Source organism: Leucopleurus acutus (assembly GCF_964270905.1).
Source record: "Leucopleurus acutus genome assembly, chromosome: 1".
In the NCBI taxonomy this organism is placed as follows: domain Eukaryota; kingdom Metazoa; phylum Chordata; class Mammalia; order Artiodactyla; family Delphinidae; genus Leucopleurus; species Leucopleurus acutus.
The window spans coordinates 27,042,473-27,103,420 of record NC_139142.1 but is presented as its reverse complement, the minus strand read 5'-3'; the positions used below and the strand labels follow the sequence as shown (position 1 = coordinate 27,103,420).

At 45.2% G+C, this 60,948-nt stretch overlaps 1 pseudogene across 1 annotated transcript; it reads left to right on the top strand.

The window, feature by feature from the left end:
* Positions 1-11,124: 11,124 nt before the first annotated feature.
* On the top strand, positions 11,125-12,180 carry LOC309972260 (protein AMN1 homolog; annotated as a pseudogene). Its single transcript has 2 exons — positions 11,125-11,513; positions 11,838-12,180. The product of its transcript is annotated as a protein AMN1 homolog (transcript).
* The last annotated feature ends 48,768 nt before the right edge of the window (positions 12,181-60,948 follow it).

Sequence of the window (60,948 nt, the reverse complement as noted above, 5' to 3'; positions counted from 1 at the left end):
TCTCTGTAGCCCCTTTAGGTGGTGGAAACCTGTAGGCCTGGATGCCAGGGAAGCAAAGCCAGTCAACCTTTGGGATGCTGCTCCCGTCCTCCACTAAATCCTAGGTCTCTGGCCTCCCCCCTAGTACTCCCTTCAGCCGTTGTCAGGGAGGTGCCACTCGCCAGGCTCCACTCTGCTGCCCACCCGCCCACTTCTTGTCCCTGGCCCAGGGCCTGGGGCTACCATCAGGCACACAGGCCTTATCACTACACAAACACTTCCTCTTTCCCCCAATGCTGTTTCTCACACAATAGGTAATCAGGGTAAACTTCCTCTGACAATTTACTGAGCAAACACTCACTACGCCCCTGCTCTATGCTAAGGCTTGTGGGGAACCCCAACCTGGTCTCCACCTTGAAGAGCTGTGAATCTGGTCAAGATGAAGCACACACAGGAGCATCAGGTGCCCTGATGCTTTGTGGCCCGGCACACCTGGATTCTGATCCCTTTTCTGCTCTTTACTAGCTGTCCTTACGTACCTTGGAGTGAGCTACTTACCCTTTGTGATCCTGAGTTTTCTTAGCTGTGAAATGGGAATAATGCTGCCTAGGCTGGCTGTGGGAATTAACTAAGATAAAAAGGCCTGGCAGAGTCCCTGAGATAATGACGTTAGCTCCTGAGTTCTCGCGGGAGGTGACAAGGCTCTGCCAGGAGCTGGAGGAGGCTTCCTTCAGGTGGGAGAGGATCGTGGTTATAGGAATGGCTTCCTCCAGGGACTGAGTTCTGCGGTGAAAGCAAAACAGCATAAAGAATGGCTTCTTTCTCTAGTCCCTGCTCTTTTGAGGTCTAGGAATAGGTGTGGTGCTACCTTTCAGGTTTCATTTGAGTGGTCCTGGTATACAGATCAGCCAATCAGTTAGTCAACAAGAACTCAATAGTAACTCAGATGTTGGGGAGCACAGATGGAGTATAGAACATCCTCCCTCAGTTTAACATGAGTTGGTGGCAGTGGTTGGTCATAAACATGTCCATATGCAACGACAAGAGAACATTACAGGGGCTTCCCTGGTGGCGCAGTGGTTAAAAATCTGCCAATGCAAGGAACACTGGTTCGAGCCCTTGTCCTGGAAGATCCTACAGGCTGTGGAGCGACTAAGCCTGTGTGCCGCAACTACTGAGCCTGCGCTATAGAGCCTGCAAGCCACAACTACTGAGCCTGTGCTCTAGAGCCCGAGAGCCACAACTACTGAGACCGCATGCCACAACTACTGAGGCCCACGTGCCTAGAGCCCATGCTCCACAACAAGAGAAGCCACCGTAATGAGAAGACCGCGCGCCACAACAAAGAGTAGCCTCTGCTCGCCGCAACTAGAGAAAGCCCGTGAGCAGCAACGAAGACCCAACGCAGCCAAAAATAAATAAATTCAATAAATAAATTAGAAAAAAAAAAGAAAGAGAACATTACAGGATAAGCTGATTTCCTAGGTAAGTGCTAATACTGTGGGCAGAGCCTTTAAAGGAGAGATCATTGGAGGCCTGGAGCAGCTGGGAAATTTCCCACGGCTGAGGAGTCAGCATGCAAAATCATAGCAATGCTGGTAAAGCGATGGGCTACATGTCAAAACAGGAGTGAAAGCAGTTCCCTCCCTAAGCCCTTGCATCAAAACATGCAAGCAAAATGGACAAATTTTCAACCTCCATGTTTGGGTTTTTTCTGAATACTTTAGGGCTTCTTCGTGCTCTGGAAATATGGTCGAGGAAGAGGAAAGAGGGTCCAGAAGAGGCTGGGCACTGGTAGAGGGTACCCAGGGGGCAGAGGCCCCAGAGTGATGGGCAATAGGTAGCAGGAATTGGAGAGCTGGCTCCTGGCCTCAAATGGGGTGACTTGGGGAAAAGGTGATGCTGATTATCCGTCTACCGAAGGAAGATTCTAGAGAAGGACACCAAGAGGGAGCATGGTACAGTGGTAGATGAAGACTGAGCCCTGGGCACTGATCTGCCGTGTGACCTTGGCCAAGTTACTTTACCTCTTTGAACCTCAGTTGCCTAATTTCTCAATGAGAAGAACAGCATCTGTTCCATGGAGCCTTTGTGAGGACTGTAAATTATAGAACACAAAGCCTGCCAGAATGCAGTTGATCAAGTTCCCTTCCCCCTTCTCCAGCTTCTAGGAATGCCCCAGAAACACAAAACTAACTATATTTAGTGTCTGCTCCCTCCCCCACCCACCGGTAGTTAAGTTAGAATTAAGCTACTTATGCTAAAGCCCCTTCCAGTTCTCAAATTCTCTGGTAGCACGTGTGGACCAGGTGGTAGAGGACAGTCATCAGTTCACCTCCTGGTCACGTGTTCGCCACTGCTGCCACAAAGCTGGGCTCTGAGCAGCCTACACAGTATCCCTGGGTGCAAGAGCCTGTTAGATGGGGCCCCTGCAGGGGTGGGAAGGGAGGGTGCCCAGAAGCCTGACAACTCCTTCTTTCCTATCCAAGGTTTCCGTACTTCTTTCACTCCCCTATGCCAAAATTTGCCTTGGGTGATGGTGGGTGTGGCGTGCAACAATGGGGGTGAAGGTGGGGGTTGGGTAGAAGAAAGAGAGTTGCTGACTGGCCCCCCAAGAGTGGGGGTACAGGGAAGCTACCCAGGGGCTGATTTTTAGCCCGCTCTGAAAAAGAACATCATAGTAATGGGATGTCCAACACTGGAAAGGTGTCTCAGGGAGCAGAGAGAGCTTGGGCCCTGGAGAGTTCACCCAGCCACAATGATTCTCAACTCTGAATATATCCCGGGGAGTTTTGTTAAAAAAAAAAAAAAATTCCATTAACCTGGCCCCATCTTTGAGATTCTGATTCTCTTGGCCTGTAGTGGTGGTTGTGGATCCTTGAAATTTTGTTAGTAATGCCCCCAGCTGATTGTGCAGGTGGGGATGAGGACCTGTGTTCCCCAGGCTGGTGAACCCCCCTGTCATTCCTGCATATGCATCTCTGGGCCAGAGCTCCTCTGCCCTCCTTTCTAATTCTGGGAGTCCACGTGTCCGGGGTGATGTGCTGTAGTCACGTGGACTTGCTTCCATCCTGGTCTCTTGTAATCCACTGAGACACAGCAGCCAGAGTGATACTTTTTAAACATAAAATTGGATCCTATTCCTTTCCCACTTCAACATCTCTGCCCTCTGCCTGGGGTGCTCTTCCCTGGTCTGGTTGCAGGTTGGCTCCTCCTTGCCCTCTGGATCTCACAGGCCCCCTCTTCAGAGAAGTCTTCCCTCACCTGCCCAGTCCACGTGGCACTCCTCCGCCACACCTACGCCTCCCTGTCACATCACTCCCTTCCTAGAAAGTAGGACCCATGAGAAAAGGGAACTTGTCTAACTGGTTTAATCACAGTACCTGGCGCAAATGGATTCTCAATAACTATTTGTTGAACAAATGAATGAATATGTAGATAGAACATGTTTATATATTAAAATCACTTGTTTTTATGTACATATACCAGTATATAATGTGATTAGAGGTCCGGAGTGGAAATTAACAGATGTTACTAGGGAAGAGGGCGTTGGAGGAGAAGGGAAAGGAACACTTATGGAGCACAGACTCAGAACCAGGCACTAGGCTTGGCTTTTCATACGTTTGATCCTCATAGCAAAATTCCAATGATCCACAGGCACCACGGACCAACGGAATCAGAATCTTGGAGATGGGGGACAGTGTTATTGTCCCCATTCCACAGATAAAGAAACTGAGACTTAGGGAGGGAAAATAACTTGCTTGAAGTTAAACTACTAACAAGTGCCAGAGTAGGATATAAACCCCAGTTTACTGGACTCCAAGGTTGTCTTGTTCATTGCATCATTCTTGAAGGAGAAATTACCTTAATCATTACCTCTCTCCACTATCAGGGAATATAAAATCTCTGGTGAATGTGGCCCCAGATAGCAATGGCTAGTTGGTGACTGGAGCTAATAATGTTAGCAGAGGGACCAGGACAGATAAGGAAGGGAAAGAGAATTTGCTGGTAGTCTTGCCACCAGTTAAGTTATTTTTTGTTAAGATCAGTTAAGAATTTTTTGTTTAAAAAAAAATTATAGACATCTTGATTTAAGTTCCCAGAACTGAGCACTTATGAGTAAGATTTCGTGGGTCATCAGGATGTCTTGATGGTACAAATAACCTTTCTGAATACCCAAAGGCATAACTCAGAGGATTATAATATATAAATCCAGGAGCATTTGGCCTCATTGAGCATCAGTTGGGCCCTCTATCTTAAACTTCCAAAGCTAATTCCTAGCCAAAGGAATAGGATATGTCCTTTAGTATATACTTTTAAAAATCTCCCCAGAACTTGGTTGATACCCAGATTCTCTGTAATCTTAGTGTCTGGGAAGTATTTCTGCTCTGAGCCACAGGATGCCTTCTCTTACTTTTAAATGTCAGAGCTAGTTCTCAATTAAATCTGATCAAAATACGTCAAGCCATCTGGCATAGGACACAAATGAGTTAGACCTCGTTCTTGCCCATAAAATGCCAACAGTCACATAGCTAGCTCCCAGGGGATTGTTACACAGGGGCTTAAGCTTAGTTAGGGAAGGGCCATTATGTGAGATATAAACACAATGTGGAGAATCTGTAACACAGGATGAGAAGTTAACCTGCTTCATTCTGTAGATGATGGGGAGCTGTATCATTTAGGGCTCTTTAGCTTCAGGAGACTCTGTGCTAGCTGAAATGAAAAAGAGGACAATCTGTTGGAAGGACATGGGCGAGTTTACAGAGTTGAAGGAAGAGCTGACCAAGCGAGAGGGGATCTCCAGAGGATGAATCTATGACTCAACTTCAAACCTCTCATCCCTGAATCCCCACTCAAAGTTTAAATTCCCAGGACAGAGTCTGATTGGCTTAGCTTGGGTCATGTGCTTACCACAGAGGCTTTGGGACTGACTGTCCTACAGAATCCTGCAGAACAGGGAAAGGGAGAGATGGAAGAGATGCCAAAGGAAGAGATGCCAGCTTGACAGACCAGACAAGACATGTAGGCTCCAGTAGCCATTGAGTGCTTCTGAGCACAGAAATAATGTGATTAGCTTAGATTGCATGTCACTAGGTGTTTGAATCAATAGTTTTGTTTGATCCTTATAACAAACCAGTAATGTGGGCACATTTATTAACCCCTGTTTTTAAAGATGAGGAAAAGTGCAGTTTTGAGAGGTTACATGATGACTTTTCCCAAGAAGGAAAGCTCTTTTTGGACACTAAATCCTATTTCTCTTTACTGTATGATTTTCCTGTCCTTTGGAGTCATTGGTTTGGCTCTAAAGTGTTTTAAGATAAGAGAGGGGCAGGGGATGTGTTAGCGAGCTTTCAGTGTCAACCAACATGGAAGAAATGAACCAGGCTGGGCCCATGGGGAATGGAAGGAAGCAACGAGACACGAGTCACAAGGTCTCAAAAAGTAGTTTGAAAAGTTGACTGAACATCGGAACTGTCAGGGCAGCTTGTTAAAAACACCAATCCCGAGAGTCCATCTCTGACCTGAACCAGAATGCTCTCTGGGTGGTGACTGGGAATCTACAATCTTAAAGCACCCACCTATCCTATGGTGGTTATCATTTTGCCATATATAAGTATATAAATGAACATGTTGCACACCTTCAACGTACACAATGTTTTATGTCAATTATATCTCAATAAAGCTGGAAAAAATATTTGATCCATCCCCCATTTAGGTGATTATTCTGTAGCCAGCTGCACACTGGTCTATAGACCAGCATTTAGAAATCACTGACCTATTAGACCCTTTTTTCTAAATGTCCTCTAATCCAGTTTCTTGTCTTATCTCTCTGCTGGTGCAGTTAAGCTTTATCAAGGTATAGCTTTTGAGTAGTTGCAATTTGTACTCATTACATTTAGTGTCACACATATCTGCAGTATCTGAGGTTTGAGGGATGAAAACAAGGACAGAGAAGTAGGGTGGCTCCTGGATGTCCCCTTATTTTGTTAGTGTGTCTGGGGTTTGTGGCTTTTGACAGGGGCTCTCGGGAGATGACTTTGCCAGCTTTCCCTTTGAGAATAATCCTGGGTTCTTACCCTCCCTCTCACTGTAGTAAGTCTCCATAACAAACACACCCAAGTCTGGTATTTCTGAACTTATGGCTCTGTGCTGAATACATGCTGTTCCTGGAGCCAGGCTCATTCTGCAATCTCTCCTCCCCACCCCACCCTTTGGTTCCACTGATGGGCTGATCCAGCCTTGACGTGTGATAACCCGAAGGTTCTGGGTGTTCTCTCTGTGACGTTCCAGAGGAATATAGACTTTCCATCATATCTGGAGTGAAAGAGAGTGGTGATCTTTGGGATGGGGCCTGGTATAGGTTGGAGCACAGGATTTATGGTCTCAAGTTGCTTCCCCTCATTCATACGGTGAGGGGACTCAAGAATGAGCTACTAGGAAAGGGTTTTCCAAACCTCAGTCGCTTGAATACCGTCTCCGTGGTTTTTGCCAAATCTGTGTGCCATCTGTCTATTTTTCCTTCCTGTTTTTCATTAAATTAGTTAATATATTTTGCTGGAGCGCTCACAATCCACTCTCACCTTCCGATAAGCAAGATATTCATGAAGTCAGTGATTCATGAAATCAGGTTTGATATTGCTACCTGTCCATTTTCTTCTAGAACATTTAAAAATAAATATGCATCCATTAAAACTGTGTAAATGTTCACTCATGTACTATCTAAAATCCTCCCATAGAGGGAGGTCTACGTATCATTAGAGGTATGTGCATCACACCTTGGGAACATTATCCTAGAAAAGCCCATATGCTAAGAGACATGTCATTCCAGACCCCTCAATTCAACACAGTTTGGATGTCAACCCTAAGAATATTTTTTGAGTCTATTTAGTGAAAAACTATGCTTTTATGTCCTCTTGCTGCAGAAGTTAAGGTTCAGAGCAAGAAACAGAAGCCACTCAAGGTATTTTAAACCAGAAGAAAATGAATAATTTTCTGAAGGGTTGGAGGACTGAGCTCCCTCTTGGAATGAAAACCAGAGCACTGCAGAACTGACCTGCTGAGGGAACCATGACTCCTCCATAACCAGAAGGCTACTAATGAGACTGCTCGATTTAAGATACCACCATGGCTGTAATCCGGGGATCAGGTACCATCTCTGCCACCTCTGCCCCAAGTTCCACTTGACACTCATGGATCTGGAAATTGAACACTGGACTGATGCTGCTGTAGATGTCTACATGGCTTTGACATTGCTCTTCAGCAGACATAGCCAAAGCATCAGAAAGGTGCCCCCTTCCTCTCTTCTGCCATTTACATCTCTCATGAGTGCATTTAATGGATGGAGCCTAATGTGCATCAACCAGAACCCTAGCCATGAGGGATTCGGAGAAACAAAGTTTATAGCTCTCTCACTTTTAAGAAGACTCAGTAAAAAGTGGAACTGGATGCTGAAAGCCAATTAATCTCACCTGATACATTACCTGTCAGTGGCAGCTCTGCTGCTGATTCCCAGTGAACTAAGGAATCACTAAGCCCAAGGAAAAAAACCAAGAGCAATGCAGGTTGTTAATAAACAGTTGCTCTTTTGTGAATTGGAGGGGTGTGTGTGTGTGTGTGTGTGTGTGTGTGTGTGTGTGTGTGTGTGTGTGTGTAAAGGCGGGGTTTGTGTAATCTGAAAGTATACATTTGCAAACGTACTGGCTAAGTCAATAAAAAGTGACCTTGGTAGCACAAACTGACATGCCATGCCGAAAACCTCAATGGCTACTCACCGCCTGTGGAAGGGAAGTCCCGTAATTGCCTCCTGTTCTATGCCTTTTATCAGTTGGCCTTGACACCCAGCATGTTCTGTGACAGGACACTATTCTAGTCGAAAAGGTCTGGTAATTGACAACAAGCCCCAAACCGTCCTCCTCCCTGCCTTTCCTGTCAACAGGGCTCTGCTTGGAAAGCAGTTTCTTCTTCTTCTCTACTTACCTGAATCTTAATCTTCCTTCAAGGTCCAGTTCTGTGCTTCTTCGCTTTCTAAAACAGGCTTTGCTCTCTCACTCTCTGCTCCTTCTTTAGTAAAAACGATGCCCCTCAGTTGGGACCTGATTTCCACCCTCCTAGGCTCCCTTTCCAGTCTTCCGCTCCCTGTAACCCACTAGGGGAAGTGCTGCAACCCTGTGCTCTCCCTATACTTGGCAAATCCACCCACAGCATGTGAAATCACCTCCCCCTTCACTGCCTTGGAAAGAGAAAGACTTGGGAGGAGGGTGGTCTTGACTTAAGGACTGAATCTGGTAGATCCTTACAAGTGGTGACACCAAAGCTTTAGCCAAATCATCAGCTGTGCAAAAGAAAACCTGGAGCTGTTGAAAATGGAATTGCTCTGCATATGATAAAGGGAGACATGGGGTTGGCTTCTGAGAGGCAGGAAGAGGTAGAGTAGTGCAGGATGGGAAGCTGGAGAGAGGAGAGAGAGCCAGTCATCATGAAGGGCCTCTAAGGAAAGAAATGCTTAGTGCTCTTGGGGGGATGATAGGGTGCATGTCTCAAACCTTGGTAAGGTCTGCTGCTCCCACCAAGGCCACAGTGAGTGTCTTTTTGGGCCAAGACTGAAGTGGGACTGAGCTCCAGATCTGGGCTGTCATGGAACAGAACAGAGACCCTTCACAGGGATGGCAAGAAGATTCACAGACTGACTTAGTTCAGGGGAAGGGGGAGCTTGGCCCCAGAAGTAACCATGACAACCAGAATCCTCCAAGAGATCAGACAAACCATGGGGTTTATGTGTGTGCAACCGCTGACTGTGTGCAATCAGAATGGTGCAAGGGCACACCTCCCAGGAGCTCGTCAGAAGGCAGACTCCACTTCCACCCTCACCATAAGCCTCATGTGGAACCAAGACCTGCCAGTTAGGATTCCAAAACTCCATCTGATTCCTAGCTCCTGCAGTAGTCAGAATTTCTAAAATGGCCCCTGACCCCACCTCCACCCCCCACAGAGAGCCTACTCTCTGCCTATGATGAGACATGACTCCTGTGATTATGGCATGTTATATGGCACAGTTGACCTTAAGACAGGGAGATTCTCCAGGTGGGCCTGATCTAATCACATGGTCTCTTAGGAGCAGAGAGTTTTCTCGGCCGGCAGCAGAAGAGGATGTTGGAAATTCAGGGCATGAGGGAGATTTGATACACTGTTGATGGCGTTGAAGATATAAGAGGCCACTTGGGTGGTGTCTAGGAGCAGAGAGTGGTCGACCCTGGCTGGCAGCCAGCAGGGAAGCTGGAACCTCAGTTCCACAGCCACAAGGAACTGGATTTTGCCAATACCTGGATGAATTTGGAAGTGGGTTCCTCCCCAGGGCCTCCAGATAAGAGTCCAGCTTGGTTGATCCCTTAACCTCAGCCTTGCGAGAACCTAAGCAGAGAGCCCAACCAAGCCTGCTGGGCTTCTGACCTACAGAACTGTCAGCTGATACACGGGTTTCATTTGGAGCCACTAAGTTTGTGGTGATTTGTTATGCAGCGGTAAAAAATGAACACACTTCCTGTCCCTTGCCTAATGTTGACCTCGGCATCAACTTCTGGCCCTGTGGGACTCACGCATCCTTTTATTACAGGATGATTTAGTTGGGACCCCTTTTCTTACCCACTCCATATTTGTCACACTCTACTGACCCTATGTGAACGCAGGTCTAGCCTCCCTTGGACTGTTCCATCTGGGGGGATCCTTGAGCTGTACCTGCAAGGCCTCTGGTGTACTGTGCACCTTTTCCCTCCAGTTGTTTAGGTAATTGCAACATTTAACTGACCTGGACTAGAGTCCCATATCTAATGAGACCATGATATTTATTACCTATATGCCCAACACCTAGCACAGTGCCTAGCACATAGTTGGTGCTCAATAATATTGTTGATGATGCTGGTGAATACAGAGAGAAAGAAATCTCTGGATCTTCCCCATCATACGTTCCCAGTGTTGGCATTTGGTGCTCCAGCCATGTTGCGCTATGTGCAGTTCCCAGGAGACACCATGGTCTCCCTTGTCCCTGAGTTCCTCCACCCCTAACCTGATTTTCCTCTGCCCTAACCCCCTGTACCTTCCTCCCTCCTTCAACTGGCTAAATCTTCTTATTTTTCAGCTCTCAGCTTAAATATGACATTGTAATTGTCATTTGGCTTGTCTTAAATCCCTGCTAGGTGGCTGTATGTTCTATGACGGTGAGATATGTTTCCCTTTTTCTTTTGTGACTCCAGCACATTTAGAGGGTAGGTTCTCAATAAACATTTGCGGAATAGCCATGCTTCTTCATCACCTGGGAATCCTGTTACAGTGCAGATTCTGATTCTTATATCTGGGTGGGGCCTCAGATTCTGTATTTCTAACAAACTCCAAGTGACGCTGATGCTGCTGGTGCGTGAACCACACTTTGAGTAGCAAGGTAATAGATAGGGTAGAGACTCCCACCATTACCCCATTGCGGCAAAAAGTTTGCATTTGAGAGAAGCTGAACAAGGTTTAGGGTGCAAATAATGGCCACAGGACAAAATTTTCCCTGTCACTGCTAAGCCGGCTGACTCATTGACAGAGATGGAGCCAATAACCTTGGCCTTATTAACAACTGAGCTAACTGCCACAGACCAATAAATAACAACATTTGGCTGATTTGCATTTCAAAATTGTTTCCTTCCCTTATTCACACTCTGCAGCAGGTGCTAATGAACCATGAAATGTCTGAAGCATTGGCAGCAAGGAAGAAAAGAGGAAGAGTTGACCCATGCCTAACAAATAATGATCCTTAAAAAACAAGAGCTACAAAATTCAATGTGGTATTCTGGATTGGATCCTGGAACAGAAGCGAGATATTAGCAGAAAAACTGGTGAAATCAGAATAAAGTAGGGAGTTTAGTTAATAGTAATGTACCAATGTTAGTTTCTTAGTTCTGACAAATGTACTGTTAGGAGAAACTGGGCACGGGATATATAGAAACTCTCTGTATTATCTATGCAACTTTCCTGTAAATCAAAAATTAGTCAAAAATAACGTCTCGCGCGGGGCAGGTGTTGACAGACGGTCTCTGGCTGGATTTTGGCGGCCGGGACTGCGGAAGAGGCTCCTGAGGGCGGCCGTGATGCCCAGCCCACAGTGGATGCCTTTGGTGCTTCATGAAGAATGTCTCTAGATATATCACAGACATTAAGCCTTTGCCACCCAACATAAAAGATAGACTGTTCAAAATAATGAGCGTGCAGGGGCAGATAACAGATTCAAATATCAGAGAGATTTTACATCCTGAGTCCAAACCCTAGATCTACGAAGCTGTGATATTTCAGATACTGCTCTCCTGCACCTATGTAACTGCAGAAAACTGAAGAAATTAAATTTAAATTCCTCAAAAGAAAACAGAATTTCCATAACTTCAAAAGGAATAAAAGCTGTGGCTTCACCTTGTTCTTACCTGCACAAAACTTCTTTGAAAAGATGCTTCAATCTCACTGATGAAGGAGTCCTTGCTCTTGCACTCAATTGCCGGCTGCTAAAGTTAGGGACTTCCCCTCGTGGCGCAGCGGTTAAGAATCTGCCTGCCAATACAAGGGACACGGGTTCGAGCCCTGGTCCAGGGAGATCCCACATGGTGCAGAGCAACCAATCCCGTGTGCAGCAACTACTGAGCCTGCGTGCTGCAACCACTGAAGCCTGCATGCCTGAACCCATGCTCCGCAACAAGAGAAGCCACTGCAATGAGAAGCCCGCGCACCGCAATGAAGAGTAGCCCCCCGCTCTCAGCAACTAGAGAAAGCCTGCACGCAGCAACAAAGACCCAACGCAGCCAAAAATAAGTAAACGAAATTAAAAAAAAAAAAAGATCATTGACTTAGGTGGCTGCTTAGATATTACTGATGTGTACTTGCAGACATTAGGAGAAAGCTGCCCGTTTTTGCAGAGTTGATTTTTCAGCTACTCAGGTATCTCACGGTGGTGTGGTTGTGCTTGTTAGTGGACCTTGTGCCAAGAAACAAGAGGAAACTCATATGGGGTATTGTGTGAATGTGACTGATAAGGCTGTAGAAGCTGTCCTTACTTGCTGTCCTCAGATATGTATATTACTCTTCCATGGATGCCCCCTGATAACAGACCATTCGGGAGAAGTCTTGGAGCAATTAGTAGGTCCAAACAAACTAAAGCAAGTGATGTGGACTGTATATTGATGCTTATTGAAGCTTATCAAAGCTATGATCTTCATACTACTTTCCCAGGAAACAATGATGTAGAGATTGGCTTTCCAATAATATGATTTATGCTTTGAAGTTAACCAGACTCTTAAACATTTTAATAGTGCTATTACTTCTAAGTTTGTTTGAGGAGTGATTGTTCTTGAAATGGCAATCCTAGCATGCCCTCTGATGTATTTGGGGAAGATAATGTGTTTGTTTCTTAAATAACAAGGTTTTAAATTCCCTGTTTTCCCTGGAAATGTCCTTCTCCTACCTAGATATTTGAACTGCTGTAAGAGAAATTTACCAATATGGATAAACATTAGGAGAATTCTAAGTAAAGGTATTTCTAAAAGAAAAAAAAATTAGTCAAAAATAAAAAGTTTATTAAAAGAATCAAGAGCTAGACTGTATTGGTTTTCTTTACTTTGCATAATGGTATTATAAGTCTCTGAAAATGTAAAACAATTGTCATTGACTTAACAATAAAAAATTGGAAATGTGTGTTCATGGGAAAAAATCTCCAACTAAAACTCAGTGGCAGTCAAGGAAAGAGTTAGAGGATGACTGGTCCCAACGGCACACCTGCAAGGTAGCATACCAGTGATACCTACACTCCAAATTGCTTTGCCGTACGTCATGACTCCAAGATATTCTGACTGCTATTTGCTCCTGATTCCTACCTTCATTTATTCAGCATATCAGGAGTTTCTTCCATTCCTGAGAAGCTCTTGATTCTACACTCAGGATTCAGGGTATCTTTGTTTGTTTGTGTAACACTATCACCTTAAAGACTTGATCATGGTATCACATTTTGCCTCAACTGTGTTTGCTTATATACCAGAGATTCTAAGCCTGGTGAGGCCATAGACTTGAACTGATCCATCATTGCATGTCCAGCACGTGACTCTTAACTGGGCAAATAATGATTTGTTGGATGGATGAATAAAGGAGATGCTTCAGCACTTGAAGTGAATTCTTGCCTGAAAAACACAAGTTTTCCAATGATATTTCATTATGTAAATATACCCCTTTGATGGAACTTGATGAAACTTGCAAGGCCTTCAGGTCTTGTAAAGAAACATCATCAGGCCTTTTTCCAACTCTGGTGAATTCATGGAAAGTCAAGAAGATCCTATTAACTCTTATGGAAACTATGGCTTTAACTAGAACAGTGTAGAATGAGTGTGCTCTGGTCTCAAGGGGCTGCTCCCTGGGATCTGCACTGAGGCCCAGGGCCTGAGCTGGCCACAGAGGTATGGTCAGATGCTGTGCTGTCAAAGGTTTATGTATGCATTGCTTTGTCTGTCCTGCAGTACCTGCTTCCCTAACTAAGCTGCTCTGTTCCCACTCCAATGTGCTAGGAAAGGAACTCACAACTTGTCTGTCTCCCTGGTAGGCCTGTGGCCCCTGCCAGTCCAATCAGAGACTTCTCTGTGGTTTTTACAGCTTGAAGCTGGAGAAGTGGCCTTTGCCTTTTAGAGCATGGAATTGGGAGGAGGTGATACAAGGGCAGGTGTCAGCCTCCTTCCCTGTCACATGGAGAAAATCTACAGAAGGATAGAGGGGCCTCAGTCAAGATACAGAAATGCAAAGAGAAAAAGAAACCTAATATCCACGGTTAAGGGTCTGGTTCCAATTGCGCTTTAGGCCACCTCATTCCCTTAACTTCCCAGTTATGAGAGCCAACAAATGCCCTTTCTCCTTAGGCTGATTTGGGTTTTTGTCAGTTGCCATGGAGAGTTCTGCCATGGAGAGTTCTATAATCCTGGAGAAAAATGTGCAATTTCCTTCCCACACTTAATGGGGACTAGTACCAGCTCAGCCAGGGAGACAGCTCTGTGGGCCTCTGCAGAGAAGGCCAGTTGCCCTCCCCAAACTCAGGCTCTCCCTTCCCTTGCAGACACTGTCACTGGGGGATTGGCACCTCACACCCAGACTATACTTCCCATCTCCTCCTACGTTTAGGTGGGAACGCATGGTAAGCTCTCACCAAGGGAATGCGAGTGGAAGTGACATGTGTCAATTCCAGGCTGGAAGGCAGTGAAGAAGCAGGGGTTCCTCACCATTCTCTCCTTTTTGTTGCTCGTTAGCTGGATAAAGAGGGTTCTGAGACCTTCAAGGATAGCAGAGCCACAGTTGGAAGGAGGCTTGGTCCTGCCTTAAGGCCAGGAAAACCCCCCTTTGACTGTTATGTGAGTGAGAAATAAACTTTTATGGTGTAAACCACTGAAACGTTGGGGATTTGTTTGATATAGCAGCTAGCACCACTCTAATACATTTCCAAGAGCTGGCACTGGGTTTAGTTGAAGATTTTGTAAGTACGAAGAGTCACCAGCAAAGCTTAAGAGAGAGAGGCCCAGAGCTGAAACAAGAGCTGAATTCTATGGTCAAGTCCAAGGGATGATTTCAAGGATGGAAACAGAAGACAAAGTCGGATGGTCAGCCACCAGGTTGGCCCTGAAAGAAGTAGTGAGTGGGGAATCAGAGCAGGGACAGATACGAGGTGAGAGCCAACCAAGCGGGATGCCTCTGGCTTGGTTTTTGTGGCTGCCAGCAGCGTGGAACATGGGTGGGTCTTCCTGGTGTAGAGGGCCAGGGGCAGGGTGGACAGGAAGCACAGGTAGCCTGAGGGAATGGTGCCAGGTGTCAAACCAGAGGGATGAGTAGAATCCACAAACAGGAAGTCAGTCATGACATCAGAACCTTCAAGTCCTGGGAACATGTCGGGATGTAGAACAGGAAGCAGCTCAAGGTAAATGGTTTAGAACTAATGACAGAGCTATTTTGGAAGCCTCATTCTCTGTGGAGTCTTGGGATGGGCCTGGTAGGTAAAGGAAGGGGAGGTAGCAGGCCAGGTGGGGATGGGGCCAAAGGATGAGCACACACCCTGTCCAAAGGGGGCAGCTGTTGCTCAGCTCCTGCACATCACTGCAATGTGGACGTGGAACCCAGTGTCTTCAGATCCTCCAATTTTTCAAGAAAAGCAGGAAATCCGGATTTTTTTTTTTCTTTTTGGTGGGGCAGGGGGGAGTGAAATCTCCTGATTTTTAAATGCCGGCAACTAATTCAAAAATTTGAAAAACAGCCTGTAGGCCAAAGAAAACACATTCACAGTCTGAACTGGCTCACAGGCTGCCAGCTTTGGGCCTCCGGCTTAAAGGAAATGGGCAGAAACAAAAACATGTAAAAAACAAAACCAGAAAACATGAAAATCATTCATAGTTTCCCCTGATTTCCAAACACCACAAGATACTACTAGAAGAAGAGCTTTGAGACAGCCACTCACAAAACCACAATATGTTTGGTCTTCAGAAAACCTATGGGCTTCTGGAAAGCTATGGGCTTCTGCCAGAGAAGTACCTTGTAGTTCCCCAAATCTGTTGCCGTTTTCTCAAAATTCGACCTATAGATTTGACGGAGTGAGCTAATTTTCTTTCATCTTTCTCTCAGGCACACCAGGTTTTCTTTTGTTGTTTGTTTGTTTGTTTTGGTATATCAGTTTTTAAGTTTACTTTCTCTTCTGAAAGGCCATCTACTCTATCTGGACAGCTGTGTTTCCAGTAAGAGCAATTACCTGAGTGAAGGTAATTTAGAGAAATGGTACGGGAGCCAAATAAGTGTTTGGCTAACGAAATTTTATGATAGGAAAGGCTTCCAGGCCAAAAACCTCAAAAAGTGATCAAAGGTTTTCAAAGACTGGATCCAACTAGTTCAGTTTATTAACCTTGGCCTGTGTCCAAGCCAGGGTTTTTAGAGGATGCTCAGAGGATGTGGCAAATACAGAATCTGATTTTTTTAAGATGTGGTCTCTTAGGGGGTATGTGTCTCCATGACTGACTGCTGAACTCTTCATTTTTGATGCCCCAACTTAGTATCTAGCTTAAGGCTTTGCACATCCCAACTGTCATATTTGCCCAGGACTGAGATGTTTCCTGGGATGTAGAACTTTCAGTACTAAAACTGGGACAGATTTGGGCGAACTAGGACAGCTGGTCACCCTACACCCCAAGGTCCTTTTCTCAGGGTTCATGCTGTGAAGTCTTGACAACTTTTGACTGTCCCTTAAAAAAATAATAAAAAACAAAAAACCAACTACAACAGTGCTGCACTCTCCTGGTTTTCTTCCTATTTCTCTAATTGCTCTTACTCAACTTCTTTGCTGCCTTCACTTCCTCCCCTTCCCCCTCAACTATGAATTGCACCTCAAGGTCTAGCCCTTAGGCTTCTGTTCTATTTTCTGCCCATGAGTCTCAGTGGACTCATCTTTACGTGGAAGATTTCCACATATAGATCTTGAGCTCATAGTCCTACTTGAGATCCAACCCTCCAGCTCCAACAATTTCACGAACAGTTTCCATTGGGACGTCCTTGATCATCTTCCAGCCCCATCCAGCTTGCACTCACTCACCTAGTATCCTCTTCTATTAGAAGCAACAGCGTCCTTGTCCTTTGCTGGGTGATGGGTACATTGTTGTTTTCATGTGCTGTATAGTCTGAAACTATCCACAATAAATTGTTTTTAACAATTAAAAAAAAAAAAAAAGAAGAAGCAGCAGCAACAGGAGAGTGCAGCACTGATGTAGTTGGTTTTTTGTTTTTTATTGTTTTTTTAAGGGACAGTCAAAAGGTGTCAAAACTTCTTTTCAAGCCTTCATTCTCAAATCCTAAAGATGCTAATCCCAAATTAGCATGCATGCACTGTATTATGTATCCACAGCAGATACTATATGGCCAGGCACATTGGAGGGACTCAGTAAATGCTTGATGAACCAAATCAGATCTTGGGAAAGGAGTCCAAGGAGGAGGACATGTCATAGCATCCTACCAGAGGCTCAAGATATCTAAGGAAGTACCCAAGATTTCCAGGGAGAAGCCAAGCAAAGATCTGGCAGATGTGGTCCCTGCAGACATAGTAAAGTCAAATCTTCGCTGAGGCAACTTCAACGACAGACATTTGACCACCTATTAATTGAGTTAACTCAAGTGTTATTAAATTTCCAGTTCACTTTGTATTATGTTGATATATTTTTCAGGGGCATTCAAAGATATTTCCAAGGTTCCAGACAATGATAAATGTTAACATGACACATATAGATTCTATTCCTTTGCTTTACTTGCTGGGTTCCTGACAAAGAAGTCTGCCTTTAATTACCAAATGCTCAGAACCAGAGGAAGCTAGTGGCCAGAATCTAGGTCTTTCTCCTTCGTCCTCTGCTCTTTCCCACATTCTTTTTTCTTCTTAAAAAAAAAAAGTATTTATAAGGTAATAATTTATTTTTTGTTATAATTTCATGTTTTCTGATAATCTTTTTTTTTTTTTGGCGGTACGTGGGCCTCTCACTGCTGCGGCCTCTCCCGTTGCGGAACACAGGCTCTGGACGTGCAGGCCCAGCAGCCATGGCTCACGGGCCCAGCCGCTCCGTAGCATGTGGGATCTTCCCGGACCGGGGCACGAACCCATGTCCCCTGCATCGGCAGGCAGACTCTCAACCACTGCGCCACCAGGGAAGCCCTGATAATCTTTTTTATTGAAATATAGTTGGTTTACAATGATGTGTTAATTTCTGCTATACAGCAAAGTGATTCTGTTATACATACATATGCATATATATATATATATATATATATATATATATATATATATTCTTTTTTTAATATTCTTTTCCATTCTGGTTTATCACAGGGTATTGAATATAGTTCCCTGTGTTATACAGTAGGACCTTGTTGTTTATCCATTCTGTATACAATAGTTTGCATCTACTAAACCCAAGCTCCCAATTTATCCCTCCCCCACCTCTTCTCCCCTTGGCAACCGCAAGTCTGTTCTTTATGTCTGTGAGTCTTTTTTTTGTTTTGTAGATAAGTTCATTTGTGTTATATTTTTAGGTTTCACATATAAGTGATATCATATGGTATTTGTCTTTCTCCTCCTGACTTATTTCACTTAGTATGATAATCTCTAGGATCATCTATGTTGCTGCAAAAGGCATTATTTCATTCTTTTTTATGGCTGAGTAGTATGCTGTTCTATATATGTACAACATCTTCTTTACCCATTCAAGACAATCATTTATTTAAAACATACTTTTGAAATAGAGCTATACCATATTTTGAGGGGGGCCAACAGCTTGGAAACATTGCTCTTACCTTTAGGAAAATCCTCCTCCCAGTGGGTCTTTGTTTTCCCCAAGTCCAGGGATTCCCCAGAGTCCTTTTTCTTTGCATCTATAACTCAGATAACAACCCTCAGACTCGAATTTCCCAAGGTTGGCACTACTGACATTTGGGGCTGGATAATTCTCTGATGGGGGAGGGTGCTATTCTATACATTCTGAGATTCTCAGCAACATCCCAGGCCTCTACCCTCCACATGTCAGCAACACACACACACACACACACACACACACACACACACACACGCACCTTCCAGTTGTGACAACCAAAATTGTCACCAGACATTGCCAATATCTCCTGGGGACAAGCTGCCCATGGTTGAGGATCACTTTCCTTGATTCTTTTACTCAGAAATGAAAGCAGGGCCTGTTAGCTTGCACCCCTGCAACGTCTCTTTCCCTTCCGGCCAGGTCCCAGCCAGCTGTGTTCCCAGAGCTGGGAGGAGTGGATTTTCTGTAGGCAAGGTTCAAGGCTAGACTTGACAGGCCTATCAATCTAGGAGGCTCTAATTGGACTCATTATCTGAGCAAATTCTCCTTTGTAAGATCACCCCGCTCCAAGTGCCTCTAGAATAATTTGCCTTTCCTTAGGGGGATGGGATGGAGTGGGGTGCTGGAGAAGGGCTGGGCTCTGAGATGCCATCCGAATGGGTGGCCTGAGTCAGTGGAGCTGCTCTGGGCCTCGGGGATTTCCAGGGGGAACTGTGTGGACAGAATTCCCCTTGGATGATGGTCTAGACAGGGCTCACGCTTCCCTCTGCTCACCAGGAGCTTCTGCTTCCCCTTTAGGAAGAGGAAACACACTGGCTGTTTATTTTGGGACTAAGGATCTGTTGTGAATAAGTCCCAGGATGGGCAGCAGGACAAGTCTCCCCTCACGTGGGGCATCTCAGGAAATAGCCTTGTCACAGCGCTCCAGGGGGACCATTGATCAACTAGGAAAATAAAGGAAGGACAATGCCTGAGATTAAATCCAGTAAATAAGAAAAAGTAATTTAAAAACCGATTAGAATTCTTGCTAATTTTCCCCATCCTAAAACCAATCTATTTTTATTAAAAAAAAAAAAATCCCACAGCCATTGACAGCCATTATTGAAGTAACTTGCATGAGCAAATTTTTTTTAAAAATAAATTTATTTATTTATTTTTGGCTGCTTTGAGTCTTTGTTGCTGCGCGGGCTTTCTCTAGTTGCAGCGAACGGGGGCTACTCTGGGTTGTGGTGCATGGGCTTCTCATCGCAGTGGCTTCTCTTGTTGTGGAGCACGGGCTCTAGGCGCGCGGGCTTCAGTAGTTGTGGCTCGCGGGCTCTAGAGCGCAGGCTCAGTAGTTGTGGTGCACGGGCTTAGTTGCTCCGTGGCATGTGGGATCTTCCTGGACTAGGGCTCGAACCTGTGTCCCCTGCATTGGCAGGCGGATTCTTAACGTCACCAGGGAAGCCCCTTCCATGAGCAAATTAACATAAAGGGCTGGGCTCATGTTATACATACTATTACCTAATTTTTTCCCACTGAAATATATGTCTTCTAAACACTATTTCATGTTAATAATTATGTATGTCCTTTTTCATTTTTTAAAGACTAAAAAATTCATTTCTATGGTACAAATATGCCATAACTATTTTAAGTAAAATCTATACCTAAACATTTTAGTTGTTCACGTTTTTGCCATTATAAAGTATGCCTGAAACAAAAGTATTTGTCCATTCTTATGCTTTTCCCAACTGCCTTGTGTAAAACTTTTTTTTTTTTTTTTTAATTTTTTGGCCATGCCACGTGGCATGTGGGATCTTAATTCCCCGACTAGGGATCGAATAAGCACCGAGCCTTATCCGCTGGACCGCCAGGGAAGTCCCTGCCTTTTGTAAAACTTTTAATTCATTTTCTTTCTTCTTTTTTCCACCTTCCTTCTCTCTTTCCTGCACCCTCCTCCATCCAAATGAATGTTGACAGCATGGTATATATATTCTGCACCTTTCTCTATCCCCAAGCAATGATGTACAGTCTACATACACAGAGAAGGATGATTCATTTGGCCACTTGTTTATGAGTAATGGAATCTGCTCCGTATTCTTAGTGACTTGGTTTCTCTCTCTCTCTTTTTTTTTTTTTGCGGTAAGAGGGCCTCTCACTGCTGTGGCCTCTCCCGTTGCGGAGCACAGGCTCCGGACGCGCAGGCCCAGCGGCCATGGCCCACGGGCCCAGCCGCTCTGCGGCACGTGGGATCTTCCCGGACTGGAGCACGAACCCGTGTCCCCTGCATCGGCAGGCGGACTCCCAACCACTGCGCCACCAGGGAAGCCCAGTGACTTGGTTTCTCTCTTGATGAGAAACCCTCTATCTCTACCCACAGGTTGTTTCCCAGATGTGAGCACCCATGGTTTCAGGAGATCTGAAAAATGTCTCTTTCCGTGTCTTCCACTGCTACTTGGAGGCCTTGGAGAGAAGCCATTATCTCCTCAGACTTTTAGTTTCCCTGCCTATGAGATGGGAGCTGCTACTGCCCCATTTACTTCAGAGGATTACTCTGAGCAAAACTTTTGAGTGTATAAAATAAGCCTTTACTTGTTAGCCGTTGGTGGTCAAGACACACTGTGTGCTTCATTTGCTAATTTTGAAACATCCCTTATCCTTTGCTGCCTCTGTGCCTTTGCTTATGCCATTCACCTTGCCTGGAATATCCTACCACCTGCTCCCCTTATCCCAGTCTGACCCACCCCTTAAGGCCCAGTTCAAACCCCATTTCTTGCATTGCCTCTGATGGGAGGCAAGTCATCTCATCCTCCTCAGGACCCTTTATTTTCCTCATTACTCACTCATTTCCTTGGAGTATTCTGCTTTAAGTTTTTTGGGTTTTTTTTTTTTAACATCTTTATTGGAGTATAATTGCTTTACAATGGTGTGTTAGTTTCTGCTTTATAACAAAGTGAATCAGCTATACATATGCATATATCCCCATATCCCCTCTTTCTTGCGTTTCCCTCTCACCTTCCCTATCCCACCCCTCTAGGAGGTCACAAAGTGCTTTAAGTTTTTAAAATCTGAATTTAAAAGCTCCTGAGGACAGGAATTGTATCTATATGTCTGCTATTATCATAGGGTCCAGCAATCATACCCATTATGCACTCAAATATTTGTCAAACAAAAGAATGAATACATTGAATGAGTGAGTGAATGAATGTTCTCTGTCAGTCCTGCACAAACAGTCCCCTTGGCCATGGTTTCAGGAACAGACTAGAATCGTGAAAGATATTTTAGAGATTCTTTATAATATTTTGCCCTTGTTGGAAAACGCTGCATGGTGGAAAATACAAAAAAGCACAAAGATAAAAACAAAAATCACTCATAGTTTAGCCACCCAGAGAAAATTCATCTTTAATATTTTAATGTATATCTTTTTAGTCTTTCTATGCATATACATACTTATAAAATATGACATATATGCATTTATGTATATATACTCCCACACACACATACATATATAACTTTAAAAAAAAATTAGCATTTGTGTTCTGTGGGGGAGGAGGAGATGGGAGGAGCGACTCTTGGACGCCCTGGGCACTACTCAAAGGTTCTGGTTATGGGAGGTCCAGAAGTATTTCCAGGAAAGACAAGTTGAGGCAAGTTCCTGGGGTCCTTTGTGCTCACTGAGTCATTGATGGGTGGGGAGGGACCCTGAGCAAAGAACTGTGAGTGCCTGGGGTCCTGCGACGCTGGGTCCAACGTAGGACAGAGGAACAGAGCCCACAGTCGCCCCCTCTTACTCCTCTCTCTCATTCTTACCCCTCTAGGGGGAAGTCCAGGTCCCCCAGGACTTCTGGGTCTCACTCATCCGGAGAAAACCTTAGCCCTGGGGTGACAATTTCCCTGCTGTCTGCCCCAGCCCTTCCTACCGGAAGCACAAAAAGTACAGGAATTACCCAAGAAATGAGTGGGTGAATGGGTTCTCCCTGGGAATTGGGACACTCCCAGGGGAGGGAGGGATGTACACCCACTCCCCAGGAGGGAGCCTCAGACAGACTGGCTGGTGGGTTGGATGTGTCATTGGTGAGGCAGTAGATAGAACTCTCATTCACTGTGCCTTGACTCTGTGCCAGACACTGCTGGCCCTTCACACACTTTCTCATTTACCCTTCAAAACAAACCCTCAGGATTGTTATCATCATGCCCATAGGACGGAAGAGGAAACTGAGGCTGATGCTGCAGCCTCTAAAGTAAAACTGTGTGAGCAAAGCTGACTCCACCTGGTGTCACGTATGAGCGCACTGCTATTCACCCCCTGGAACTCCCTGGCCACCTCTCCCCTGCCACGGCCTCCCTCATTCAGTAAACGCGACCTTTCTTCTCCCGGGAGTGTCCCTGACGCCCTCAACTCCACCTCCAGGCTTTCAGCAAGGCCTGTGGACTCTGGCTCCAAAGCATCTCCCGTGTCTTCCACATGCTTCCGTCTTCACTGCTCCCAAAACACCCCCATTCTCTCCTAAACGATTGCAGTAACCCTGCTGCCTGAAGGTTTATTCTCCACTCCACGGCCCAAACTATCTTTTAACCAGATCATATCACCCTGCTTAAAAGCCTCTAATAGACTCCCAACAAACCTTCAACAAAGTCCAAACTCCTTGCCTTGGCTTATAAAGCCCGACAGGATGTAGCCTGCTTGCTCCTGCCACACTGCCCATCTCCCCGTTCCTCCAGCCGCCTAGCCGGCTCCCTTTTCAGGGACACTACGGTTGTTTCTGTTCACATCTGGACCTCTGGACTCTTTCTCCCCTCAGCTGCCCATGTGACTGGTTCCTTCCTGTCACGCAAGACTCAGATTAAAGGTCACTTCCTCTGGAGAGGTTCTCCCCAACCACCTGTTCTAAGTACCCATTTAATCATTTGCTGTCACATCATTCTGTGTTAATGATGTGCATAGTACTTACCGCTCTGGGGTCCTTTAAAAATTTCATTCATTCATTCATTCCCTGTGTCCTCCCAATTAGAATCTATCCCCAGTGCCAACAGTGCCTGGCATATAGTGGTTGCTCAATTTGTCTTTGTTCAATAAATTTGTGAACGAATGAATGACATTTTCCTCTAATTAATTAATGAAATGAACATTTATCATCTGTTAGGGGTCAGATGTTTAGCTAAGGGCGATGTGAAAAGTAAAGATGAACAAAGGACTTCCCCGGTGGCGTGGCACAGTGCTTAAGAATCCGCCTGCCAATGCAGGGCACATGGGTTCGAGCCCTGGTCTGGGAAGATCCCACATGCCGCGGAGCAACGAAGCCCGTGTGCCACAACTACTGATCCTGCACTCTAGAGCCTGCGAGCCACAACTACTGAGCCCATGCGCCGCAACTACTGAAGCCTGCGCACCTGGAGCCCGTGCTCTGCAACAAGGCAAGCCTCCGCAATGAGAAGTCCGCGCACTGCCACAAAGAGTAGTGCCCCGCGTATAGCAACAAAGACCCAACACAGCCAAAAAAAAAAAAAAATTACAATAAAAGTAAAGATGAACAAGACACATCAACCCTCAAGAGGTGTTTGATTTATGATGCTTGTCTGAGATGTACCTTCAAATAATCTAGGGTGGGGAAAAGAGGGAGAACAAATGAAACTAAGATGGCCTAATGTTGATGACTGCTGAGGCAGCACGATGGGAAAAGGGTGGTTATTATATTATCCTCTTGACTTTTGTTTATCTTTGAAGATGTCCAAAATAAGAAGGGTTTGGTTTGGTTTGGTTTTTTCAAGAAACTATGATCAGGATGGGAGAAGTATACACAAATAACTACTTTGCTCCAGACTGCTGAGAATTGGATACATGAGGGAGTTTGTCAGTGGATGAACACTTATTACATTGACCAAGCATCTGGTGTGTGCCAGGCCCCGTGCTAAGTGCCAGGGATATAATGATAAATGAGACACGTGGGGCCTGCTTTCATGCAGCACACAGTCTAGCCTACAGACATGGGGACAGGAGCTGCATAAAAGGACAAACACAGTGTGCGGGGAGAGTGTGTAACGGGGAACACTCACTTGGGGTTCAGGAAATTGAGGGCAGGGACAGCCTCTCAGGCAGAGGGAACAGCTTACACGATGGCTCAGCGGTGTGAGAGAGCATGGCTCATCCCAGGAACCAGGGAAGGCCAGCATTCTAGAGCAGGCAGAGCACGGAGGCAAGTGGGAAGAAAGAAGGCTGGACCAGTGAGCAGGGACAGACCCCACAGGGATATGAGGGTCCTATTGAACATTTGGGACTTTATCCTCTACCACTGAAGGAGCATGCGGGAAGGTTTCTTGAAGTAGGCGACCTATGAACTAGGCTTTGAAGCCTGCGAACAATTGCAACAGGCAAAGGTAGACCCAAAAGGCATTCCTGGTGAAGGTAACAGAGTGAACTCTGATCCAGAGGGAAAGAGTTCAAGGTCCTGAGGAAATAGTGGGTAGCCTGGCATGGGAGGGGCACAGGTGCATGCAGGGGTGTAGAGGGCAATAAACCTAGGCAGGAAGGTCAGAGACAAGTGCCAGACATGGTAGGCAAAGGAGTTTGGACTTTATTCCTTAGACAATGGGGAGCTGCGGAAGAGTTTTTTGATTATCAGACGGATATGATCAGAGCTGCCCTTGGGAAGGATGGATTTGACAGGGAAAGCAGGCGAGAGATTATGGATGTGATAGGCAGTGTGGGTCCAGCTTTAACACTCAACAATTTATTGAGCACGTACTACGTGCCAGTCATCAAACTGAAAGCTGGAGATGCAAAGAGGACAAAGGATTGCCTCTGTCCTGCCCCACCGAGTTCATAGATGGGTAAAGGGACAATGATAATACATAGTGACACAGTGACCTGACCAGTCTGTAAAGGAACCCTTAAGAAAGGGGGGCACTGAACTCTGCCTGAAGTGGGGGCAGTGGTCAGGAAAGGCTCTCAGAACCACATGAAGCCTCTCTGAGTCTTTCTAGAGGGATGAGTTACTGGAAAAGTGTGGAAAGCAGCGTTTCAGGCAGGAGGGGCAGCACAGCGTGAGCTTTAAGAGCAGAATGCCTGCAGACTTGGGCTGAGGATGGGGAAGCTGGTGCTGGGTCTAGAGACAAGACCAGGGAGATGAGAGGGAGACAGGGTGAGGGCTTTGCATATCAAACTAGTTTGTTTCTTATCATTACGATAATGGAAATTGATTATCCCATATTCTTCCCTTTGTTCCCACAGCCCTGGGGGTGGGCGGTAACTCCTCCCTAGAGTTGCTGCCTCTGTGATACCTTGACCTTCTCTCTGTCTTTTCAGTTGACAACTTTAGACTTAGTGAACAATTGATCTGAAATTAATCTTAAATCTTAAATGGGCTCTGCTAGATCAGTTCCCTGGCTGGACCCTGACTGATAGAGAGGGCTTGAGGGATTTTTAAGAAGAGATTTACATTTTAGAAAGATCCCTCTAGGGGCAATTATGGAGAATGAAGCCTGAAGGCAGGGGGCCCTATCAGGCAACTGCTGCAGTACTGCAGGGGAGGTAGGCTGCTGAATGCAGACGGACTGGATGAGATCACGCAAGGAGCATGTGGAGGTGGATGAGAGAAGAACGCTGAGGGGGGAACCCCTGGAATCCCAGCACTTAAGAGATGAACTGAGGAAGAGGAACCCACAGAAAATCCTGAAGAGAAGCCTGGGAACCACAAAGATAGTGGAGGGAGGACCAGGCGGGGCATTCATAAGGAGGATGGAGCCTCGGCACCCTAAGGAAGTAGGCTTGGCAAGGGGGGTGTGTTATAGGCACACAGATACATATGCATTTTCAAAGTAATTGCTTCCCATACATTTGGAATATTAAGCAGAAAGTTTTTCACATCAACCCTGAGGCCACCGGTAACCTGGGTAACCTGGCCCAACCCTTCACCATTGTCCATGTGCACAGAGCTTTCAACATTGTACCTGTTTCTCAATGTACCTGCCTTTGTCGTTTTAACTGTTATTTGTTTTTTGCTGCTTTTATGTTTGTCATTTTTATTTCAATTTCACTTATTGCTAACCAGCCTACAAAATATACATATAAATATGATTATTTACTCTGATTCTTATTTCCACTTATTAAATGGACTTGGAGAGAATAAATATATCTTCACCCACCCACAGAGACAAACATCTGCCAATAGTTAATCAAAACTTGCTATCGTCCATAAACATCAATTGCATTTCTATATACTAACAACAAACATATGGAAACTGAAATTAAAGACATAAGACCGTTTACAATCACTCTAAAGAAATGAAATGATTAGGTATAAGCTTAACAAAACATATACAGAATCTGTATGCTGAAAAATACAAAATGCTGATGAAAGAAATCAAAGAAGACCTAAATAAATGTAGAGACTGTTGTGTTCATGGATTGTAAGACTCAATAAAGATGTCAATTCTCCGCAAACTCATCTATGGGTTTACTGTAATTCCTATCAAAATCCCAGCAATGCTTTTTTGTAGACAGAAACAAACTTATTCTAAAATTTATGTAAAGGCAAAAGTTCTAGAATGGCTAAAACAACCTTTTTTAAGGAAATGTGTTAAGTGGAAGGAATCACCCCTACCTGATACTAAGGCTTAATATATAGATATAGTAATCAAGACAGTGTGGTATTGATGAAGGGATAGAGGCATAAATCAATAGGATAGAAGAGAGATGCCCCAAAATAGAGCCACACTTTTATTATGCAAAAGTTTCCTTTATTCTTGTGTCAAAATATAGCATTTTTGTCCTTGTCACTTTTTTAAGTCTACCTTACCCCCTTTTAGATGTTATAAATATGCTGTTCTATTTTCTTCTAGATTTTATTGATATTTTTATTTTCATATTTAATTCTAACCCACCCAGAATTTTTTTGTAGGGTCTGGTGTGAGATACAAATCCAAGTTAATTCAAATAGTTTTCCCTATTCCTATTTTCATAGTGTTTCAAATCACTTTCTAGAATTTTTCCTATTCAGTTGCGTCAGGAGAAGCCACCTGGCAGGAAGGAGCCAGGTGGAGCTGACCGTCTTACAGTCAATAACCGGTGATAAGGCCAAATGTGTGGCAATATCAAATAATCAAGAACCAGCGTCAACCCAGCTAGCAGGTAGGGGTCAGCTGTCTTCAGCCAGGAAACAAGGAAGGGGTGGAGGGGTGTCGCAGATGCCTGGGAGGGGAAGTGGGAGGGAGCGCACATTTATGGATGGGGCAGGCTCTGTGCTAGGCTCTTTGTATGTTATCTCGATTAACCCTTCCAGAGCCCTACCCCTTTCAAAGATAAGGAAGCTGAGGCTCAGAGAGGTTGAATAATGTGCCCAGGGTCACATAATAACTGGGTGATCTAAGATTTGAACCCAGAAGGCCAAAGCCTGTGCTGTTTCAAATGAGCCCTTGATCTCCAACTAAATCTATTCCTCTGGTGACCTGAAGGGCCACGTTCTTTCCTATTGGGGCCACTGATACAAACCTTCCCGTTGCAGCTTGAGCTGAATGATGGCTCAGCGCCCGATCAGTGGCCTGAGGTCGGTGTTCTACATGAGTGGTTCACTGCTGGTGCTTGCTTCCAAACCAGACTTCCTGTTTCATCATTCACACCTATTGTCTCACTCCTGGGTTTCTTGCCAAATGCCTTCCTTGCCACTCCCAGTTTGAGGGTGAGGTGACTGGGGAACAGGCTGTCGTGAGGAGCCTGTCAGACCTACTTAGCTTCCAGAGACCTGCTGAGCAACCAGTGGCTCTGGGGGCAGGCCTTCCACCCAACTTTTTAGACCCTGAAAGACGCCCTTTGAGCTTGATTACCAATCAAATCATGATAATAGCTAAAGGGCACTGGGTGGCTTTCTATGTGCCGAGATGTGAGCTGTGTGCCTTACATGCATTGTTTCATATAATCCTTAAAACAACCCCATGAGGTAAATATGATTATTACATCCTTTTGCACACAAGGGAGCAGGCTCAGAGAAAGGTGTGTACACCCAGTAAGCATCAGGAATGTCTGAATAAAAGGCACAGAGAGGTGCCTGACCCGTCACCCTCACTTCCTCTTCTGTCCCTGCCCCCAAGGCCTCTGGCTTAGATTCCCTCATCCGTGAGAAATCTCTCTTCCTTTTTTTCTAAGGCCAAGGAATGCTGACCAGCCGTGCACAATGGCGGCAAAGGAAATGTGTGCCTTGGGTGTACCCAGAGTCCCATTCAGGAGGTTTTACTCCATAAATCTTTTTACACAGAGAGAAATAAAAAGCTCTGTGCCCTGCTACAGGTATTTTATGTACCGGTGGAGCCAATAAAGAAGGGGTATGTGTGCATGCAGGTCTAGGTCTGTGCATGCACACACACATGTATATGAGGGTGGGGTAGCATTTAGGCAAACCAACCTCATAGAACTGTCCTATGTTTCTTTGGTCATATGTGGCTTCAGTGACTGCATTTTCTAAACCAAAAGTCAGAACGTATGGACCGGCTGGTATAATTGTCTCTGAGGGGAAAACACAGCAACAATGAAACTGGTACCATCCGCATGATATATATAGGCTGTTGGCTAACAGTTCAGCAGAGATGCTCTGGTGTGTCTGGGGGATGTCCTAGAGGCCTCTGGGAGAGACAAGGTTTGAATAAGTGTTGAGACCTGGATATATGTAAGTAGCGGCTCTCTAGCAGCTCACAGTGCCCTAAGGGTCAGCATTATTATATGTGATTTTAAAGACGCTGTTATGGAGCATCTGATATTCCCAGGACATTCAAGAGAAACATTATAGTCTAAAGCTGGAGGGGAGATCTAAAACAATATCTTGTTTTAGGGGTATTATGGGATGCATTCCATTAATAATTGCATCTATTTTTATACATACAAAATGTCATGGAGAATTGAGCCAGCCCTGCCCACAATGAGGTAAAAAAGATTACCTCTACTTAAAATAGCCAGTGAGTGGAGATAAAAGTGATTTTTGTTTTTGCATGACATGAATTCAACAAACGTATTACGTCCTACTATCACTACCTATTGGCTTCCAGATACTGGGTGTCAGGCAGGTATTTTATACCAAAGAAACATGGGACAGTTCTGTGAGGTTGGTTTGCCTAAATGCTACCCCACCCTCATATACATGTGTGTGTGCATGCACAGATACTGGGACTAGGATTGCAATGATAATGGGATGGCAGATGTGCAGGGGATTGTTATGATATGGTATGAGGAGGGTTATGATACTGGCAAGTACAATATGCTGTGGAGTCTGGAGGGTGATTAATTAGTTCATGGGTGGGGGCTGATATTAGTTTTCCATCGTCACATAACAAATTATCACCAACTTAGTGGCTTAAAACAACAAATATTTATTACCTCACAGTTTCTGTGCACCTGTAGTCCTGGCATGGCTTAGCTGCGTTCTCTGCTCAGGCTCTCATCAGGCTGTAATCAAGGTGTCTTTTGGGCTGCATTCCTTCCTGGAGCTTGCATCCTCTTCTAAGCACACTTGCTTGTTGGTAGAATTTAGTTCCTGTGCCTGTGTGATTGAAGTCCCTGTTTTCTTTGTAGCTGTCATTGAGGACCATTCTCAGCAACAAGAGGCTGCCCTTAAGTCCTTGTCAAATGGCTCCTTCCACAGGTTTTCTCACAATGTGGCAGCTTACTTCTTCAAGGTCACCAGGAGAATCTCTCTGATTTCAGGGAGGGTCCCAATCCCTCTTTTGAAGGACTCACCTGATTAGGTCACCTACCCAGGATATTCTCTATTTTGATTAACTCAGAATCAACTGATTAGGGACCTTAATGACATCTGCAAAATCCCTCTGGTTGTAATCAAGGAGGTGATATTACATCATCTTTATAGATCCTACCCACACTCAAGGGTATACAAAGGTATACAAGGCATGTACACCACAGGGTGGGAATCTTGGGGGTTATCTCAGAATTCTGCCTACCAAAGGTGGGGGAGGGGGAAGGAAGAGGGAAGTGCCAGGATAGGTAACCTTAGAGCTGAGTGTTGAAGAATGAATCTGAGTGCTCTAGGCTGCCAAGGTAGGGAGGGAAGCAGGAAGGGCGGAAAGGGCATTATGGAAAGACAGAAGACAGAAGACCACAGCCTTGAAGAAACCTGTTCAGTGGCAATGGAATTGTTCAGTGGGGCCATAGATTGGGGATTGAGAAAAGGTAGACAGAATATTAAGTCATGAAGACCCTGTTCTTTCAATGAGTTCTTGGCCTCAATTCCTGGTGACTGTACAGGGTAGGCAAGAGACAAAACCGTCAAACAATGAAAATTTCACTTTGAAGCTCCCTCCACTTGCATTTCTCCATCTCCACCATCCCATCTCCTTTAGAAAAGTCCTTTCCCCAGAGGTCTCTCTCCAGGGATTCCTGATCTCTCCCATCAGTGCACCACAGTTCTGTTCGTCTAAAAAGATGGATATGCACACTCTTACAGACCCTTATGTCCAGGCTTCCAAGGGGAAACAGATTCTTGCTTACTGAGTCAGCTTCTGTATGCTCCTTTTCTGTGGGTGGAGAGGCCAAACAGTGGGCAGACTGGGGAGGTCTAGAAGAAGTCAGAGATGCTAGTCAATCTACACCAAAATAAAGAGTTAAGAGAGAAGAAGCTGGGAGGGGGTGAGAAATATCCATGAGGGCTTGGTGTCTGGAAGTTTTAGGGGGCTCAGAGCAGCCATAACATTTAAGAAGGAGAAGAAAGTTTCAGAAGGGTGGCTATGTTTACTGATCAGATCCTTCTTCTTCTTTTTTTTTTTGTCTTCTCAGTATTTAAATAAAATGGGAATTAATTTTAAAAATAGTTTTTAATTAGTTTAGATTATTTCTCCTGTGTATGTAGGTGTGGTTTTGTTTTGTTTTGGAAGATGATACTGTGCAGAGCCTGGGCCACATGGGAGCTCAGGATTTATTTGGGTTACCTTAAAAGGAAAGGGATCTGGGAATTCCATGCTTCCACTGCAGGGGGCACTGGTTTAATCCCTGGCAGGGGAACTAAGATCCCACAAGCCGCACTGTGCAGCCAAAAAACAGGAAAGGAAAGGGATTTGATAAATCATTGATACCTCCTTGTGAAATAGTTTAATATGTTACCACTCTGTGAAGTATTTACTTAAAAGAGAACTCCAAGGACAGAAAACTATCCCACCACCACCCCTAGGAAATGAATGTGTACTAGTAGAATTTCAGAGGTAATGGTATAGGATGATGACTCTTTCTTCAAAAAAATACACCCAGTTTCATGTTGTCTCATCTGTACTATCCATGTAATTTCTCTGGTCTCTGGTTCTTGGGGTCAGCTGTGTTTCCTCCCTTGGAGTTTATGTCTGGTACTCAGTGATCAAGACAACAAACTTATAACTATGTGCTGGTGTTGTTGTTGTTGAAATGAATCTTTTGCCCTGCCTTCCCTCAAGCAAAAAAGAAAACGAATCACCCAGTCTTAGCTGGGCAGCATTTCTGCCCACTACAACTGTGAGCAGGGATCATGGCTTCCATACGAGGTCAAGACCCCGAGGTCTACAGAATGGTCAACTGGATCTACCCAGCCTTGTCCCTCCTTTGATTTCCTGGTACAACCTTTTAATATCCAGGTGTGTGTGTTTGATTGGGCTTAAATAAACACAGTGGGATTTGGTTTTGGTTTTTGTTTGTTTTGAAGAGTGGGGTTCTAAGCGGGGGTGGGGGGTGGGGGGAGCATTCCAGTCAACCTTGACCCCATATAGGCCAGAGAGAAGTGGTATGGAAGGAAGTGAAGAGGAACTGGGAGGTAAAATGGGGTCTAGTGTGGGAACTGACTTCCTCCGGAAAAGCCTGGAACATCCTTCTCAAAGCCCAGTACAGCCAAGCTCCTTGCACTAGCTCTCGGCCACTCCTTTGAAATGTTCTCCTTAGAGCAGGGCTCCCCATGGTGCACACCTACAACCCATGCACAGGAACACACACACACACACACACACACCTTTGTCTGGTGATAGACTGGGCCCAAAGAATCTGGCAGTCTGCGGGGCCGATGGCAGAGTGTTGAGCCTGTTCCCACTGTCTCCCTGGAGTCCCGGCGCAGACGCAGGTGCGCGTCAGTGCCTGCTCTAATTTTATCCCTGGTTGATGGAGGAGACTAACTGAGCAGCAGGGAGGTTGCTATTTTGGGTCTCTCCGTGGCTCTGGGTTATATAAAGCCCATTGCTGTGACCTGCATTGCTTTGTGGCTGTGCCTCACTCTGTGCGTTCTGTCACAATATGTCATCAGTTCAGACATTCACACACACCCCCCAGAGCTCTTGGGGAATGAGAAGGGAGGTGTGCGCTGGAGGAGTGTGTGTGTGTGTGTGTGTGTGTGTGTGTGTGCATGCTCCTGCCAGCTCACTGGGGGAGGAGGCCTGCTTATACGCCTGGGAGGGGGGATTGTACATGAAGGTTTGTTTTCGAAGGAAATGGAAAGATCTCTCTGATGGAGGAACGTGAGTGTGCTGTGCTTTGAGCTTTAGGACAGAGCGTGTTTGTGAGATGATGTTGTGGGTCTGCTGTTGGCATGGGGATAAGAATAACTTCTATTTCAGTAACTCTTTTCATTTTGAAGGAACCCGAGAGTTTCATAAATTATACACAAACGGTTTTGCCTCTGAATGGCAGGGATTTTTTCCCCTCTGGAATTAGGAGCGAGCAGCTTGAGGAACAAACGTGAGAGCCCGAGTTTAGGGATGGGTTGATGGCAGAGGGTGGCATTTCCTGCATCACTGGGTACAAATCTTACTGGGAACATTTTCCTTGTAGATCAAAAAACCCTTATAGTGCCAGTCCTGGGACTACTGTGTAAATTAGGTGCTGGCTAATTGAGTCATGTATGATATCTAATTTATCTTTGTCTCCCTTGGTATTGAATCTTAATAAATATTTTTAAATATGTAAATTTTGATGGATGAACATACTACAGCTCATTAGTCTATGGATATGAAAGAACCAGTTTTCCCAAAATAAAATTATCCACCCAGAACAAGCCTAACAGAGCCTGATGAGCTTGTCACACAGGTATTTGTCCTGTCCCTCAATAAAGCAGGGGAAAGGAGATGTGTTTTACTTGGTGAACTGCGTGTCTCCCATATATAATCTCAGGTTCTGGTTGACATGATGGAGCCCAAAAGGCATCCAATTCCCGGGGAGTGAAGATTTGACATGGATACAGCTTGGCTCTTGGAGCCCAACAGAATGTGAGGTCTCAAGCTGGCGCTCGTGTTTCTGATTTGGGTTCTTCCATCACCGACAGCTACCACAGCAGATGGGGCTCCCATTACTAGTAATTTGATTGCGACACTGTTTCTTAGCTGCTCTTTGAAAGGCATTGAAGACCCTTCTCTTCCACCGGTCAAGGCCCTTCTAAGGGATTTTAGAGAGAAGAACTCGGGAGCTCTCCGTGAAGAAAACCAGAAGAATCTAGAAGCCTGCTAACATGGGCTGAAGAGAACCGGCACCTCAGAGCCTTCCAGAGAAGGGAAGCAGGAAAGGGAACCCAACCAGAATCAAAGACAGGGCTTGTAGGGGCCGGATAGGGAAATGAAGCTAGGAATGGGGAAGGTATAAATGAATCACTGTGTGTTTAGTTTATTCATAATTGACTTAAGCAGAATCTCGACACTCATGCCCCTCCTCCCACCCCTGCCTGTGAGTACGAGCTCACTACTCTGGCTCCTTGGTGGTCTCCTCGATGACCTCCAACTCCCCCTACCCGCCCCCCACGCCCCCCGCAACTGGTGTCAAAGTGACCTTTCTAAAACACAAATCTGGTCACCCAACTGCATAAACTTCTTCAAAGACTCTTTATTTCTCTCTCCAGAGAAAACCCAAATGCATGAGCACACCAACCTGGGGCCTGGTTATCTCTCTGGCTTAGGTCACATAGCAAGGCTCTCAACCCTCCCCAAAGTGGTCCTCCTCCCACCCGCCTCATTCCACTCCCTGACCCTTAAACCTTACCGAAACACTTCTAATCCCCTGAATGTGCTAAACCCTCTTGCCTTCTATGTGTTAGCGTGGACTGTTCCATCTACCTGGAATGCCCTTCCAGTCATTTTTTCCCCCCTGAGCTTCCCTCAGGCCTCAACTCAAGCATCAACTTCTCCAGGAAGTTGTGTTAATCCCTCCATGCCTGGATCAATTTCCTCTCCTCTGGCATTTTGCTCACCTCTACCCTGGTACTTAAATGCTCTGCAGTCTGTCTTGCCTAGACTATGGGTTTCTAGAGCACAAAGACTCTGCAGCTCCTGACCTGGCCTGCTGCTTGGTCTTCAACAGTGTTTGTTGAATGAACTACTGAATTTGAGCAGAAGCCACACTTCAGAATTAAAAGTTCCTCAAACATCATGAGAGACAAAGTTGGTGGGAAATGCCGATGAAGTTGAAGAGGAAAGGCCAGGTCCTGGGAAATCTGACCATGAACAATACCAGTGAGCCCGCAATTGTCTCTGAAGCCTAAGACAGAGGACTGCCCTGCCCCACTGCTGTGTCAGGCAGGAAGGACTGTTGCTAGGGGTAGAACAGTTAGTGTGATGCCGGTACCCCCATGATGATCGGCCATCACTGATCAGCATCTCTCCCACGGTCTACACAGGGTCTGCTTTTTCTGCCATGCATCTGTGGGGTGGGGGGAGGGGACTTGCATATGGACCTCGGTGACTCTCATGGAGGAACCCAGGCCTCCAGCCACACCCACCCCGTGGACACACCAAGAACCATCGAGGCAGCTGTGATTCCACCACAACCACCGGAACCTCACGGCTCCATCCCACTGGACTGGGTGCTCCTTTTGCTATGTCACACCCTGGAGAGTCTGGTCTGGGGCATAGGAGAGGAGCCAGCATGCTGAGCACCTCGCACTTGACCAAATTAGATTATGAGAAAGTGGAGACAAGTTTGGAGGTGGCCGCATACTATAGATCAGATCTCAAATGCACTGAGACAGGCTCTTTGATTAAATCCCTGATTCAGCCTTCACGTAGGAAGTACTTTTTTAAAAGATGGTTAGGGCTTCCCTGGTGGCGCAGTGGTTGAGAGTCTGCCTGCCGATGCAGGGGACACGGGTTTGTGCCCCGGTGTGGGAAGATCTCACATGCCGCGGAGCGGCTGGGCCCGTGAGCCATGGCCGCTGAGCCTGCGTGTCCGGGGCCCGTGCTCCACAACGGTAATCACCACTTAGTTCATCTGTTTCAATATTCGCATTTTCATTTATTGGGCTTTACTAGAGTCTACATTTTCTACATTTTCAAGGCATCACTACCCCAAATATTTCCGTTTAACACTGAATTGGAAGCTGCCTACTGATCTTCCAAAGGCAATTCTGTATGTGTGTGCACACGCGTTCTCCTGAGTCCTTTGTCCCTGTTCTCAGAATTGCCTCATGATAATAGAATAATAATGATGTGGACCCAGGAAGAAACTGGCAATGGGGAAGGTAGGAACATAACCTGCATTTTCTCGGAAACTTTCAGAATTTTAAACAGTGCCTTTTTTTAGGCTGATGAATCCTGCCAGACAGTCACCCTGCTGTGACAGAGAAGGAGTGGAGAGAGCCTGGGTGAATGGGAGCTGGGGGAGTAGAGAGGAAAGGAGGGTGGCCGTGAGCATGCTCACGAGTTTAGAACAGCTGTGGAGGTTAGAGTAGCTCCCCCTGAATGAGATGACGCTGGGCCACTAAGGAGAAACGAAAAGAAAGAAGATTCTGCTGCTGATGACGGTGACAAGGAGAAGAGGTACTTGGTTTACACAGTGGGTGGGTATTAAAGGATTATGTATATTAAGCACTATTCCCATCCCCCAGAAAGGCCTGTACTTTAACTGCCAAGAAGCCAGTAATGAATGGAACACCTTCCAGGGATGAGAACAAATTAAAACAATGTATCCTGTGCTCAATATGTAAGATATTTAGAAATCGGTAGCACATTTGGCCTCATGGGTCATTTTCAGGGAGAAATTGTAGAGAATCTCATGTTTGTCATTTCTCTCTTTCTTTCTTTCTTTACCACACAGCTTGCAGGATCTTAGTTCCCTGACCAGGGATTGAACCTGAGCCCTCAGCAGTGAGAGTGCTGAGTCCTAACCACTGGACCTCCAGGGAATTCCCTCTCATTTATTTTAGTTTCTATTTAAAAGTCACATAACAAGACTCTCCTTAGTGAAGATGTTGGTTGACGTTTATTGAGTGCCAGCTGCATGCTTGTTGCTCTTCTAAATGTTCTGCGTCCATCAACTCAGGTACTCTCCACAACTTTATGAGCTGGGTACTCTTTTTTAAAAAATTTATTTATTTTTTATACAGCAGGTTATTATTAGTTAACTATTTTACACATATTAGTGTATGTATGTAAATCCCAATCTCCAGTTCATCCCACCACCACCACCACCCCGCTTTCCTCCCTTGGTGTCCATACGTTTGTTCTCTACATCTGTGTGTCTCTATTTCTGCCCTGCAAACCGGTTCATCTGTACCATTTTTCTAGATTCCACATATATGCGTTAATATACGATATTTGTTTTTCTCTTTCTGACTTACTTCACTCTGTATGACAGTCTCTAGGTCCATCCACGTCTCTACAAATGACCCAATTTTGTTCCTTTTATGGCTGAGTAATATTCCATTGTATATATGTACCACATCTTCTTTATCCATTTGTCTGTCGATGGGCATTTAGGTTGCTTCCATGACCTGGCTATTGTAAACAGTGCTGCAATGAACATGGGGTGCATGTGTCTTTTTGAATTATGGTTTTCTCTGGGTATATGCCCAGTAGTGGGATAGCTGGGTCATATGGTAATTCTATTTTTAGTTTTTTAAACTAAAATGTAAGTTTAAACTCCATACTGTTCTCCATAGTGGCTGTATCAATTTACATTCCCACCAACAGTGCAAGAGGGCTCCCTTTTCTCTGCACCCTCTCCAGCATTTGCTGTCTGTAGATTTGCTGATGATGCCCATTCTGACTGGTGTGAGGTGATACCTCATTGTAGTTTTGACTTGCATTTCTCTAATAATTAGTGATGTTGAGCAGCTTTTCACGTGCCTCTTGGCCATCTGTATGTCTTCTTTGGAGACATGTCTATTTAGGTCTTCTGCCCAATTTTTAATTGGGTTGTTTGTTTTTTTAATATTGAGCTACATGAGCTGTTTATATATTTTGGAGATTAATCCTTTGTCCATTGATTCGTTCGCAAATATTTTCTCCCATTCTGAGGGTTGTCTTTTCATCTTGTTTATAGTTTCCTTTGCTATGCAAAAGCTTTTAAGTTTCATTAGGTCCCATTTGTTTATTTTTGGTTTTTATTTTCATTACTCTAGGAGGTGGGTCAAAAAAGATCTTGCAGTGATTTATGTCAAAGAGTGTTCTTCCTATGTTTTCCTCGAAGAGTTGTATAGTGCCCGGTCTTACATTTAGGTCTCTAATCCATTTTGAGTTTATCTTTGTGTACGGTGTTAGGGAATGTTCTAATTTCATTCTTTTACATGTAGTTGTCCAGTTTTCCTGGCACCACTTATTGGAGACACTGTTCTTTCTCCATTGTATATCCTTGCATCATTTGTCATAGATTAGTCGACCATAGGTGTGTGGGTTTATCTCTGGGCTTTCTATCCTGTTCCATTGATCTATAGCTCTGTTTTTGTGCCAGTACCATATTGTCTTGAGTACTGTACCTTTGTAGTATAGTCTGAAGTCAGGGAGTCTGATTCATCCAGAGCTGGGTATTCTTAATATTCCCATTCTACAGATGGGGAAATAAAGCCACAGAGATTAAGTAACATGCCCAAGACCACAAAGCTAGTCAATAGAAGAGCTAAGATGTGGACTTAGGCAGTCTGACTCCAGATCCCAAACTTATCACTGCTTTTTTATTTTGAATTTAATTTATTTTTTTATACAGCAGGTTCTTATTAGTCATCCATTTTATACACATCAATGTATACATGTCAATACCAATCTCCCAGTTCATCCCACCACCACCCCCGCCCCCCCCACTGCTTTCCCCCCTTGGTGTCCATATGTTTGTTCTCTACACCTGTGTCTCAATTTCTGCCCTGCAATATAACTGCTCTTCTATACCATATTTGTAATAGCTCATGTGCCCTTTTAAAGCTGTTGATGGTATGCAAGGTGTGTGTTTTACCTCAGTGCAAAAGAATGTGGGAAACGGTGTGGAAATCTTGTATAGACGACAGCATGACATCATTATTAATAAATGCTTATGGAACTAGGTCAGTCACGTCACCTTCAGGGCTTAGCAGCAACTCCACAGAGGACTCAAAGTGAGTCTTATTTCTAGATGCCCTGCCCCAAAGCATTCAACAAGTGATCCCTTTATCTATTCACTTAATAAAAGTTTTTTAGCACACTGTACTAGGCTCTGGAAATAAAACTGGGACTAAGACACAGTCCTTGCCCTCAAGGAGCATGTAACACGTGGACATCTCTCAACCAATGGCCAATAGGTTAGAAGTGCAACAATATCCTAAGGGCTGATCTGTTGTCCATTTGTTACTTGCCTCAGATGTGTGGATAATCCTTGTCTGCTGGAGGCCTTAGGGTCAGCTCAACCACCAGCCAAGTGGGCTGCCATCCCTGGAAGTCACTTGTGTCCAGAAATGTTTCCCTAGCCTTCTGCCAAGAACTTGAAGTTCCCATTAGGGAACTGACATGGAATGATGTCAAAGATGGTAGTCAACTATTTGTAATGAGGTGGATAGACCTAGAGTCGGTCATACAGAGTGAAGTAAGTCAGAAAGAAAAAGACAAATACCGTATGCTAACACATATATATGGAATTTAAGAAGAAAAAAAATGTCATGAAGAACCTAGGGGTAAGACAGGAATAAAGACACAGACCTACTGGAGAACGGACTTGAGGATACGGGGAGGGGGAAGGGTGAGCTGTGACAGGGCGAGAGAGAGTCATGGACATATACACACTAACAAACGTAAGGTAGATAGCTAGTGGGAAGCAGCCGCATGGCACAGGGATATCGGCTCGGTGCTTTATGACCGCCTGGAGGGGTGGGATAGGGAGGGTGGGAGGGAGGGAGACGCAAGAGGGAAGAGATATGGGAACATATGTTTATGTATAACTGATTCACTTTGTTATAAAGCAGAAACTAACACACCATTGTCAAGCAATTATACCCCAATATAATGTTAAAAAATGTTAAAAAAAAAAGATGGTAGTCAAGACAGATGACTGCGAAGCAGAATGTGTGACATTGTGAATCCATTGTTTAAATAAAATATATAGAATAAATATATAGAAAGGTTTAGGACTAGTTTCTAGGGAGCAGCTCATGGAACTGAAAAGTCCAGAGGAGTCTGTGTCAGGCAAGGCTTCATGTAGGAGCTCTAGGACTCATCTGTGGAGTGAGAGGTAGAGACAACTCCACTTAAAGCACAGGGATTGAGAGCAGGGAGGTGTGAGTCCCTGGAGGAAAATGAGAGCTCAGCTGCCAGGAGAAGCAGGAATGAGTGTTGGGAGGCAAAACAAGAGGTCCACCACATGAACCTAGGAAGATGTATAGTTCAGAGGAAGATCTGATGGGGCCATATCACCTCAACTGATTTGTTGCCTTGAGAGTTTCCTTGTCAGTACCTCTCACATCCAGACCTACCTTGGAGTGGAGCAAAGAAATGACACACTTGCCTTCTGCTCAGGCAGATGATGAACAACTGTCTAGATCTGGGGTAGCCAGCACTAGTGACCTGGAAATTAGGAGCCTCGGGCAGGGAGGAATAGGTAGAAGTGAAGGCTTGAATATACGGAAGGCCAAACTCAAGGTGTCAGGAGCCTATGAGACCTGTCTCCTCAGAGCGCCAGCTTTTCGACTGCCTTTCAGATACACAGGATGCAAGCCTGGAATCTCAAATGCCCCCGGGGCAGGCAGGTAAAACAAACCAGTGTGGTGGGCTACTGCACGGAACCAAAGACACGTGCACCCCTGAAGGGGGCAGCTGTCACCACTATCACCATTTTTCCCCCAAGGGAAGCTGTAAACCCAGACTGGACATGCATGTGCACACACGTGAGAACTATATCTAAACACTGGCAAGGAATCACATTTAAAAATACATTATGTGGGCTGGAACAGAAAAACATGTCCATAGGTCAGAGTGTGCCTGTGGACCCCCAATTTGTGACATCTGATAGAGCCATAGTGTCATGAGCGAATGAAAATCCCTTCTCTGTTTGTGCAATATTGAATCTGTGTGTCAACCTATGTCCAAGTCAACAAATGCCCAGTGACAGCCCACTGCCCACAGTTCAGCCCTTTCATCTGCACTATCTAACTAAAATCTGAAAAACACCGTGTCAGCCACGAAAGGAGAGGGAACATCACTGTGAGAACTGTACTTTCATTTCCTGGCGGGGGTGTGGTTACATTCACAACTTCAACGTGATACTAACGGTCGGAGGGTTTTACATTCGATTTCCTGTTTCCTTTTCTTAATAAAGGAAAAGCGGCCCCCGCAGCAACGGTAGGCTGAGTTCCATAGGAAGACACCATGGGGGTTCCGACTTGGCCACAAGCAAAAACAAAACGTAACCCCCGAAAGCCGGTAAATAACAATATGCAGGAGAGCTGTGGGTCACACGGTTGCGTAGGATTGTTTTGATCACCTGCAGCAACTTTGCGTCTCACGCTCATAAGACCAGTGACCAAAGTCCTCTATGTTCGAGCTGCTGGAAACATTTCAAAAGGTTTAGAAAATAATTAATGGTGATGATGATAATGATAGTAGCTCTGGTGTGCCAACGACTGTGAGAGTTTCCTCGCATGTCTCTAATGTCATATAAACTCTCCAAGAATTATCCCCATTTTACAGACAAGAAAAGTTGGAGGAGACTTGGAGGAGTTAAGATAATTTGCCCAAGTCACTCATAAGTGATGCAGCTGGAGTTTCATTCTTTCTTTCATTCCTTGAATATTTATTGGTCACCTATTTAGTGAGCCAGGCACTGCAAAAATATTTATGGCTGAAAGCATCTAAGCTCAAAATGATTCTCACCTGCAGAAAAGGACCTCTGTGTAGAGGCCACGTTTGGAATATTGATCTTGATCTTTCTTTCATTTGTTCAGACACTTTGTGAGTATCTACTGTGTCCAGAGTTCTAGGCTGAGTGCTGGGGGAATACACTGACCTTGACTTTTGGAAGCTTGTAGTTTAGTTGGGGAGACAGAGCCTAGGCAAGAAAACCTTTGAATAATAATATAATGCATAATGAAGTGCCAAAGGAGATGATCCAGATGAAAAAACTCAGAGGGATGAAAGACTCCTTCGGGCTGGGATGGTTGGGGCAGTGGAACAGAGGAGACGGTCTTTGAGGGATGGATACAGTGGAGACGGACACAGTACACACAGGTGTGCGGTAGAAAAGGGCAAGGCGCAGCATAAGCAAAGGAGGAAAGAATATGGTGAGGCTGCATCCTTTGGCGTGTAAGTGCTCAGTTTGGGCAGTCACGTGATATGGTCTTGGGTGTGAAATCCGGAATTGACACCTTTCTACTTGTGTGATCCTGGATCAATTCCTTTACTTGTATTGAGCTTCAGTTTCCTAACCTGTGAAGTGGGCATCGTGAATGAAGGAGGCAGGTAAAGCAGTGCCTAGCACCTGGCGAGCCCTCAGGGGCAGCTACTATTATGAATATGGTCTCTTGGTGGGGGTAACTTGCGGCCGTTCCATCTGAAGAGTGGAGAGAGATGTGTGGCCAACCCGAAACCATAACGTAAGAGCCGAAAAGAAGACTGGAAAGTCTACAGCCATGAACTGAAGCAGCATGCCTCAGCCCTAGAATCGGATCACACAACTAAACCGCAAATGTGCTGCTCCGGGCTTTGAACTTCTACAGCAGGGCGAGACCCACTGTAACTTACTCTGTGATGGAGTCAAACCACATTTTTTTTTTTTCTTTTTCTCATCAGATTTCACAGGAAATACACTCCTTTATTCAGATTTGAGATAAAGTACCCCTCCACCTTAACTCTCCTTTGGGGTATTAACTCACCCATTAAGTGGCTCACTTTCTATCCTGGGCCCATAGCATCATCAGCTTATATTTAATAGGCACGTGGGTTTGTATTGCCCTTATGTTAGAAGTTAAATCTATTAAGACATGGTTTGTAGTCAGACTGAGATAATAATCTAAGAAAAGGAAGGTGAGAGTCTCCTGGGGACACAGCCAAGGGGGGAGGGTTAGATTTAAAAAAAAGTTATTCTTCCATCAGTAATCGCCCACATTGCTGTTGCTCAACAATTATTTTAGGCTTCATGACTTTCAGCCTAACCCCTGTGCCCAACAGGGAGAATCTATACCGAGGTGTTGGCAACAATTTCTCAGCAGCTGTTACAAATTAATAGCTTTGGCTGACTTCCCAAGTTGACCCATTAAAATTCTCAAGAAAATTGGCTTTAAGGAATTTCCCAAAGACCCCTGACCTAGTCTAAAGGGCCTTTTCCCTCATTCTAAGAGTACTCATTTCTGGATCTCTTCAGGAAGGGTAGGAGGGGTATAAACAATAGCTTAGTGAGTGTTAGTTTAGTCAGTTTTCAACAAATACGTATCCAGAGAAAGAAGGATGCAAAGAAATAATAAACTATCACAACAGTAATAATGCCTAACATTTAGTGAGCATTTGCCACACACTTTTATTATCTCAGTGTCCTCCCAACCACACTATAAGGAAGGTACTATTGTTAAGCCCATTTTACAGATAAGGAAACTGAGGCACAGAAAAATTAAGTATTTTGGAAGATAAATACTTTGCAAATGAGTGGCAGAACTAGGATTAGAAGCCAGGGAGTCTGGCTCCAGGGCTGGTGTTTTTAAACGTTTCCAAGGTGTGTGTGTTTTATTGGGAGGAGGTGGAGGAAGAGGAAGCGCTATAAAAATGCCGGGAATAGAAGGGTGCCTTAGGGGTTTGGGCTTTGGCTTTGGCCTGGCATGATGCTGTCCCACTCACTGAACAGATGGACAAGGGCATATTCAGACAAATACCCAGAAATATGACATAGTTTTGTACCTAGTCTCTTCCCCTATCCTTTTCTGCTCTTGTAGGGTCAGCCAGTTTCCAGCCCAGTTTTAGACTTTTAGCATGGGACCTAGTTAGCCTAAGGGAATTACTGGAGCCATCCCTGGCTCATGGAGCTCCAGAGAGGTTAGTGAGAGCCTGGGGGCTGGAATCAGATGACACTTCTTGAGGTGTGGACCTAGTAGTCCCGAGGATCCCCAGGTAAACCGGACTTTGGGGCTTTGAACCCCCCAGTCCGATATGGAAATGTCTCAGAACTTCACCCTGGTCCCATGTCTCCACTGGCTCTGAAGGAAGGACCTCCATTTTGCTTTGGGTAATTAAGAGTACAGTCTCAGAAGTCAGCCAGCCCGGGTTTGAATTTCACTCACCACCTCTGCAGACTTGGGGAAGTTAACTTCTCTGTGCCTACATTCTCTCATCTGTCAAGTGGGGATAATAATAGAACCTACTTCACAGGGTTGTTACAAGGATTAAATAAATGAATCCGTACCAGCCACATAAGGCATGCTAAGCACTCCATAAATGTGGGCAGTGGTAATAAGCTACACCTTGTCTCCATTTAAGAAGTAATTCTAACTGTCTCAAGCTCACAGTGTACATTATCACACCCTGCAGGGAGCGGCCTGGTGAACAAAGCCTGTGGCCTTGCCAGGCCCTGCAGCCATGTGCTTGGGGCTCTCTTGAAGAGGAAATGGTTTCATCACCCGCTGTCTAGGCCAGGGCCACTTTCTTCAGGGAAGGGTTCTGTGGCCTTGTCTGCTGGACAAGGTTGGTGCTTGGTTACGCCCAGCACCCTAGCCTGGCTCTGCCACGCCCCCCAGCCTGCGGAGAGGCACGCACCACCTGCCCAGTAGAATGCTCCTTCATGCCAGGCTCTCTGGGGCAGGTGAGCATCCTATGGAAGCTAGCGCACTTCTGTAGGTCCTTCTATGGACCTGGCTGGATGACCATGACTGTCACCTTCACCTAGGAAATGCCTGCATTCAACAAAAGGCTATCCAAGGGTCCAGGGCAAGGGCAGTTTCTAGACTTGGTAGAAAGGCCCTTTTCAAGTTGACTTGGGAACCTCGAAAGTAAAGTGTGGAGATGACAGGGTGGGAACCGGGAACTATGTCTGTGCCTGTTCCCCATGGCATCTCTAGCCACTGCCATGGTGTTGGTTCTCTAGGAATGGCACTACCACACAGTGGTTAAGCACATCGGTTCTGGAGCCAGACTACCTGTGGTGGAATCCTGGCACTGTCTTATTAGCTGGGTGACCTCTGGCAATTTCCTTAACCTCTCTGTGCTTCTGTTTCTCATATGTAAAAAAGGATACTAATACTCACCTCCTCACCTCTTTAGGTTGTTTTGAAGCTTACATGAGTTTTCATAAAAATGCTTAGAACAGTGCCTGGCATGTCGTAGCATAAGTGTTAGCTGTTATTTCCCACATGCTAAAGATTTTAGTTCTAGATAGAGGCTCAGATAAGTAACAGGGCAAATCCAGAGTTCTAGACTAAGTCTATTTGTCGTGAAGTCCACTCTCTTTGAATGCTACCCCCGTGTAAGAGAAGAATCCCTACTTTGGATGCTCTAAGAAAGTCCAGATTTCAACTTCAGGAACATGAGTACCCCAAAGTAGAACACAATCGTCAGACCTTGGATTTTTGTTTTATATCCAGAAGTTAAAGTGCCTATGGGTTGTAGGGACTTCGGGTAATCCAGCCCAAAGGAACATGATCAACCATCCCCTGGTCCCGGATCCTAGGGCGATGGAAGTCTGGTAAGTCTGCCCTTTGACCTGAATCTGGGTGATGTTAGTAATACAGGAATAGGTGAAATGCCAGCCACCTTGGCTGGCCCATAAGAAGGAAATGCTTCCCACACCTTGCTTTTGCACACCGAAGGCCTCCAGGTAAAGGCATCCCCACTACAAGCCTCTGGCTTTAATGTCTGGGTGTGGCTGCAGGAACCACCCAGTACAAACTAGAGTGAACCTGCTGCCTTTTCCCTTCCCAGCTGCCAAGTCAAACGGAACACAGAGAACACAAATAGCATCGTCACAATAAACCAGTTGTTGGAGGGAGACACAGAAGAACCCACTCCCTGGCACTGCCACCCCCTTCGTGGGCCCAGACACGAGGTGCTCCAAGAGCTGAAGAAGGTGTGGCCCATGGGCATTCCTGTCCAGCAAGAAACCCTCTGGCTTATGTGATCCGTCCAGGAGCTGCTTGCCAAGATGGGAGGGAGGAGGGTCTCCCCCAAGCCCTAGACCAGGAAATGACCTTCCCACCCGCTCGACCTGACAAATGCCAAGGAGGGAGCTCTATAGACACTTTGAAATCCTAAAGGCATCTGAGGTTTGGAGGAATTCGTGCTGGACATGCTTCTTTGAAGGGTGAGGAATGGGGGAGGAGAGAGGGGAAGAAGGAGGGGCCAGGCCTAAGTGACAGCTTCAGATAAATCTGGGCAGAGCTCTCCAGGTGCTGGTGAACTCAGGTGGTGCCCTCCCTAACCTGGGGCAGGTCAGAGTCTCCCAGAACTTGCCCAAATCTTTCTGCTGTGTGTGCTCTGGGGCATGTCTCTCTTTGCCTCTTGGATTTTGAGCCAATGAGGAAACATAGGTAAAAAATATTGCAAAATATATTTTAGAGAAATAAATTTTGTGGGAATTCCCTGGTGGTGCAGTGGTTAAGAATCTACCTGTCAATGCAAGGGACACGAGTTCAAGCCCTGGTCCGGGAAGTTCCCACATGCCGTGGAGCAACTAAGCCCGTGCGCCACAACTACTGAGCCTATGCTCTAGAGCCCGTGAGCCACAACTACTGAGGCCCGCGCACCTAGAGTCCATGCTCTGCAACAAGAGAAGCCACCACAATGAGAAGCCCGCGCGCCGCAACGAAGAGTAGCCCCCGCTCACTGCAACTAGAGAAGGCCCGCGTGCAGCAACGAAGACCCAACACAGCCAAAAATAAATAAAATAAAATATTTATTTAAAATAAATAAAATAAAATATTTATTTAAAATAAATAAATTTTGTGAAAAGGGGCTAGAGCCTCCCCGTGGAAAGGTGAACTTGTGAAGTGACCCAGGTGGAGGTTTTCTGTGCATTTCACCTCATCTCATTGGGATGTAGGAAGAGCAGATACTCTGAAAAAGGACACCTGAGTTGGAAACCTGGTTCTGTACCACATCCTTTGGCAAGTTGCTTAACTGCTTGAGCCTCAGTTCCTTGGGTTGTCAAAACGGGCACAAGAAGACCTAGTTCAGAGATGTTGGGAGGATAAAATGAGATCACATATATGAAAGCAGAGAACATTCTATATAGTTTGGCACATCAAAGGACTAGATCAATCTTGCCTTCAGTTATTTTCTTCCCTCACTTCACACTCTCTGTCAGTGGCTTGCTAGGCTCTTATTTATTTATTTATTTTAAAAATATTTATTTATTTGGCTGCATTGGATCTTAGTTGCAGCATACAGGATCTTCCTTGAGGCATGTGGGATTCTTCGTTGCGGCGAGCAGGCTTCTCTCTAGTTGTGGTGCGCAGGCTCCATAGCGTGCAGGCTCAGTAGTTGTGGCGCACGTCCCAGGGCATGTGGGATCTTAGTTCCCTGACTGGGGACCAAATCTGCATCCCCTGCATTGGAAGGCGGATTCTTAACCACTGGACTACCAGGGAAGTCCCACTTGCTGGGTTCTCGATTGGCCTGAAGAACTGGAAAAGAGATCTAGAGATAGAATCTTACAGTAAACAAAACTGTCTTATTCTAACTTAACTCTGAGTTTAAAGTAAGGAAGATAAGAAGGACTGCTACTCCACTTTCTTTCTAGAGGGTAAGGTAGGTTATTTATACGTCTGGGGGTAAATCATATCAATGCTTTACTTTCCCATCTGAAACAAAACACAAACCACTTCACTCCCACTCCCAAACTGATTCAATCTAATCTACTCTCAAGTCGGGCCTTCCCATTAACCTAACTTGAGGTTTCTCCCTTTACCATATGCTTTATGCTCTAGGTGGAGTATTGCAGGGAGGTAGAGGGGAGTATAACTGATACTCGCAAAGGGGTCTAGTTTGGCCATCGGTTGACAGAAAAAAGTAGAAACTATCATTACTTCCCTGAAAATGTCAGAATTAGTAAATTGCCGCCTTGCCCACAGTCCTGTGACAAGCGGAATCTCCATAATGCTTGAATATGTGTCATGGATCTCAACTATCATCTGGGGATTTTTTTTTAAAGTGCAGGTGATGGCTTTGTTCAGTTCACTATGCCCTTTCTCCTGTGTTTAGCCTACATCTGCAAAAGGCTGCAGTCTTTTTTTTTTTTAAATTTTCTCTCATTTTATTTATTTATTTATTTTTAACATCTTTATTGGGGTATAATTGCTTTACAATGGTGTGTTAGTTTCTGCTTTATAACATGCAGTCTTTTATTAAGTAAGGACCAGACAGGAAAAACATTATGGTGGAGATGGGTGGGTGGGACAAGGGTTTGGGGAGTGCTGGTCAACTGGGTACACAGCTGGGGAGAGGCTACAGACCGCTAAGGGAGTTGAGGGAGAACTGTTTAGAGAAGGGTGTCAGGGAAGTGAGTAATAGGTAGGTCAGAGGATGGAGCAAAGGAATGTTGAAGGGGAACAGATATGCTCTGTGGGAAGGTAGTAAGTATCTGAATGGGAGCACAGGGAGGGCTAGCATGGAGTAACAGGGAGGGAATCCTGAGGTGCTGATTTGTCAGAGATGGAAAACGGGGTTGGATGTGTGTTGGTGGAGGAATGGAGGAATCCCAGAACAACTCCAGACACCATTCATTTTAATGAAATCCTTCTTTTTTATGCTTCTGCCATCAGAAATAGATGCTATGTGCTCACCACCATGGCTTATTTTTAATTCCAGCAACTCATATCCTTTTTGCTTTCCCTCAAAAATAAAAGACATAGTTTAAATTCAGCTAAGCTTGAAGATTATGATATTTGGAGAAAATTCAAAGTCTTGGACCCTTCAGCTGTGCCATATCATTCAAAGTTTACTTTCTGTTCCGGGTGGTTGCCTTCACATGGTCATCTCAACCCTTCACTCCTCTGTTAGTTGATCTGGTTTTGCTTACCATTTGTTGCTGCAACATTCCTGTAACTGTTTCCAGAATTGTGTGAAGAATAAGGAGGCTGGCAGGCTATTTCTCACACTCAGCTATCTTGTCAGCTATAGTCAAGACAAAATTAAGCAATGTAGAAATCAAAGCTTCACTTCCTATTGACCTAGGTTTTTCAGGCCTTCCCATTTTCAGTATCACAGTCCTCAGGGGCTTCGAAATTTTCTGTCCCTTTGAGAAGAACTCTTCTTGAACAGGCACCCCTCCCTCAAGTTCTTCAACGAAGCTCTAAGGAATGAAGGTCTAAAGTACTGCTGCTTTTAAACTATAAAAGATAAATCCAAACTTCTTTATGATTCCGCTCGATTCGGGGGCTTACTCCAAGAGTGGGGAAGTTTTCTACACTGGGTTTTGTTCCTGTCTCCTGGGCAAGGCAGTTTGGTCAGTGGTTGTTCTGTGGGCTGCTGTCTGGAGGAGACGGCGGTTTCGGAGGTCACCCTGACAATTATGGCCAACTAAGGGTGGAGGGAGTGGTCTGGGTTTGGCCCTCAGTCTGGAGTCCCAGGCGGCACAGAGAGATCTTGGCTCAGGACCTGGGGCTGAGGCGTGTTGGGACAGCCTAGGGGGTGTCCTGGCTTTCCAGGGTCTGGGGAACCCTCTCTGGCCCGGGGGCGGGAGACGCTGTTCCAGAATCGGTTCTGGCTCCACTGCCGCCTCAGCACTTTCTAATTCCAGCTCCAAACAACAACAGCCGCGGCTGCAGCCACAGCAACAGGCCCCGCCCACCAGGCCTGGCTCCCGGCATGGAGCACGTGACGGCGACGCCGGCGTCGCTCCCTCTGCCCCTGGCGCTGCGGGAGGGCGGGGAGACTTGGGCTGGGGGTGGATGACGTTTACTCAGTCGTCTCCATGGATATAATGCATAGACGTCAACGTCGCCCAGTGTTTAGTGTGTAATGTTCCTCCGTCTCCATGGGAACGTCAGGCGGCCAAACACCGGCCCCAGCAACAGGCTTCCGATTGGCCAGGAACTTCTAAAGGCGGAGCTTCATCTCCCGCTTCAGTTCTGCTGTGTTGCTGTTTTGGTTGTTGTCTCCCACTTGTTTATTTCTCTAACAGATCCTGGAGTCTGAGGTCTGGATCTGTCGCCAAGTATGGGATCCAGGAGAAAACGTGCTCAACGTGCAGCTTGCGCCTACCGATTACAACCCAACAGATGACATAGTTCCCTTATGACCAAGTCCCTTCTGGGAGTCCCGGCCCTCAGGCCCAGCATCAGTCACAGCACAATACTTGGCGTTTCACCCTCTGACCCCCCCGCCCCCCCCCAACCAGCATCACATCTGAGGCTATTTACCCTTTCAGCCTCATGCCAGAGTCTGTGTTGCCTTCACACTTACATTTGTTTATGCTCGCAAATCCAGACGGGGGGCGGCTTTCATAAATAATACCAGGATTCAGTGCTACTCCCTGCAGGATTTGGCTACATTTTCCCGTCTGGTCTTAATTCTGTTGAATGACATCATTTATCCGTATTCCCACCCATATATGCCCAGATTTCCTGTAGCCTGAGCAGTTTGTGGGCTGGTTGAATATTATGCTTTTCTCTCTGCCCATTTTAATTCAAAACAGGGGGCCATTTGACTTCTCCAAAAGAGATAGAAGTAAATCGAGGACAGAGATGGGGGAGTGGGTGGGGGAGAATTCTGGTCTTAAAACCCCCGATTTCTTGATATATATTACCAGTATACTGATGAAGTTAAACATTCTGAGGCGCAAATGTCTCCAGAAACAGTTTTAACCTACCCTGGGCTCCCATCAGCGAAACCAAGTTAACATCTGACAAGAGATAGTGATCTAGCCTCAGGGTTTTCAGTCAAGCTGTGCCTAAAAGAATTCCTTAAAATCTTAAGTTATGGTGTCAAATATAATAAATCTTTACCAGCTCATGCGCATACAAGTCTGAGATGTTTCATAAAAGGTTTAGATGACCCGATAATATGTTTTCAAAACCCAGAAAGAGAGAGAGAGATGCTGGTGCAAACCTCAAGTTAAAAACAAGAAAGTAAAATTATTTTTGTAGATTGGAATTGATAAGGAGTAAGGAGGGTATCTATTCTCTTTTCTAATCTTAACCTACTACCTCCTTTTCCCCTTTATCTACTCTGGTGAATAGCCTTGCTAACTGTCCTCCCCCTACCCCTAGGCCAGCCTCATAGCCTATAATTTCCTTCAGAGATGAGAGTGAAATTAAGTGAAATCGGGAGCATGCTTAATGCAAATAGGACCAAAGGGCACAGCCCTTTATCATAATGAACTTCATTCTGATTAAGTCACAGGGACTGCAAGTGCTTACTATTTACCCAGTAAATATATTAAATTGCCAGGCAAGTCTCCTTCATGTCCTGACACTCCCAGGGAATATTTGAAAATCTGATATAAGATCATTTTTAAACGATCAAACATCCCTTTCTAATTCTATCATCTCTCTTCACGTTTCCAGGAATACAGAGTGTCTTGGTCTCTGAGAGCCAATATATCTGGGTATATTCCTACGAAAAGAGGAATCATGAGGCACTCTTTGCATTGTACATTGAAAATGACCTGAAAAGCTGGAAGAGGTGGCTGAGGACATTTTCTCAGTGTGGATGAGGAAGAGGGGAGGAAGACGGAAGATGACAGTCTCCAAGTGCCTAGCTTTGACTCTAACACATAAACTGGATTTTATGATTCTGTCCAAGGGCATCGGTTATAACCTTAGAGCTTCCATGTCTTTTTCCATCTCCCAGACTTGGCTCCTTTTTTCTTAGTTCTTTTTTTTTTTTGTTCTTTGGACCATGACCCAAACATGGTCGTGGGCCATGGTGTGCGGCCCACGGAGTGTTTAACCCAGGAAATACCAAATAGATTATAGTTTTGATGGTGCTGAAAGCAGCAGTTTCATATGTGCTTACGTGCACACACATGCACAGACCCTTTCTGCCCAGTGGTTTGGCTGAGCTGCTCCATTTAGCTGACCAAGTTCAACTTAAGGACTGTGATGTCCTACTATGCTACTGATTTCTTCAAACCACAAGACAATTAATCTCCCCAGCCTACTTCCTCGTCTATAAAATGCGGTCTGGAGAACTCATTGACCCCACATGCTTGCTTTGACCTAAGAGCATTGTAATGATATAGTGATTATTAGTTGGTACTGTGGAAATACCAAATGGTATATAAATACTTGATTACTATTAATGGGTACGATTTCCCCCAACACCTCCTGCTTTAGTGCTGAGTGGAGCCTCTGCCCACCAGGTTTCCACAGCAAAGAGGACTTGGCCCAGGCCAGGAGGTATAGGAGCAATGACCTACATTGTCTTCCAAGGCCCAAGTGCACACTGGGCCTCTTGCACACCCCAGCCATGACTGAACTCCAGCCACGACAGCTCTGCAGTTCATATTCCTCAAGTCTGGCTTTCCTCAGTTGTAAAAATTAAGACATTTCTATCTGCCCTGCTTACCTCTTAGGACTGTTATGAGGCTCACTCTAGGTAATCCTATATATATATATTTTTTTTTTTTCGGTACGCAGGCCTCTCACTGTTGTGGCCTCTCCCGTTGCGGAGCACAGACTCCGGACACGCAGGCTCAATGGCCATGGCTCACGGGCCCAGCCGCTCCGCGGCATGTGGGATCTTCCTGGACCGGGGCACAAACCCGTGTCCTCTGCATCGGCAGGCGGACTCTCAACCACTGCGCCACAAGGGAAGCCCTCTAGGGCTTTGAAAGGGCTTTGAAAACTGTAAAGCAGAAGGCATTTTCGAGTTTAAAAATGTCTTATAAGATGATTGACCTGTAAATGGATCAGTGTCAAGGTGGGCTTGAGGGGTGTAATTCACAGACAGGCCAGATAAATCCCCACCTGTGTGATTAGATACGTCCTATATCAAGGCATACTCCCTTACTGTCCCTAAAACTATCCATTTTCAGCGATTTATGCCTTTGGAGTAAGCATTTGCCTCTCTCTTCAGGTCTTAGTTTTGGAATACAGATTCTTTTATGAGTAGTAAGCTCCGAAAGTTGAACATAAGTGAAGTTATCAGATGGTACCACACAGGAGCACTGTGCTCTTGGGTGAGTCTGAGAAACAGGATGCTGGGAGCCTAGAGAAGACTATTCATCCTGTTCAAAGCCAGCTGTCACAGTTGTGCCGGTTGCTGATAGAGGATCCTCAGAGCCCACCCAGCAGACCTGTAGCTCTACTCACACAGGCGTGGGAGATTTTTCTCCCTATCCTCACCCGAAACCTCGGAGGACACTACTGTACAGTAACCCAGGGCTTCCCACACTGTTGGATGTCAAGGGCCAGCAAAGTTTTTAAAAAGTTGGTGAACTGACATAGGTTGCCAACTTTTTTTTTCTTTTTTGCAGTACGCGGGCCCCTCACTGTTGTGGCCTCTCCCATTGCGGAGCACAGGCTCCGGACGCGCAGGCCCAGCAGCCATGGCTCACGGGCCCAGCCGCTCCGCGGCATGTGGGATCTTCCCGGACCGGGACATGAACCCGTGTCCCCTGCATCGGCAGGCGGACTCTCAACCACTGCGCCACCAGGGAAGCCCGGTTGCCAACTTTTAATTTTACCAAATGATAACAATTACCACGTATTATCACCATCGTTTCATAAATGAGAGGGCATTTTAATACTCAAAAAGTCGAAAGGACATAGACTGAAGGACTGAATATATGTAGCTTTATGAAAACTCCTTGCTTTGTCTTTATTTCTCCTATCTTCCTTTGACAGTTCTATTCATTCTTCATTCTCCATAGGGTGGTATTGATAGTGGTGAAGAGCAGACAGAGAAACCAAGGAGAGGTAAAAATCTGATTCAAGAACCATTTGAGTTTCCCGATCAAACTGACTACTTCTTCTTTTTCTTTTTTATCATTTAGTTATCTATTTATTTGGTTGCACCGGGTCTTAGTTGTGGCAGGTGGGCTTCTTAGTTGTGGCAAGGGAACTCTTAGTTGCAGTATGCATGTGGGATCTAGTTCCCTGACCCGGGGTCGAACCCATGCCCCCAGCATTGGGAGCACGGAGTCTTATCCACTGTGCCTCCAGGGAAGTCCCTAACTGACTACTTCTTGCATTATGCACCTTTGGGTCACCAGTTTCTTTGGTAAAGGAGAGTAAAATAATCTCACCAGATGGGTTCCTGGTAGTGGGAATATAACATATTGAGTAATTCCCTTGGAATTACTTCCACTCTGGGACAGGTCAGTTTGTTTTTGGTTGGTCTGTTCCTTGCTTGGACCATGCCCCACCCACCCAAATACTTCTGGTTTTACTCGGGGAGGTGAGATTAGTGACTGTCTTATACCTGATTCAGCCAGATCAGATGGAGCTGAATGGTGGAGACTGGCAAAGTTCCCAGAGGAGTGAACAAGCCTGCCTTCCAACTGGTGTCACAAGCAGGTGCAGGAAACACTGGCAGAGCCAGTTTATCCAGCATCTTGGGCAAGATTTGGCCAGTACTTTTTTCCTGTTTCTAATTTCCTCTGGCAGAAGTGGGAACTCTCCGTGTTCTGTGGTTGCATGTTAATCTAATACAACCAACACACTATCTTTTTTTTTTTGGCTGCGTTGGGTCTTCGTTGCTGCTCGCGGGCTTTTCTCTAGTTGCGGCGAGCAGAGGCTACTCTTTGTTGCAGTGCGTACGCTTCTCATTGCAGTGGCTTCTCTTGTTGTGGAGCACGGGCTCTAGGCGTGCCGGCTTCAGCAGTTGTGGCTCACGGGCTCTAGAGCACAGGCTCAGTAGTTGTGGCTCACGGGCTTAGTTGCTCCGTGGCATGCGGGATCTTCCTGGACCCGGGCCCGAACCTGTGTCCCCTGAATTGGCAGGCGATTCTTAACCACTGCGCCACCAGGGAAGTCCCCCAACACTATCTATCTATCTATCTATGTATCTATGTATCTATCTATGTATGAATGGTGTATAATATATATATTTCCCTCAAAAGCCCAATGTGAATAGAAGCTGAGACTATAATTTAATTCTAAGCAATTTAAGCATGATTAAGGCACCTGAGACTGAGTTTCTCTCTCATCAGCCACCAGAGAGTAGACACCTAGGGAAATAAATGCACTTATTCAGGTCCCAAGACACTACTTACTACACTGGGGAGAAAATTTAGTCCAATTATTATCTATTGCAGATTAGAAAATGATAAGATCATTTTTTTAAACAATTATTGAACCTAGTCAACCAGAATGGCATAACATACCTATATTATTGAATTTTGGTGACTCTTAAGTAACATAATGTCTCTAAAGCACTGAACATAATTCTTGAGCAAGCACTCGGTAAGTATTAGCTATTGTTATCTCCATGCATTCAAGAAGTACTTTTTGAGCAGCCTTTATTCTGTCAGATGCTGTGTTAGGGGTTAGAGAGTCAATGATGAGTAAACAGGCAAGATTTCTGTCTTCCTCGAATGGGGAGCTAGACACCAAACAGTCAATCAACAGTTAACAGCTACCAGGGCTTTGCTAGATGCTTGAGGGTCCATCAGTGAAGAAAACAAAAATCCTTATCCTTGTGGAACTTAACTGTATTTTTTTTTAGTTAATTTTTTGGCTGCACCACACAGTATGCGGGATCTTAGTTCCCTGACCAGAGATCGAACCTGTGCCCCCTGCAGTGGAAGCATGGAGTCTTAACCACTGGACCACCAGGGAAGTTCCGGAACTTATTTTTTAGATATTAGCCCAATTGCTTTCTTTTTATTTTATTTTATTTTATTTATTTATTATTTTTGGCTGCGTTGGGTCTTCGTTGGTGCGGGCAGGCTTTCTCTAGTTGTGGTGAGCGGGGGCTACTCTTCGTTGGGGTACATGGTCTTCTCATTGCGATGGCTTCTCCTGTTGTGGAGCACGGGCTCTAGGCGCGCGGGCTTCAGTAGTTGTGGCGCACGGGCTTAGTTGCTCCGCGGCATGTGGGATCTTCCCAGACCAGGGCTCGAACCCATGTCCCCTGCGTCAGCAGGCGGATTTTTAACTACTGCGCCACCAGGCAAGTCCCCCAATTGCTTTCTAAATAAGTATATATTATTACAAATGGTGTTTAGTGCTATACATGCAAAGCCTAGGGTGGAATGAGGGCTTCTGAAGGGTTCCTAGTTCAGCCTGGATGCTCAAAGAAATTCTCTATGAGGTTATGACATTTTAAATTTGAGATCTGGATAAGAGTAGATCCAGTTGAGGAGCAGAGTGGGAGATGGGGGCAGAGAACATATGTATAATACTAGTAACTCATATTTAATTCATGCTTTCCATGTTATGATGCCTTTTCCCAAATGTTCTAGAGGCTGAGACTGCCAAAACCGGGAGACAGTCCCTGCATCAGAAGTTTGCTTCCAGTTTGAATTTAGCTCTCAGTTTCAGAATGCACAGCAGCAGCTGCCTATAGTTTGCTCCTTCCCGGGAATCACTGACAGTTGACAGTCACTGCCTCAGCTTCCCTTGGTCTCATTGCCTGGAACAATTAATACCAACTACAACAGGAATGACCCCTGAGAACTGAACTCCGCTTCTTTGACTTGCTGTAATGATAGTCACCCTAGTGCCCCCAGGAAGGTGTCAGCATGTGTTTGCTGCTGGATTTAAACAATCAAGCTTGGGCTGAATAATCAATCTCTGAGGGTTGAGCTACTCTCTTCCCCTCACACACGCATAATCCTTTAGCCCACTTTTCTCTTTGCTACTGAATTTTCTCCCATTTAAGTTTTAACGCTCTTCCTCTGTCATTCCCATTAGCAGGTTTTCACAGTCTGGTTCGTATTCCAGCTCTGAAATAGTTCACATAGTTCTGTGCAGACATAATATTTATGGGAACTGAAGATGGGTGGATTCTGATAATGGCTTGTGGGACAGTCTCCAGTGCAGTGAAAATAACAAAGAATTCAAGAAACTAATACTATGAGAGTTTAGTCCCCTATAAACTTCCCAAATGTATTTGCTTAAACCCTGTGTAAGTATTAGCAGAATACAAGGAAATGTCACCCTGGGTGAGAAAGCTTGGTTTGTTCAGTGTTCTGTTTTACAGCACAGATTCTAAGCTGAACTCTGTTTATTGTCAATAGCTCTCTAACAAAGAGCAAAATGGAATGCGCCCGTTTTTAAATTCCTGTAAAAAAGGGCCCTGGAAGACCTCAAAGCCTGACTGAGGGTAATTTACATCACTATTTTTCAGTGCTTTCATTGAAGACTCTCTAAGTTATAGAAACAGAGCTTACCAACCATTGATTTTAGTGTGTAGCCATCTATGAGAAGGATCCATATGGGTTGTTATTGTGTGAGAATGAAATAGAACCATCCATGTCCTGTTTGAAGGATAGCGACAGCTAGGGAGGAAACTAAACTGGGAATAGCTGGGACATTTCCAAATTTGGTAGCCCTGATCCAAAAGTTGGTGTTTACGGTCTGGGAGAGGGAGAGATGGTTTTTGGTAACTAGGGCTTGAAATGCACCTTACAAAGACGGAGGGTTGCTGGGCTCAGTGATATTTCTCAATACTTTACCTTGGGAAGCATTTCCTCTACTCAGAATGCTCTGCTCCCTGTCCTTCTGTGGCTGGTTCCTTCTTGCCATTCACTTCTCATGACAAATGTCACCTTCTTCCACCTAATCCAAAGGAGCAACACAGTCACTCACAACATATCCCTCCATTTTAATTACCTGCCCAGCACTTTACTTTTATCTGACATTTGTTTATTTGTTATTTGTTTTTTACATTACTAGACTGTGAGCTTCATGTCAGTAGGAAGCTTGTCTGTTTACTATGGATTCCACTGACTGGCACATAGTAGGTGTTCAATAAAGGTACTGAATGAAGAATAAGGAATAGGATAATTGCCTCTGTACAATCTGAGTGATGAAAGGATTAACTTTGTAGAGGCTATACCCTAGTATCTGCAGGTAACTGTTTTTTCTTATGCAAGATAATAATAATTTGAGGTCTGTGAAACCCCTTTCTTTCCTGGACTGAATTCTGAAACCAATGGAAAAATGAAAAGCAGGATAGAGATATCTGATAAGAATATTAGTAAGTTAATCTCAAACCAGATGTGTGAAATTAACACCTCAGGGCTGCTCTTATGTAAAAATACAATCTAGGGAAGATCCCACATGCCGCGGAGCAACTAGGCCTGTGAGCCACAACTACTGAGCCTGAGCGTCTGGAGCCTGTGCTCTGCAACAAGAGAGGCCGCGATAGTGAGAGGCCCGCGTGCGGCCATGAAGAGTGGCCCCCACTTGCCGCAACTAGAGAAAGCCCTCACACAGAAATGAAGACCCAACACAGCCAAAAATGAATAAATATTTAAAAAAATATAAAATCACTTAATTTGAAACTCTTCCTTTTTCTCTATTATTATCATTATTATTATTATTACTATTATCATATATCTTTTTATGTGTGTCTCTGGTGCTTTTAGCATATGGGCCAGAAATGGATAAGAGATGCGGAAATATTAATTGTTTGTGTCTTGGAGCTATAGTTCTGTGAGCTTGTGGATTGGGGGGGGCCAATGAATGGAGTGTTATTTGCATCAGGCTTTCTTCATTTCCCCAGCCTATTCACAACCCCTTGTTTCTCTCTTTTCCAGGTTCCAAAGCCCAGGCAGACACCAGCTGGATGAAGCCCTGGGTTCAAATAAACTTGACTTGGATGGTGAAGTATTAATAGCAAATGAAGTCCCAAATCATCACCTACTATGAAGTTTCCCATTCCTGGCAAACAGACTAGTGGAAAGCAAAGATTCCTCACCCACAGACACACCTCTGGGCAGGAGACCCTTGATTTATTCCAAACCACTTGATTAATCTGGAGAAAGAAAGAGACTGGTTCTGTCAAAGATTCAAATTAAGAATCCCATCCCTTGGTGCAAAGCATTCTGCACAGATCAGGAGCACATGGTGCTCTGTTTATAACTGCAGAGATCAGCTCCAGCCCAGACAGGGCTGATGCAGGTGCTGCATCCAGGCCTCAGGTGATCCTGTGTTATGTGATACTCTAGTCCTGTCCAGTGCATGCCAAACAATCAGCGAATACTGACCTGGTGGCAGCCACATTCTCAGCCATGGCCGGATTGCCCAAGAAGCCAAGGAAGCCTGTGCTGGGGTGGGGGCAGGGGTGGGGGGTGGAGAAAGATTCAAAGAAGAATTAGGAAAACTGTATTCATCGTTCTATGTATTGCGTGCTTGCTATTGTGCCAGGCACTGTTCCAGGCACTGGGGAGCCGGCAATTTTTCCATCCCTCCTGTTGCGGCATGTGAAATCTTTAGCTGCGGCATGCGGGATCTTTTAGTTGCGGCATGCAAACTCTTAGTTGAGCCATGAGAACTCTTAGTTGCGCCATGTGGGATCTAGTTCCCTGACCAGGGATCGAACCCTGGCCCGTTGCACTGGGAGCGCGGAGTCTTAGCCACTGGACCACCAGGGAAGTCCCAATATTGTTTTTATTTTGAATTACTTGGCAGGGTATCATAATCATTTTAGTATTGGTGCCATGAAAGTTTTATTATGGCCCTATTCCCAGTGCTTTTTTTTTTTTTTTTTTTTTTGGCTGCGTTGGGTCTTTGCCGCTGTGCGCGGGCTTTTCTCTAGTTGCAGCAAGCGGGGGCCACTCTTCGCTGCAGCATGCAGGATTCTCATTGGGTGGCCTCTCTTGCTGCAGAGCACAGGCTCTAGGTGCGCGGCCTTCAGTAGTTGTGGCACTCGGGTTCAGTTGCTCCGCGGCACGTGGGATCTTCCTGGATCCCAGGGCTCGAAACCGTGTCCCCTGCATTGGCAGGCGGACTCCCAACCACTGTGCCACCAGGGAAGCCCCTCCCAGTGCTTTTAAACTAAAAAATTGGTTACGTTTTTTACCTTTATGCCCAAATATTTTCTAAAAAGTTGCTTGTGGTATTAGGCTGAGTTTGTGGAAAAGAAAGGATTTAGGGGGATAACCCATTCCAGATGAAATTTCTTTTTGTGCTGATCACTGTTTCTGGGCGGGATGGTTGTGGATTTAAAAATATAGCACCCATACCCTCTTGAATGGCAGCTAGTGGAAGCATTAATACGCAGATATGATGGGTCCATACAGTTCTAAGGATGGTTATACCTCTTGGGTTTATAAGCATCTAAATTATTATGCCTGGTAAAGAAGGTGCTGATCAGGATTTTGGTTCCCCTCACCTGAGAAAGATACAGGTTAGAAGTCACCCATCAAGCCCCTTTATCCAAAAAGAGAATCCATGCTGCCTTCTCAGCCACATGAACAATAGATGATGAGGTTTCTGTTTAATGTTCCTGCATTCCACAAACATTTATCGAGTACCTACTAGTGTCAACAAGCTAGGACCTGAGGATAGATACCTATTGAATAAGACAGATAAGGTCCCTGCTTTGGTGGAGCTTGTGGCTTAGGAGAGGAAGACAGACAATGAAAAAGTACATAAATAAAAAAACAAGGTAACCTAGTGATAAGTCCTTGATAGAAAATAAAACCAAGTAATGTGACAGAAAGTGACTGAGGTACAAGGAGGAGGGATGCAACATTGGATGGGGAACAGGCTTCCTGGAGAATGTGAAACTGGAGCAGATATTGATCATGAGGATAAGTCAACGTGTCCAGATCAGGGGGAAAGAGGGAACAGTGAATACAGAGGCTCAGCTCCTGAACCAGACTGGCATATTTGAGGAATAGAAAGAAGGTCAATGTGGCTGGAGAGGAGTGAAGGAGGGAAAGTTGTTCAAGATGAGGTTGGAGGGTGAGGCCAGGGCTGGGTCACACAGATGTGGTAGACCTCTGTAAGGAGTATAGATTTTTTCCTAAGTGTAATTCTGTATATTGACTACTAAACAGGTTTGGAGAGATTTATGATTTAGTGTTTAGTGTTAAGATTTAATTCAGAGCCCCACTAAGTGGGAGAGGAGATTTTCAGTGTATGATCTGTCCTTATCTGAATTGATTACCTCACAAACTCGGGTGGGTCAGTCTAAAGGTGGAATTCTTCAGTAGAGTCAATTTGGGGATTTTCACAAGGGATCTGTAACTCATTGACACTCCAGTGGAGGAACATCAGAACTCAGTGGAGAAAATCAGAACTCAGCTGGGAGCTGCAACCAGAATTTTCTCACAGAATACAAATCAGATACTAAACTGAGACACAGAGTGTCCACATCTGAGGATGAAACTATGATCTGTAGATCAGAAGGCAGCATAATCTGAATTCCTACATACTGGTCAGCTGATCAGGATTCTCCTGGTTTGGGAAAGGGGATTTATTTTTTTGCATTACAATTATTAACTCTCTTTTAAAGAGCTTTCTTGCTGTTCTTGTTGAGTAAGGTGGTGGATAAAATGGTGTAAGCAATGCTTGAGATGTCTTAACATCCTGAAGCTCATCACATGCCAGCCCATTTGAGCCATCCCCAGCCTTGCCGT